Raw genomic sequence first — 56,448 nt, forward strand, 5'->3', positions numbered from 1 at the left:
AATAACACGTCCCAAAGACTGGCCAGCTACAGTGGTACGCAAACAGTTTACCCCCAAAAGGACATACACACACAACAAAACACCGACCTGACTCCAAAATAATAAATTTTTAAACAGGGCACGGCGGCCCATCAGACCCCATATCCCCTTGAAATTGCACTTGTACTCACCTATTTGAATGATTCTGACTCTGTTTCCGACTGTTTAGACCTGCAACCAAAAATATGGAAAATATAATGGTTATCCAATGCAAGGAATAGACAGCATCTACTAGGCTATTAGTTAGCTTACCCATAATAATTCATAGGCTGACTATCCACCTGGTAGAAACATTATTTTACAAGTAGCCTACAACTTAGCCTACATAATAAATATATGCCTTGTCTTAAAATTTACATCAAACACAAAAGCCTGAGGTTATTAAGACCACTGTAATTTTGCTTGCAGCTAAGGTTAACTTACCTACTACATGCTTGTTGAAACACACCCAAAGGCCGCAGCGAGGGGCTTGTACGCAGTCTGGCAGCTGTAAAAAATCCAAAAGAAATGAATTTAGGGAGCTTTGCAACCTTCTTGTCCTCTTCTTTTCTCTACTAACTTTTCTTGCAATCACTTTTTGTGTTTGAATGGCCTGACTGCTGGCTGGGCTTGCCTAAGTGTGCATCGCTTTTAAGTATAGACTGATTTTGCGCTTCACCTCGCCAAAATTCTGATGTCTTGTCAAATGATCACATGGAGTTACGATTGGACTAAAACATACATCACCCAGCAATCATCATTGCATCTGTATATGTCATGTGACAAAAGAAAATGAGAAAATATTCATTTGAGAGAATATTCATTTTCAATAGTTTATTTATATTTGTTATATTATACTATGTAGAATATAGTTTGCTCAATACTGACTTTTTCTTTCTAAACCACGACAAAGCTGGATTTGCTCATTTGAGTATATACATGACAAACAAAATCAATACCTATATTAGGTGGAAAATTTAGCTATAGAACATAATCCAGTATACTTGTCATATTTTCACCAGAGAACCATTTTCCCTCATTTGACTGAGGCCCCTGTGCAGTTGCACTGACTGAACTGTTTATACTTACGCCCTCGGGTTTCATTTATTCATAACACTTCAATAACTGATGAGCTACTACTTTTTCAAAACGTTAGAAAAACAGGCAGGATACTAACTGACCTATAGTTGCTTTCCTGGTGAACTGCTCCTGATTTAAAAATTGGTATCACTCTTGCTGACTCGAAGAAAAGAAAAGAAGAAAAGCAGACGATGATGACTAAACTATAAATGGTAATGCAAGTTCAGCATTTTTTATTTTTAAGTTACAAGTATAACTCAGATGTTAAAATATTCACAATACCAAAATATTGTTACAGGCTGACATTCAAAATACAATTAAACTTCACAATATTTGAATAACTTAGTACTTTTATTCTTAACAACAAAATATTGGTGGCACTGTAATTTTTTCCTGGTATTTTCCTTTTTGCAAAAAACAAAGTCTGTTGACATTATGATGAAAGTACACTCACTTTTAGCACTCTGAATAAAAAGTTTCAAGAGGTAACTTAACATGTTTTTTTTTAAAAGGAAATTTTTTTTTTCATGACAATTCATCCGACAGTTGCTGAGACATTTTAATCAAAACCACAAACAGTCAAAGAGGAAGCCTGACCCTAAAAAGATATGAATTTACATTCATATTGCTTTAACCAATGACATGACCACTGAACCAGTACTCTCTGCAGTCGAATAATAATTGCCGTTCCTCACTTTATTTGTCAAACTTAGATTCATTTAGAAACATTTCAAAGGATCCCCTTCAGACATGTTGGAAAATTGCTTTCAGTCTGTCTTCCTCACTGGAAAATCCAGAATCTAAATATTTTCTTTGTTTTAAAGGTTTAACCGCCTCCAATATTACGCTCTTTAATATCATTCCTTTTTGCCTAAGAGTAAGTGAAATGCTAGTGAAACAGACGTAAAGGAACACTTTACCGCCAGAATATATATTTGTATATCAGTTACTGTAAATGTTTTGTTGAATTCACAAAGAAAACGCTTTTTTCTCTCATGCCTCCTGCGTATAAAGAATACAAAACAAGGAAATAATTCTTGAGGAACTGAACTAAAAGGCTGTTGATTACGGGAGCTGCTGCTCTTCCAGTTACCAGTTTGCCTTAGGTGATTTGAAGGGTTAGTTCAGATTCCGCAAAGTTGCACAATTACATGAACAACTTTTGTTTGAGAGCAGCTCCCGTGTTCAGTGAGGTAAATTTTCTGTTTTTGTCAATGGAGTCTGCCTTTGAAGATAACAGGTAGGTTTGAATTGACTTTGACTGTCACCGCATCTTGTTTCCTTTTTAAAAAGCAGATAACTGCCACCTGTTGGTAGTAAGAGTTATTTCCTTTCATACAGGCCTTGGCTGGAAATTTGACTTTTTAGCCAGGACAAAGGTGACAGTAATGCTAGCAGAGAGGCAATAGCTGGCCACTAGTTCCTTGATGTCAGCTGAGTGTGGGCTTTAAAATGAGTAGGACCCTGCCGGTAAAGAACATGTGTCCTCATTAGACTTCCCTAGATGGATAAAAGTTCAAAAGAGAGAACACTGTCACAACATAACTTTCAAACTTTCCATTTAAGGACAAAGCTCCAATAAGTAATTCTGCCCAAATCCTCTTTTGTCCATAACCACATGCTTCTTTACATTGAGCTTATAAAACTGGAAATGCCTGATTTCACACTCTGCTGTCCTCTTTACCTCCCTCAAAGATGTCTGGGACTGTATCTAATCTGAGTGTGTGGGAGGTCACAGTACTGATGGGCAAGTGGGAGGATGTTCAAAAAGACTTGTATATCTTAATATATATTTTTGCGTCGTTCCTCAGAAAGCCACTGGGGGAGACTTTGGAGATGGGAGCAGATGAGTTAGCTCAACAGTGTTTGCCTTGAAGCTATGATAAAAGAGGAGGAGGAGGACCTAGGGATAAGGACAGGAAGAAGACGAGGACATGAGGGGGATGAGGAGATGAAAGGAATCTAACTGATGAGGAGGAGATAGGAGAGTTGGAGGAGAGAAGTTGAAGCGAGGAGGAGGAGGAGAGGGCCGACGAGAGTCAGGATGAACCCTGCGTGAACACAGTTTGAGGCCCGAAGCGCTGATCGCCAATCTGAAACAGCCTCTCTCTCCCTCCCTCAGTGTTTAACTGTAACTAATAACTTAAGATAAAGGCTTTTAATGAGGGGCTGTTTTCAAGCTAGTTTCATTTTTAATGTGGTGGGACAGGAAGGCGGAGGGACTCTACCCTTTCAAAGTATGGGCACAGAAGCACTTTGAATGACCCTCCACTGTCATAAATGTTCAGCGCAAACATTAGGTTAGTTCATATTTAATGCTATTTCTAGCTAATTTTCTTCGAAAACACATTTGTATATACAGTATATTTCCAGCATGTTGTTCATGCGTGTACCACGTTTGTCAAAAAAAATCTCTGTCTGTTAACAATAATATAACATAAGAAGTACTGTAGCTCTGTGGCATTATTAAAGGGACAGTTCACCTAAAAATCAATAAATGTTTGCCTTTGCTCAAATATAATGGAACTGGATGGCATTCAGCGTGTGGTGCTCAAAGCCAGTCTGTTCTCATCTCCAACACTCGACAACTCGCACCAGAAAGATCCAGACTGATAAACAGCACAACGAGTATGGTGAAAAAATTGTGTTTTTGATTTTGGGGTGAACTTTCCTTTTAAAGTTAGCCAAATAGGTGGCTAAAAATAATAATAATAATAGTAAAAATAATAAGATATTGTGTTGTGATGTTACAAAACATCCACATAGAGCATCATTTGGTCTAAAACCTCGAGGAGATGGTAATCCTGTACGGACGTGGTTTCATAGTCAGACCAAAATCTGTGCTGAGGTCCAACTCCTGCCCTGGAACATTTGCAATCCGCAGCCCGTGGAGCAGCGCGGTGAGAAACACGAACATCTCCAAACGTGCAAAACCATCACCGAGACAGCGTCTCTTCCCCATGCCAAAGATGAGAACCTTCTCTGTCAGCTCCTTGTTGAGAAGTCCTGAGGGACCAAGGAAACGCTCAGGGCGAAAGGTGTCCGGGTCACCCCAAAGATCACTGGGACAGAGTGAAAAACATGAATATCAACGAGGCAATCAAACAAAAAATAACGCATTCTTCATAACTGACAAGAAGATCAGAAAACTTTACTGTTTAATGACACAGTATATAAATTCAAAGTCATAATGTCGTGTTGATCACTTTCAACAACTCACACGTCATGATTGACTTGATACTGGTTAATGAAGACACATGTGTCTTTTGGAATGAAATATCCATTCAGGGTGATGTTTCTCGTGGTGCTGAAGAGGAGAAAACCAGTATTTTACAATATAATACACACAACTGTGCAAATAAATGTACTGTAGACAAAATAACTGTCTTACCAGTGAGGAATGGTAAAAGGGACGTATGAGGCGTGGCGAAACACTTCATATATGAACGCCTCCGTGAAAGGCATCTTGGGCTTATCTGAAAATCTGGGCAGTCGGGCTGCACCAATGTGATCATCTATAATAGACAAAACCCACTAAAACCCATTAGAATTTCAAGGAAACTTTACGATTCAAAAGTCAGGTTTTTGTGCTTTAATATTCTAATCTAGTAATAGTTTAGATTAGTAATCTAATCTAATATTCAATCTAATCTAATTTCTGTGCTACTAATCTTGAATTTTGGTGCTCTTTGATGCCTCCGACACATAATCGGCACCTCAGTTTCTGAGCTAAAGAAGGGGGCCAAGGAGAGGTTCTCTGAGAGATCTGAGGGCCCTCCAACCTCTCTCCCAAATGTAATGATCTATCCTCACACACTAACACGTTCTCAACTCGACAAGTACCGCCTCTTTGTGAACGGACGTACGCATCTAAATATGACACATTAGGAACGCTCCTGCATCTGTTTCAGACGTTCCAGGACAGCTTGTCTATTTACATCTGTTACACGCATTGTGTCTTTTCAAAATATACTTTCATTTTCACTTTTTCAAAATAAACTTAGAGCACTTCATGATTAGGTTTACTTCCTTACATGTAGGCAGCAAAAGCATGTGGTTAGGTTTAGAGAAATCATAACGGTTTGGCTTAAAATTTACATGGGAAGCAAAGAGCAGGCTCCCATATGAAAGAGTAGATTTTTTTCCATGTGTTTACAGACTTCATGGGTTGAGTGGGATCCTGAGGGGGGGGAGCCCCTGAACTAGGATGCAGGTTAGGTCCGTGTTTGGCCAAGAGACTCCTTAATGTGTCGGTGTACAATGACAGCAAATCATTCTTAAGTTATATAACAGGTTTCTGTTAAAATTGCATTGTCACTAGTTTTCTTTGCAGACTTCAAAACAAGTCAAAAGTTCACCGTCTGTAAACTTTAGCAGCACTTTTCAGTTCACCAGAGCTCATGGGGGCTGAGATGTGTTGAATGTTTTGAGTTTTTAACATGCACTTCACAGATAATTACACTGGCTGAACAAGTGCTCATCTTTTAAATTAATTAAAAATCACTCACTCATTCACTAAAAAGTTTTCCAGTAAAGTGGTGAGCTTTACTGTAAACAGCAGAATAAAAGCTTCACAGACAATTAATTGTGTTTATTACAATTAATTGAAGCGATGAGTAAGTGAAGGATTTCAAACTATGTGCGTTCACATAGTGTGCCTTGCGTGTTACCGCCTTTGTGTTGGTCTGGAACAACTCTCTAACCTTTCTTTCTTTCTGTCTGTCTTTCTTTCTCTGGCTGTTTGTACCTCCCTCTCTGATTCATCTTGTCTCCTCTTAGTGTCTCTCTCTCTCTCGCTCTCTCCCTCTCTCTCTCTCTCTCTCTGTGAAAAAGCAACGTGCCTCAGAACAGACAGCACCAGTTCTGTCAACCCACTTCAAAAGTGGCTCTGGCGTCAGCAAATTGGACCAATCTTTTGTGAGTTTCTCTGGTGGCTGTCGGATTGTGTCTGCCTGGGAACGGCACTCGGGTTGGCCATTGTTGAGCTTTTATTATGTTGATTCGTCCTAAAATTCTGATACTTCCGCATAAACGTCATCGTATGCCAGGCTACTCATGTAATGATGATTTATGTTACAAAGAGACACATTTTCACTTAATGCTAAAGTCAAAGGAATACTTCACCAACAAAATGACCATCTGTATATCACTTACTCACCCTATGTAACACTGAATTCCTGAAGAAAACTTTGTTTTACTAGCATACCTCTACAGGGAACAGGGAGTCCAAAAACTGACAAAAATTCTTGATAAATTTACAGCAAAAAATAGAATATAGCAAAAACTTTTTTACAAACTCTGCTCACGCATTCCACTGAGCAGAGTTCAAACACACACACTTGTCAAGCCGTGTTGTCCATGATTGCATGAGAGTGTTTAAGCCTTGAAACCTGGATCGACATCAGTTTTCTTGTGCTGGATTCAGATGGCTTCCACAAGCATTCAGACCTTTGCACCATGAGCAACTTGGTTTGATTCCTTTCAAAAATATGGGAAAAAACGGTACTGAGCACCTTTATAATTAAATGTCCTTCAAATTGCAAGTAATGAATTGATTTAGAATATTACAAAAATTTATATGTATCAACTATATTTGTAGTTCTTATAATTATGTTTAAGATCTTTTCTCTTTTCAACTTTTTTCAGGTCTTTTTTTAAAAATGATTTTCAGGTAATTTTCTTGGCTTTTTTAAACCTTTTTTTTGACAGATTTTGTGCTATTGTTGGGGGGGTAATTTCTTGTTAAATTGCTTATTGTCTTCTTTCAATGTCTTTGAAAGAAATCAAACCAATTTGCTCTGGTTTTGTAGGGTTAAGCAGAGGCAGTTTAAACAGTAAGGTTTTAGTGAGTGTGTAAACTGCGGTTTCTATATGTTGCTGTTGTTTAATACACGCCATTTCATCCCAATTCATCAAGAAATGTCTTTGGTTTTGATTTTTCATTCCCCAATGAGACATGTGAAATTCAATTTCACAGAGAGTGAGTAAATGAGATAAAAATTATCATTTTGTTGGTGAAGTATTCATTTCGTTTCCTTCACAACTTAATGAATACTTGTTTGGGACAAATTTGAACAGATGACAGCTACATTTGTATTAATCTCTGGATCTTTCTTTTATGTCAGATCTTAAGAGCTTCTGTATGTGAAGCAACACCTTCTTCACTAAATTTAGTAGTTTTGGCACATCAATAATAAACCACCAGCCACAGTTGTTGGCTCATTAGTGATGTGTTAATCATTAATGAGCGACCTTCTATTCCTGGACAATGAGCATGAGTCATTCATGACACCAGACACTGGACGGGCCCTCGCTCTTCAGCATAGCATGCATTCTTTCTCTTGGCGGCAATACTCTGAAAGTACTGAATATGCCAGTTAGAGATTCATCTTAGTCAAAAAAAAAAATAGTACCAATCTCTTGGTGTATTCTGTCCTGGACGTCAGGATACTTGATCAGGTACAACAGGCTCCACTGTAAACCAGCAATGATGGTGTCAAATCCTTCAGAAAATCACAAACAATACCACCTCAGTCAAAGGAGGGTAATCAAAGGTTATCAAGATGATCGCTGAATGTCACGGTTTGTCATAAGTGATAACATAGGGGACACTTCCTGTGTGGCTCACCTGCTCCAAAGATGTCTATGACAGTGTGAATAATCTGAGAGTTGGAGAGGGCGGACGAATCCTTATTTTCTTCTCTGTCTTCACAAAGTGCAATCAGAGCGTCTGTAATGTCTCTGATACAGTTCTGCAATGACACATACACACATACAAAATGACAGTAAATCTAACATTTGATTCCGGTTGTTGTTCTTCTTAAATCATTGTTATTAAAACATCCAGCTATCTGTATTGACTTTTGGGAAATTCATTATAATGCAGATGTAGAGGTTCAAAGTTTATTAGGGAAAGGGCAGTAATCAGTTATGGTACGACGCGTGCCTTCCAGTGGGATGCTAATTCCTAATTAGAGTTCGTGCGAACATTTTAGCCACTCTGCACAAGAACAAAGGTCCCTCCCAGGGAACTTGTTTGTTATTTTTTTGGCTACAGTTGCATTCACAGCTACTACTGTATGAGTGCAATGTCAGATTAAATAGTGAACGGCAAATTAGTGGGACAGATATGAAGAAAGCAACACTAACAGACACACCCTCCACATGATAAACAAAATATTGTGTTTGTATCTTGTGGTCACTGTGCAATAGACTGGCTGAAGATAATATATAACAAACCAGTGATTGGTTTGTCATTAAAACAGTACTGTCGGTGGCTTCGTTTATGAAGAAATGTGAAACTTTTGTCCCTTTTTTTCCAAAAGTATCTTTTTTTAATTGCACGTCCTTGGAAACCCTCAACTGTGAATTGTTCTTCTACTTATTTTTAGCAGTTGCCATCTATTGTGCAGAAGTAAAATCAAAACACAACCGCATCCTGCAAAATATCCGCGGCTGATCATGCTGTGATGCCTCAGTGTGTGATTCTGCATTTCATTTTGCAATTTGTGTCAATTTAAACTAAATTTTGGTCGAAAAGTGTTCCTGCCAGCCACCTTACCTTATCAAAGGTGTTGATGTGTTCCTCAATGCTCCGTTCCATGAATCCGTTCATCCTGCGGATGTGCTGGACCATCTTCCTCAGAGATGGACTTGGAAAGTAGCGGAACACCGGGAAAAAATCAGCCAGATTCCCAGCTGCAAAAATCCTCAGGACCTCGTTGTTGATGTGAACAATAGTGAGGAATTCCTTGTCGTTGTAGTCGTACCTTTTCCCAAAACAGAGGGCACAGACAACATTTGCCACTGAGGTTACAAGAGCCTTCACCGGATCTACGCCGGTTGTATCGTGGCCAACTTCCCCTTCCGCAGCAGCCAGTTCCCGAATCACCTCCACCATCTCAGCTGCCTCGGCACAGACGTGCTCCTCCAGGAGGCAGGTGGCACCAGATCCTCTGGGCTCAGCCTGGGAGAAGGACCTGAGGGCATTCTTACACAGCTTCTTATGGAGCATCCAGGCCGGTCCATACTTCTCACTAAAGGTCATACTGGTCCCGTTGGCTACGGCAGAAAAGGTGAAAAGGTCAGGACGCCCGGCAAAAGCTTCTCCCTGCCGAACCAACGCCTGTCTGATGGTGGTGTATCCACTCAGGACGACAACAGTCAGAGAGCCCAGACGCATCTAGAGTGAAGGAATGAACAAATGATTTAATGAATAAACACTTCCACTGACCGGCTAAAACTTTTAAACAGATTTTAATGATTATACCTTGAAAACATCGCCGTACTGGAGCCTCAAGCAGGTTAGAGAAAGATGAATCTGGTCCCCCATCTGGAGCAGATTGCCGACAAGGGGCCACGGCGTGGGGCCAGGAGGAGGGGGATAGTTTGTGTGGTCCAATCGGGAGTAGTTGTGGTGGCTCTTTCGGCCCCTAAGGGCCATCAGGAGGAGGGTGAGAAGACACAGAGCAACAGTGACACTGGACAAAGAGGCACCAGAGTTCTCCTTGACGGGCAGAGTCCCATACGTTAGTCTCATCTTGCCAGGTAAACTCTAAAACCTGAGAGAGACTGTTAAAAAACAAAGGTGGAGGGAAAAACTCATTAAATTAAATTACGCAAGTGAAGAAGTTGCGACTGATGCTCAAAATATAAAGAAACAAACAATAACAGAGAGAAAGAACAAAATTTGGCAAACTATTTTTGATAGAAAAAAAATCACCTTGTAGTATCCTCTGTAGGTGTAGAGAGCTGGACAACAGAGAGGAGAGCAGAGACCAAAATACTCAGCTGGCAGAAGTTCGAGGTCTGATCCTCGGGGAAACTGTTGGTGAGAGTAGTTCACAGTACGGGACGTCCCTTTCAGCAGCGACCGGGCCCCCTGCAGAGGGAGCTGCTGCCCGCTCACAATAGAGAGGCACACACGGCGAGAAACTTGGCTCAGGGTGAACGACGAGCCCATCCCGGCCAGCCAGTGACCGCATCGGCCCATTTGACCGCAGACCGGAACCATTCACAACAAGGGCCCCTCCTCTCCTGTTCCCTCTGTTCCTCACAAAAATGCAGGCTGTTTGTTGCAGCGCGTAGGTTTCTGAAAAGTATTTTCAAGGGCTTATATGTGTTTCAAAATTTACACTGATGGAAAAAATCTCAACAAAACAAACATTTTCTACGAAAACCCTTAAAGTGTTATACATTTTCAAAAAATGCTCACTTTGAATTCACGAATTTTTGTCTTTTGTCTTTTTAATTGTATGGCATAAAATGTTGTGTTATTTGCACTTTTGTTTAAAGAAGTACTTTGGCCACAAAAATGACTATTTGTTTATTAATCAGTCATGCCTATAATTCAAGAAGAAAACTTAACCTTGTTTTTCTTGCATGCCTCCATGGAAACGGGTGAAGATTTAGATTCATTTATTTATTGATTTATTGAGGACCAACAACAGCAAAACTACATCAAAACATCTGTTACCAAACTCGTTCACAACACATACAGTATAATCAAAGTTTCGTTAATCCAGCTGTATGCTCACTACTTCCCAAACACACGCGTTTACACTAAAACAAAACTAAAAAAAAAATATTATAATATAAATAATTATTATTAGATTTTGGCTTTAAAGAGAGCTTAGATTTCACTTTCAGTTCAGTTTAAACTAGGTTTTAGCAGAAATGCATGTGCATTTTACCACACAAATTGAGACAGATGTTTTGATGAGTTTTACGGTTGTTATGCGTAGTCCCTGATCAATCAGTAAATCAATTTTTTTTCTGTGGAGGTATAATAATATTGATAATAACAATTTTATTTAAATAGCTCCTTTCAAAACAGTGTTACAAAATGTTTCACAGATTACACAGGATAATATATCAGCCCCCACCCAACCCAAAAAAACAAACAGAACCCACCAACAACAAACAATTGTAAACAATGTGGAAGAAAAGCAATTTTATAAAATTGAGTACTTAGTAGTGATCTAAAGGAAAGTTTTGGGTCCCTGACAACAAAAGCACCTAAAGTCTCCTTTAGTTGTTAGTCTCGATCAAGAGTCTGTTGGTAGGTTTTTGTCAAACGATCTGAGATTTTGTGCAGCTACATAGTGACATAAAAGTTTGCAGGTGTATGCAGGTGCTAGACCATAGAGTGCTTTAAAAGGCATGTGGAAAACCTTGAAACAATCCTGAAGTTAACAGGAAGACAAAGTTTGTTTCATGAATTCACCGTAACACAACTTGACTAATCAGTAAAATAAATAAAACAAAATGTTGTTTTAGGTAAAGAATCAGAGTACTTCCACCTTTCATGCAGACTTCAGAATTGTTTAATAAATAATGTAATGTCTGTAAAGTGTCACAAGGGGGCGCTATCCATCTACCTACATTGACTTCATTGTCCCTACGGTTTGGACTAAGGTTCATGCCCTCAGCCTTCATGCATATCTATCATCACAACCACAACACTTCAGGAAGGGTGGACAAAATAACAGAAATACCTCACAATATATTGCAACCTACCACAACATTACTTTCTGATTAAAAAAAATAAAAATTAGAAATTAAATAAAAGCTGAATGTATACCTCTCTGACACACCTTATGAAAGACTAGTCAAAACACTGCAGCCTTCACTGTTCATGCAGCTGCTGGTTATACATTGTAGTATGGAAACTGATTGCCAACAACAGTCATTAAGTTCGAAGTTTTGTTGCCATGGCTTTATAAACATCTGTCAATGATAATTTGTGTGTTACAAAATTGTCCATTGTCGACAATATAATATTTTAAATAACTGACAGATATGTTTCCAGTTAAGGAGCTATCAGTTTCTTTTTTTTCCTCAAGTTCTCTCCTTTCCTTCTCACCACTATTTTCCCCACCTTCTCTCCCATGCCTTCATCCCTCTCTCTATGAATGTATTACACCCTCCTCCCCACTTCTCTCACTATCTCTCTCTTTCCATCTTTCATTCCTCTCATTCTCCTTCCTTTCCCACTCTCCATCGAACCGTCAATTTAGCTCAAGCTCAACTGTGAGACACCCCGTGCTGTCAGGCCGAGCGACAGCTCCTTTGACCCGCTGGTCCACGTCCCCTCCATGCCGAGGCAGTTTGGTCTCGTCATTAGCTCTGGCAGACGGAGCCAAGACACACACACTGACTCTGTGGAGCCAGAATAGTGAGTAAAGTGTCCACAAGGAGAAATGTGTTGCTCATTTTCAAACATGAAACTAACACCAGTGTTATAGCCGTAAAACCCACAAACAAAATGCTAAAAACGTGCTCAATGAAACTAAACCAGTCAGACTCCTACTTGCTCTACAATAACAATTCTGCATGTTTTTATCAAAAATAAATATCAGTTGTTAGGCTTCACTACGGCCAAAAACTTTTGCACAAAACTGTTGAGACGGACATGCATGGACAAGCAGAATTTGGATGAATAAATTGTTAATGCTCCAGTTTTCACAACATACTGCACAACCAACTCAAACCCACTGCCTTCACAAGCCTCAAGTCAACTGATAAAATGGAGCTACACACATTAGTATGGGAAGCTGGTTTCCACATTGTTTGCATCACTCCCCAACTACAGTTCTGCTGATCTTTTCATTGTTTAACAAGGGTTAATTACAGAGACTGTGTTGTCCCCAGGGATAATTCTCAAAGGGATGTGTGTATTTCCAGACAGCCAAGATTAAAATAGGCGCACCAGACAAAGTTATGTGACCACATTGTTCCTGGGAGACAGTGAAGCAGCAGGAGGCCCCTTATCAGAGCAAACATCTTCCCAATTATGTTTGCTGCCTTGTAGATGGGCCGATCCGCTGCGTGTGCTGCATGCGGACACGCAACACTTGAGTTTTAGCAATGCAATGAAGCAATAGGAGCAATGCAAAGAGTTAGACTGAGAAGTCTAAATTTCTGGCCTTGATCAAAGCAGCATTTTGAATTGAACTGTAAAACGTTAGTTTGGCTCGTTTTGTGTTTTGGTCTGATTTGGTCATTCGAGTAGTCATGGTTTGTCATCTATTTTAAAAGGGACAACATTTAAAAACAACAAAATTATTAATTCACTTATAAAGAGACTAATTCAATTACTAAATGAACACTGTCAAAAACTGGTGGGGGTCCCTGCGCAATCTCATGTCATTTTTCACCTATTGCTTTAATTTAGTTCAGGTTTGTGCTGATAGTGCCCAGATATCTGTCCTACACCTCAAAGCAATATGTTTAAATAAATAATATATTTATATTTAAATATAATAACAATTCTAAAACTACAGGCTTTTTAATACAAAGTCATAGATCCATATTTAACAGACACCTTTTTGAGTTATTTTTACTGAAGGTAATATGGTATGTTGGCATGGTTTAAGCTATCAGATTGATTAAAAGAACTTTTCTCAAAAACTATAAAGATGGTGCAGTTAAGCAAACTATGTAAAATGCTTTTTTTTCATCTGAACATGTAATCATGCGAAAATAAACTTTTTTCCTCGTGAAGACTTCTGGGGATATATCAAAAATAAATGTTATCTCTGTTAAACCATATGTAACTCAAGATTTCATGATGGATCTCTTCTTAAAATGTTTCAACTCAACTCAAGTTTCACTGCAGTAGATACTGTTACTTCTTTTCAAAATTTTATATTTAGTTTTTTTTTTAAACTTACATCCATACCATTTATTTATTCTCTATGCAAGTTTCTACAACTTACAAAATACAAAAACAATTTCAACTTCCATACCTTTCTTATTTTTATTTACAAAGTTTTTTTTTTTAATTTGTTTTGAATAAAACAATGTTTGCGGACTGTAAAAGTGGGGAAAAGTCCAATTTTGTCCACTAAAAAAGTACAGGGGACATGTCCCCTGTGCCCCCCCTTTCACTTACGCCCCTGAATACTTCCAAAAAGTGGGTAATTTAGCAGGAACAGTAAAGAGGGGCAAAAGGAAAGGCCTATGTATGCAAGATTTTAAGGCTGTCTTTAATTTCTGAATCCATTACCTTACAAAAATATAGTCACAATCCCTAGCACCAAAGGTAATGAGCCAAAAGTACATACTTACTACTTTTAATAATTATACAGAAGACGTACATTAACAATAAATAAAAGTTTCGGCTAAAATTAATAATAGGCTACTTACCATGCACTAATGCATGCGCTTCATGATCAAAGAAACTGAGCGGTGCGCGCGACTGCCTCGCGGGCCACGTGGGGTAAAACTGGGATTGGTTCCGCCTGAACGGTTATTAGCGCGTGCGGCGGGACCCTCCGAGGACCGACCGACGAGGACTCCCGGTGCGATGGTACGTGGGGTCTGTCTCCTCGCGCTGAGTGCTGCAGGTATATAAAGCTGGTCGGCGGGTCTCCGGTCCACTGACGGTGAGACGAGGCAGACTGCTGCAACATGCCGGTGACCGGAGCGGGAGTCCACCAGACCGGAGGCAGCTCAGCAGCATCCCCGACAGGTAACAAAACTTTACAATACTTCTGAATTATGACGCTTTTATGATAATACTGTTTTGCAGTAGAAATAAAATACAGTTTATTTATCTAGGCTCTATATTTGCAGACTGGAGAAGCAATATTTAGTGTGAGTTAGTGTGCACAACAGAGCCAGACCAAACCTCCGGAGGATATTAAGACAACTTTGACCACTTTTACATCCAGGTAAAAAAAAACAACAAAAATATGTTCTGCCTATGGCTGAACCTAAAACTCACCCAGAACTATCTTATATCTTCATTCTAACATCATTTTTATTCAAATATATTGCACATATTTTTATAGACTAGTAAATACCCATTTTTGAAGAAAATACTTTTATTACAGTTTTAATATAGGCCTATTCTGTTTTTTTTGTTTTTTTACAATATTGCTTTAATCGTTAATTTATTTTTCCCTTTATATGTTTATATTATGCACCAATACTCCAAATCAAATTCCTTGCATGTGAAAACCTGAAGACCTACTTTAAATGTGATTCTGATTTTTAACTTATTCATTTCCTTTAATGAGCTTTCTATTACTTTAATTTGCATTCATATTTTTATATTGTTTTTCTTAATGTTTTAATGTATTATGCTGTATGTGTAATTAATTCTGGCCAACTCATAAGCGATGAGGCAAAATTCAGCACATAATTCATACAGTCTGGATGCTTTTTGCACAATTATAGCAATAATTTGCTTAAAGTACCACACCTAATAATAAAAAAGGAGAAGAAAAACTGATATCAGCTAAAAGTTAAGCTTAAACCTATATTTTTAAATGGAGCTGGATTGTTATAAATGTCCAAAGCTATGAATAAAATAACGAAATAAAATGCTGATTTATCTAGATTACAAGAAAGAAAACATTAGGTTGTACTTTCGTGCGTTACGTAGTGTTTAATGTCTGCTCCACCTTAATAATCCCTGTTTCATCACACAGTCCGTCACTGTTGTCCTACAGTTGCGTCCATCTAGAAATGAAGCTCAAAAGTTTTTTGGCAAATATGATGAAGCACACCTCTGGTGGTATTTTGCTCCCGCCTGCATCCTGCTGTTTTCCGATCCACTCTGTCCAAATGAGGTCAGTCAAGTCCACCGCTCAGAGCCAGCCCGACTTTACGGTGCCAGTTGTGACCCTTGACCCCGCGGTGTTACCGTGCCGAGAGTGCCAGTCTCATTTGGCACAGCTTCTCTGCAGCGGGTTGGGATGGCAACTTACACACAGGGTTATGGTGAAAAACGAAGGAGGCTATTCTCAATCAGTGATCCAGACATTAACTTTCACAATCCAGTGTTCACACACATGCAGCACAGTGTAGGGGTAAACACACATGCATGCACACAAACAATTGGACATTGACGTCTATGTGTCTTTTTCAGAGGGAAAGCATGCCAGCACAAACTCCCAGCCCGACAACGGCCACAAGCAGTCTGACAACAGATGCAATCGCCAGAGCCACAAATCACACCACGTAGACGGACCTGAGATGCACTCCCTTCCCATGCCAATCCCAGACCCCCCCATTCAGTACACTAAGGTAAGCTGCACCCAACAGTCAAAGCAATCGCACCTGACGCAGATGTGAGGCACTATCCAAAACTGAGCTCCAGTTTGGTTCAGATTTCTTTGTTCCTAGAGGATGATTAAGCTCAGACATACAGAATTCCACATAATTTACCATTAAGACACTGATGATTTTTTGCATATACAGTCATTATTTATTTTACAATGAATAAAATAAAATAAACCTTAGGTAAATGATGCTGGTACTTTTTTCATCCAATATTGGTTTCTGTAAAATTGGTCATAAATTCATTCAAAGTGGCATTAAAAAAATGTTTTAAAGTCTTAAATCCCACTTGCCTTAAGCTGTGGGGACCCCGATTTAAGGATTTCATTAGAATTTGGATATCAAACACTAGTGGCATGTGTAAGGGTGGCTTTCTCAGTCTGCACTATTCGCAGAAATCACAGAATGATCACTGAAGATGTATTAAATCAGAGTCACGTGACGTTTTTATCACAGTTCTGATTTGAATCTTGAGTAACAGATTAAAAAAAAGTTTAAAAATTGCAGTTTTTGTTTTATCCTCATCCTAACATGTATCATGTATTTTGGGGGGGCAGATTGTGAGTATAATCATCTGGTCTGTATTTAGGCAAACAACCTACCTATAATGGCTTCAGTTGCCCTTTAATATGGCATTGTGAGCCAGTCATGCAGTAATTTAGTATTTATGGTTTATGTCAAAAATAAAAATTAAAAATGTGGTGTGTTGGCTTGTAATTAGAGGAAAATGGGGACACGGTTTTAACAAGATGAAACAAGATGAGTTAATACTCTGCAAGCTTTACAGCGTACAGATGCATCTCATAAAAGATATCGGAGAGCAGGCACCACGACTCCCACTGAACAGGGAGCCTGTTATTAATTCTGTCAGGCTGCGAGGAGCTGATACACCGGCACCATGTGTTAAGGATCATCTTTGATCTGCTTTGAGACAACGTACTTCAAGAATCTGTTTCTCTCTGTATTATTCTTTCTAAATCTCCCCTTAGCTGTTCATCAATAATGAGTGGCAGGAGTCCTGCAGTGGGAGAAAGATTCCTGTGTATGATCCCGCCACAGGGAACCTGCTGTGTGAAGTGGAGGAGGCTGACCCAGTGAGTGCATTATACATCATCAGTAAATCAGATGTGCTTTTTCCTCTGTACTAGCTGTGAGTTTATACATCATGTTAGGTTTGGAGAATGTTTTGCATACAAAGACTGTAGACTTTCGTGTACTGGAAGAGAGATTCCTCCTCTGTTGCTCTTCCTGAGGTTTCTCCTCACACACACACACACACATACATACATACATACAGTGTTTTGGGGGAGTTTTTTCGTTATTGGTTTATATTGTGACCATCTATTTTTTTCTTTTTCTTTTTTTTTTTTAAGATTATTTTTTGGGCAGTTTCGCCTTTAATCCATAGGACAGTTTTAAGCGTGAAAGGGGGAGAGCAAGGGGAAGACAAAAGGGCAGAGGCCGGAATCGAACCTGCTGTCACTGTGGCACGGACACAGACTCTGTACATGGGGTGCCAGCTCTATCCACTGACCCACCAGGCGCCCCTTCCTTTGCTTTTTGATTGGTCAACTGTTACTGTTTTTTTAAACATGCTTTATAAGTAAATTTAGATTGGGTTGGATTTCCTCCACTTGTCCCTCTTGTAGGAAGATGTAGACAAGGCAGTGAGGAGTGCCAGAGCCGCCTTCCAGCTGGGGTCACCATGGCGATCCATGGACGCCTCAGACCGAGGTCAACTACTGAACAGACTTGCTGACTTAGTGGAGAGAGACCGACTACTGCTAGCTGTGAGAAAAACTCTCTCACACACACACACACACACAACTGGTTTATTACTTAAAGTAATAGCACTTGTATACTTATCACTGTGTTTTTTTACTTCTAGACACTAGAGGCTCTGGACTCTGGCAAAGTGTTTCTAATGGCATATTTTGTAGATCTGATGGCCACAATTAAAACCTTGAGATACTATGGTGGCTGGGCAGACAAGATTCATGGCAAAACCATCCCTGTAGGTGAGTTTATCTTTTTTTCACTATCAATCACCAACATGCTGATTCTCCTTAGCATAAAAAGTAAAAGCCACAGTGTGTTCAAAGCCATCATGAATTCACTTTGCTTTTTCTGTTGTTGTTTCAGATGGAGATTATTTTACTTACACTCGACATGAACCCATTGGAGTATGTGGCCAGATCATTCCTGTAAGTCGAAAAAAAAGAGACTGGATTTACAACACTTCAAATTTTTACTTAATTCATTAGTTTCTACAGTAACTATAGAAACTGTAACAAGTGAGGTTGCAATTAATGTAAGCATATCGTTTAAATATTTACGTTTTATATTTTATACCAAAGTCTAAACATTATTTTTATTAGGTTTCATGTGTGTATGTGAGATTGTAACGCAAACAGAATACTTTTTGAATCTTCATGTTGTAGAGCTCGACCGATTTATCGGTTTGACCTATTAATCGGCGCCCATAGGTCATGTTACAAACCATCGTTAGCGCAAGAGTTTGGCTACGCAACCTTCCACCAGTCACTTACATCACAGAGCAGAGCTGAAGAGGAGGGCTTGTGTTTTATGATCAGTGATGCATTTTCAGAGAACACACACCCCTTTTGCTGTGTGAGTGTGTCTGTGTTCTGCACTTTTTGTTATTTACATCAAGTTTTTGCGTTTTTGCCTGGACCGTAAGAGCTGGTAAAGAATCAAGAATAAAAGCCCTCCAGTGTTTCATACAGTCATGGGATGGGTGGGTGGGGGGGGTTGTCAGCTGATTATTAACTAAAATCATCGAAAGTATAAGAATTTTGTGTGTTGTTGCAACTCAAATGTATTTCTGCACTTTGGCATGCAGTGGAACTTCCCAGTGATGATGTTTGCGTGGAAGATTGCTCCGGCTCTGTGCTGTGGGAACACTGTGGTCATCAAACCTGCCGAACAGACCCCATTATCAGCCCTGCACATGGCTGCGCTCATCAAAGAGGTACCGGGATTAGTACTGTTTGCCTCCAACAATCATACAAAAACAAAGAACGTCGACAGAGGCCATAAACTCACTTTCAAAAAACTGTTGAGGACTACGTAGCTGTAAAAGCAGAAAAACTGCTCTAAGATTACGTCTCTGTTAAAGATGTGACTCTCCCTCCGTCACTGTGTTTTCAGGCTGGCTTTCCTCCAGGTGTGGTGAACGTGGTGCCAGGCTACGGTCAGACAGCAGGCTGCGCCATTTCCCATCACATGGACATTGACAAAATAGCCTTTACTGGATCTACTGCTGTTAGTTTTGATAAAATGAAATGCCAATTGAGCAACTGTCTCTACTCCACTCTACTCCTGCTGTGTTTGTATTAACTGTTCCACTTTAATGTTGTTGCCGTGTATCTCACACTGTTGTCATTGGTTGCCAGGTTGGGAAACTCATCCAGAAGGCTGCAGGAGAAAGCAACTTGAAGAGAGTTACACTAGAACTCGGTGGAAAAAACCCAAATATTGTCTTTGCCGATTGTGACTGTGAGTACGAACAGTTACTGAATTATTTAACAGTAACTTTTTAACTTTGTCGTACCTTTACTGTGTTACAGTGTCCATATATTGCATGTGATCTCAGGGATTGCATTATTCTAATATGCTTTAAAATTACTGATTTTTTTTTAAAGAAAATATGAATCATCAACATACACAAAATGCACAGACTGAAGTTCACGTGTACATAAGGCAAATTTTTAAAAAAAAAGGTTTGAAAATGTGTCAAATAAATACATCAGTCTAGACTAAGGTGACTCTGAGAGGAGAGAGAAAACATTTTAATGGGCAATTTTCTAATTCTGATCTAAATTGTTTCCTCTCGTTTGTTTATGACTTAAGAACTGTTAAAAATAATAAATAATAAAAAAAAAATTGCCAGGATAATCCTAAATTACTTCCATCTGTGAAACAAGTATGGAAAGATTTTGCCAGGATTCTTTTTCTGTGAAAACATGGTCAAAAAACAAACAACAACAAAAAAAACAATGCCAGTAATATTTCTTACGTGTTTGTTATTGTAATACTCATAAGGCTGAAGTACATCACTATCTCATGTTCCAAATAGGACTAAAAGTACTCGTGTTTTCTTCCAGGTGAGTTCTAAATTCAGCTGAATGTTATAATGAAAAACATGTGTAAACATACAAACATGAGTAATAGCACATATTTCGTCTGTTGTTTTTATGAGAGTAGTGGTAGACGTAGTAGTTCTTTATAAACATGTTGCAGTCACATCACTGAATTACTCGACAATTACAGATTGCTACAGAACTCGCCAAAAGGGGGTATGGAGGTGTGTTTTCTCTCTTTCTCTTTCTTGTGTTTAAGAGTGCACTGAGAAATTAAAACTGACCTGGAAGAAAAAATAAACGCTTTAAGTCCTAAAACACAAGGTGGTAGTGCAGCCTCTTGTGGTAAAATGAGTATTACAACAACAATACTTTGAAAATTGGCTTAACTTTTCCCCCAACCTGTTTCACAGATGATTTTTCATCTTTCAAGGGATAATTCTGGCAAAACATGTGCAGCACCTTAACACTCCTGACTACGCCCACAGTACTGTTACTAGTATCAGACTGGAATGATAGGTTTTTTGGGTCCGTTTTCTTAAAGTAGCTACCAAACAAATTTACCTGTATTTAAAATAACTAACCCCAGGTCACTCATTGAATTAAAGAAAAGTGTGGTTTACTGTCTTTTTGGGATTTTTAAAACAAATAATATTTATTCCTTCAGTTGAAAGAAAAAGAAAAAAAAAGAAGAAAAATCACAACTAGGCGTCAACTGATACTGTTTTTTAAGGGCAAGTACAGATATCGATTATTAGTGCTTAATGAGACCGATATTTGGAACCTATATGCATTTACAATAGAAATCAAAATATTTGTTTAAAAATTTTGAATTTGGAATATAACAAACTCCAACAAAAGAAAATGTTAAAATGTCTTTAGGAAATGTTTAATCAAAACTCAAACTTTCAAAATCATTCACAGCAAGTTCCCGGCAACTTCGATTTTAAAAAATGAATCAATGAAAATAGCTCTCTGTAGATTTACAACCTAAAAGTTTCACTGATGCTGTCACTTTCTTAACATGTGTTGCAGACTGCCTTCCCTGGTGTTGTTTGAGTGTAATGCACACACTTTTTCATCAACTTACTTAACTGACACTCATTAATCTAAAACTCCAATACAGATAATCGGCAAAATGCCAAATATCAGCCCTGATAATCACCCAGGCCGATAATCTGTGGACTCCCTCTAAAATAATTAATCATATAATGTTCGGAAAAAATTAGTTGAACAAAAAGTTCCTTGGTAAACAGGATATGTAGGCCTAATTCCAATGACTTTTACCCAAATATCACAGCCCTAAATCTCACTTTTTTTCTGACAAAACCAATATTTCTCAGTCTGTTAACCACATTTTCTCTACAGCAGACATCAGAAACAGTTCCTTCTGAATTACCCCACCGCGGTGTGTCTATGGTGGTACCACACAAACTCAAAGTAAAAAGTTTAAAAAAACAACGTTGCAGGCCCGACAAAAAAAAAATCCTCTTCCCCAACAAAGCAAGAAAACAGAGTCAAACTCACAGCTCGGCGTCAGTCCGGGACAAACAGTCCGTGTTCCGGGAAAAGCAGCGAGTCCTCCTCGGTCCACACACACCTCTCCGGTTAGCAATGGCGTCCTCTCGTCCTCGCGGATATAAGCTCCAGCTCAGAAACGGAGAAACGGCACAACTAGCGTACAGCTAATGACTTACTTAACTGAAATTAAGCCACAAATATCTGCGCCTGCTTACATTTCACCTAACTACACCTTCTCCGTTTTTCTTGGACTCAGTATCTTCTCTCTTCCCTGCCTGCACCTCTCCCCTGCTTATTTTGTTGTTGTCGCGCGCTCTCTCACGTTCATTTCCTCATTTCCAACCAATCACCACAGGTGGCTCGACTGATACCCATATTAACCAATCAAATGAAGAAACTCAAAATAAAGGAATAATCCATATTTTTTTTTATCAGGTTTAACCACAGGTGTGCTTGCAATGTCATTAAAGGTGATTGTTTTAACTACTCGTTAAACTATTTACATATTTATATTTACAAGTTCTTCATGAATGAAACAGCCGAAGTTAACCATTTTGTTAAATTTCCTTGATGAAGTATTTTCATTCACTTTATTAACTACATTGTTTTATTCCCTCACTTTTAACACCAGGGCTAAGCGTTTTTTGTTTGTTTGTTTTGTTTTTTTCTTTTCTCTATGTCATAAACACGAAACTAGATTAGACTTAGAAATGGATCATTTTCAAGTAATTTTCTTGTACTTTTTTACTAATTTTGGGGTGTTTTTTTTTCTAAAGAAATTCATTGCACTATTTCCATGTTTTTGGAAGAAATAAAGCCAATTTGCCCAGCTGCCACTTAACACATGAGCACATGTGTGTATTGCAGTAGAGTATGCAGTGGAGCAGGCCCACAGCGGTCTGTTCTTTAACCAGGGCCAGTGCTGTCTGGCTGGATCCAGAGTGTTTGTAGAGGAACCGATCTACGAGGAGTTTGTCCACCGCAGTGTGGAGAAGGCCAAATCCAAAGTCCTGGGAAACCCACTGCTGCCAGGGGTTGACCAAGGACCGCAGGTACATGATACGGTTAGGCTGCAGTATCTACTCTAATATCTCCACTTCCACATAACTATAAGCTTTACGCACAAAGAGAAAATTTGATTTGAGCTGCTGTTTTCTTCAGATTGACCAGAAGCAGTTTGATAAGATAATGGAGCTGATAGAGAGTGGGAAGAGGGATGGAGCCACGCTGGAGTGTGGGGGATCCCCGTGGGGTCAGCAGGGACTTTTCATCCAACCTACCGTCTTCTCAAATGTTACAGACGACATGCGCATCGCCAAAGAAGAGGTACTGTGCTCTAAAACACACCTACACTCTGATGCATACATGGATCATCTATAGCAGTAATTTCAATTCCCCTCTCATGTTGATCGTGCCACATTTTCCTCCTGTTCCTCTCAGATTTTTGGTCCAGTGCAGCAGATCATGTGTTTCCGTAGCATCCATGAAGTCACTGAGAGAGCCAACGCCACACACTATGGCCTGGCAGCAGGAGTGTTTACTAACAACATCGACAAAGCCCTGACAGTCTCTTCTGCTCTGCAGGCTGGCATGGTCTGGTAGGAATCAAATCTTTTACATCAGTCTTCAATCACCTATTTGCTCAACCAGCAAATGTGAAATATCTGCTGTACAAACCCTCAGAGAAACCTTACATGAAGAGATATTACACTTTAATAATGTAGTTATGGCTTGTGTAAAAGTATTTGTGATTGCATGTAATGAGGTGAAACTATTGTTTTGTTGTTTTTGTTTTTTTAAGGGTGAACTGCTACAATGCCATGAGCGCCCAGTGTCCCTTTGGTGGCTTTAAGATGTCTGGGAATGGGAGGGAACTGTGAGTAACACCATCAAATACTGTACTGTCGCACCTTTAGCATTGCTTATACTTGAGGCTGTAGGTTTGGTTTCAGATATGGGGACACAATGAAGTAAGAGTTTCTTCAACAACAACAAAAAAAAGTAAATACAAATAAATAAGATGTTTTTTCTTCAAGTGTGTGAAGCATCCACATTTTCATAGATATAGATGTAAACTGTCAGTGCAACTTGACTAGAGCGCAGAAGCATACAACCGCAAGGTGGTAATTCTAGTTTGTTTGTTTTTTCAGGGGGGAATACGCTCTCCAGGAGTACACCGAGGTCAAGGCAGTCACCATCAAACTCTCACAGAAGAACTCATAATGTCATGTCACAGGACTTACTTTTTCCACATCTTTTTAATTCTCTGCTGCCCCGTGGCTTCAGTCCTCCACACACATTTTGTAATTATCAGGTGACACCCAGATGTTTTGAAAGCATCATCAATTCCATGTCCCTTCATGAACATTTATTTCCGCCATTTCTCCCGAGATATACTTATTTTTTTAACTTTTCGTCAATATTGTGTCTCTTTTTCTTGATATCAATGTTACGATGCTGCTTTCATTTATCTATGTTCCCCTTGTGTGCTCTCTCAGATGTATTTAACAGTTTAGTGATCGGCATGTCATGTCTGTTATCTGGATGTTAGCATAAGAATACCTGTTTCTGTTTAGCAGTAACCACTTGAATAGCACTTTGCCAGAAAAGAATTATTTTAATAGGTGTCATACAAAAAAATAGAAAGACACTTTACAAACTATTTACATGGATTTCCAAATGAAATCAATAAAACTGTTGACCCATAAATGTTACACTGATTGTAATGCAGTAAACGTGATCATATTTTCTTGTAGCACATATATATATATAAAGCAGTCGTGTCAGTGTCCATTGACTTAACATACAGTCCCAACTCATCTTCACCTCCAAACTGAGGACATGATATGGAAGCTGTCGTGTGTATGTATGAATTGTAGGATTTAATTATACTTGATTTAAGTCCCTCTCTAGACAAGTTTTAAAGTATGGTTTACTAATACAAATCATTTGTTTAACATGGGTTTTTCCCACATAAGTCTTAAACTAAAAACTCTGAAAAGTAGGTGGAAGCAGATCTTCTCTTTCTCCCTGTGACAGCCACAGCCATGGCTGTCACAGTGTACATGTTTGTGAAAATATAATATTATCTGCTACGATGGGGATTTTTGTAGATAGTGGAAGGAAGACAGCCCCCCAGGAAAGCCGCTCAGCCTTGCTTTAATTTTTTTCTCATTAGCAACCAGTGTAAAATAGAATCTGTAAAACTGTTGACAGAACACCTCAAACTGCAGGCAAGGTAAATTATGAATTTTTTCTATTATAAATTTTTGAGTCATGGTGGTTTTATGTTTGTGAAACTTTCCTCATACTGAGAAAAACACCTTAAACATCCATTACTCCATCACAACGTAAAGTCTGTGAGCCAAACAGGAACTAAAGGGTGGAGCTGGCGGGGAAAACACTTCTGCTCGTATTCAATAGGCTGCATATCACGGAAGTAAACTTTTTTTTTTGGCGTACTCGCCAGACGAGACACTCCATTGGAATGAATGGGCGCCATCTTGGCTACTAATACCTAGTAATATTGTAAATCTGTGACAAGTCCACTCTGCGCTGGAGGTTTCATGTTTCATTGAGTCTGTCAAGTCTGCTCCACTTTCAATATGTGAGTCCAGTATTAGACAGCGACTGGCTTTCATATTACGGACGTAATTGATGTTATTTGCCAAGGGTTTGTTTTCATCTTAGATTGTAGGGAAATGCAGACATCGATGACTTCAGTAAAGGAATGTGAAAACACCTCTCTAGTAACAACTTTGCACAAATACAAGTCAGTATTGTCAAGCTCTGATATTTTAGGGGACATAAATATGAGAAATACACATTTCTGAGTGGAGTTTGACTGAGTATTTGGCATGTTTGAATTATTAGTTGTAATGCTTATCATTGGGGCAAAAGCACATGCAACAAATTAGTGCATATTTATCATGTTTTAGTCAATTACAACTTAATTGTGATTAGTGGCAGCCTCTATTTGCAGTGTGACTATGACTGCAATGGTCATGTTAACAGACACTGGTTTGCCTGCGATGAACTGTAGATATTGTCTGTGTTTTGGGATTTTAGTCCATGAATCAAGACTCTGGTCGTCTCGGAGGCCCACCCCGACCTCTTCCTCTCCCAGGCCCAGGCTGAGGCCCCCTGACATTTCCAGGAGGCCCTCTTCGTGGCCCCGGGGCACGTGTCACTGGAGCTTTGGGGTTTTGTGCAGCCAGTGACACATCCTTTTGCAGATTAACTCCTTTTCCTGCTGCCCCTGGCTTTATTTTGGGAGACTTGCTGCCCTTCTCGGTTACGACATCTGAGAAGACAGGTGGAGAGCAGAAAGTGCGGTGAGGACAGTCGAGTGCAAATTGGCTGATAGCATGCACATTAAAGCAATTCGTGTGTGTGTGTGTGTACCAGGTGGAGGTAGCTCTTCCTCGGTGGGAGGCGGTATTAGGGACTTATTTGGCAGCAGGTCCTCCAAGTCTTTCATCACTTGATTAGTGCTGTCCTTGTTGTTCCTGCGGTTCTTCTCCTCATCTCGAGCCTAAGTGTCCACCAATAAACAAGATGGTAATTTGTGTGGCTCTTGAACAAAAGAGATTCTGCTAAAAAGAGGGAAATGAGCGCTCATACCGACCATTTGCATCTTTCTTTTAAGATCCAGGTTTGCTTGTTGGTATCCCTTTGACACTGCATTCAGGTAGTAGAGGGCCAACCTGTTATACAGTGTTATAAGTCTTTTAGGTGAAAGCCGTACAATGGCTTAGATCACAGTCAGGTGTTTGATATGGGGCAGTGGACACCAAGGTCGTGCCCTGCAAGTTTTATGACTTACAAATACACACTCTGATTCTGGCATCTTTGGATTCAATATGTAAAAATTTTACTATCAGGGTTCCTATGCTCATGGAAAACCCAGAAAAGTCATGGACTTTAACAATTATGTTTTCAAGACCTATTCATGTTGCCCTTCCTCTCCAAAATATAAAATGGCACAGTTTGCCTTTTTTAGCAGATGTATGTTAATATTTAAATTGTACTTACACCATGAGAAGGACAGCTGGCATGATGAGTCCAGGGTTGGTGGCATATGTAAAAATGTTCCCTATGAAGGCCGGTAGATCCTGTTCTATAGTCTCCATGACCACGTCATACATCTTCTCCTGGCCACTGGGGGAAAACACAGAGCAAATGCAGTGCACTATGTATTGTGTACCGATAGAAAATGCCCACCAAATTGCAAAAGTGAGACTGTTTTAGTATATTTAATCATAAATGTGCTTAAGCAACCTCTTAAACAACTGTGAATGAAAATCTGCATTATTTATTTTTGTTTTTTGAGATAACTAGTACAATAAATTTGTTCAGTTATTTAAATCATTTCTTTCAGATAAAGTAAAAAAAAAAAAATTGTGTTTTTGCACTAGTGTAGTGTCTACTAGGTTTGCTACAAAGTGAAAATGTATGGTACGACAATCAGTACGAGCCAACAGCATCCTAATGCATGAAAAATTAATCTAAATTTCAATTAACAGAACCGAAGCAGGTAATACATTACAAAAAAATGAGGCTGTTGCCACAAGTAGCTTACTGGAGGTGTCTGCACCTGCAAAAAGGTGCTGTTAACAAGTAGATTATAATATGCTGTTAGCGTGATTTTTAGCAGGTATTGTTTTCAATGATACAGAGAAAAAAGGAACAAGGGCACAGAGGGGAAAAATGGCACAGAGAAAACAAAAAAAGTGCAAAAAAATAAAATTAAGTCACAGAGATGCACTGTTCTAATAAATCACATGGCCTCTGAGTTTGGTGAAATATGGTACTTTGAAGTGGAATTTTTGCTTGACGAGTTGCAGATGGATTTGCATGACATTGCATGGCAAGATCACAGACAACCTCTGCAACTAGTCCTGTGCAAATAAGGCTATTGTAATACAAATTCATCTTTCATTAACACGTAGTATACCATTTCAGCCCAACTGTACTTCATCTCTTACTGACCTGAATGGCCCACAGTCAAATGACGGAGACAAGGTCATGATTGTGTAGACAACAGGCAGCAGGCTGAGGAACAGCACGAGCAGCAAAAGGCCCATATAGAAGTTGTTGGACCGTGAGGCCTTGAAAACTCGCTCATGGGGAACGTTGCAGCACATTACTGCCCAGCACTGGTAGTACATTGAGCACAGGAGACGCAAAACATTCAGACCCACCAGACCTGGAGCATAAAACGCTCCCATCCTGAGGAAAACAACAGCAACACTATCATCAGCCAACTTTGAACCTATCAGTTATATAAATTTACTGAGTATTCTCATTGGTGATTTAATTGTTTTTTGTTTTTTTTGTTACAATTTTTGTTCTAAAGTCAACAGTCAAACAAATAACAGGTCTAATTTGAATAAGCAGTCACTCCACACTCACTACTTTGTTAATTACAGGCACATTGGAGACAGTTTTGCAGCAGGGGGAAGCTCATTAGTCCCATTAGGGAATACAGAAAGAGACAGAACATAAAATCAACCATGCAGATGTGGAGTAACTCACCATATCATCCCTTGATTAAAGACAAGCCCAAGCACATTTCCGCTGATGTCAAACTCTCCATACGAAGGCTGGAAACAACACATGATTACAACATGATTACTGTGCTCAAATTAATTAATAAGAGCCAGCTTGATACACTTTGCATTTGCTCCTGTCTATGTTTCTCTCTCTGTGTAATTAAGTTCTCATTGCAGTGTCCTGTTTCACTGGATGTTAGGGATCAGCTGTCTTGCCAGATGTCACTGTATGGTATCAGGTTGACTTGGATCCAAAACGAACCGTGCTGTACTCCCACATTGTTCAATAATAGCTGAACGACATGGTATCTATACAATAATGACATGACCTGACACACCAACTTTAAATTCACATTCAGACGCATGACTGTGGGTGTGCTGTAGCGTGACGTTTACACCACAGGACACAGAAGTTGTGTATTGTGGGTGATTAAAAAAAAGAAAAAAGAAAAAACTCTAACCAAACAGATCATGTGTAAAGATCCACTGGTGCACTATAACAAACTTACAAATCCAGCCTCCAGGTCCCAGCACCAGCAGTAGTTAAGGAAGCGGACAAGGACAGCTCGCACAAAGTCACCAATCAGGATGGTCAAATAGTTCACCTGCATGTCCGACACAATCAGCTTCACAAATTCCTGCAGCATAAATAACCAACAAGAAATAAGGGCAAATACAAACTGACAAATGAAATGATGTCTCTTCTGTTTGACTGAGTGAAAGTTAAAGGAGAGGATTGATGCTGCAAACATTCTAACTGTGACTACTGCAGCTACTAATGTATGCTTCTTCATCTGCACCCACATTTTCTCATTCACTACTATACAATCTAATGTCACTGCTTACTATTCCCACTCCAGTCTCCCAGCAGGGTCCTCTGATGACGTCAGCTGGGGGCACATCTGGAGGAGGCACATCTGTCGTATTGTAGAAGGAGCTGTAGTTGGCGTAGTACTGATTTAAGGCCCATATTGTGGCGTTCTTGATGGCCTTCTCGCTCTCCAACTAAAGAATAGAAAATGCAAAGCACACTCAACTAAAACTCTACATGTGTGGCACAATTCACACACAGGGACATTTACAGTTTGTAGCCTGGATTTCATGGAAAAGTTGCACATTTTGGGGAATACTATTCACTTTCTGGTTGAGAGTTGGATGCAAAGATTAATACCACTCTCACATCCGTCTTTTAGATAAGAAGCCAAAAGTTGGTTAGCACAGGGACGGCCACTCTGAGCTGCAGATGTTGGATTCTGCAGTGAAGTGCAGCCAAACTAAAAGTTGGGGATTTATCTTGTCGCGGTGAATTGCAGCTAGAGAATACCTACAGCGAATCAGTAAACGCAAACTTTTGCTTTAAAGGTATATGCTGTCACAGCATACTGAGTTTAGCTGATGGTTTAAACAGCATTCTAAAAGTGACCCAGAGATGTGCCATTATGGTCTCAAGTCCTTAGTTATCAATTTAGGATTTAGGGTAATTTAGACAACATAGCAGCAGTCAAGACTTTTCCTATAGAAACACAGGAGACAGATAAAAAAAAATCCCAATATGTATAAATACAACTGTGGCACACCTGTTCAGAAACAGGAAAAGACACATAGAGACATATGTCATACCTTAGCAGTAACCTCATCAAACAGGGCAAAGAGGAAGGTGTAAAGGTTTCCCAGGAAGAGGGCAAAGATTCGTCCTAGCTGCCACTTAAGGGCAATACGAGGGTGATAATCTTCCAGTTCTGCGATGGTTTCAAACAGAGGAGGACACACCAGCCCCAGCAGAGACATCACAAACTCCACCTGACACATCGGATGAGACATTTTGCTATTTTTGTTATTTATTTTAAGACATTGGTTAATAATAATGCTAAAAAAATACTAAATGTTCATTGTTAACCTGCCTCGTTCTTCTCAAACCAAGAGAGATCTTCTTGCTTCATATTAGCAAACTCCTGAGAACGTTTCACCACAAAGTAGATGAGGTATCCGCTGCCTCCGAGGCTGCACAAGATCAGAAAGTTTGCCAGAACCCTGAGGAATCGTCGGAGATGGATGTTCTCATCTTTCTGGTTCTCCTTTTCATCCACAATGGATTCCTACAGTGGGACAAGTAGCATTTACTTTAAATTATTTTTCTATTTGCACATAATTGTTGTTTTCACATATTTAAATTCATATCCTTTCATTATATGATGATTTGTTTTTATGTACAATTGTTAGATTTTGGTGCATTGCAGGAAGTCCTTGCTCATGTTGCAATGCTCATCCCTCCAACACAAATACACACACACATACACACACACACACCTGCTAACCTTGAAACTGGTGGTAATGGAGGCGTACTTATTGTCTGCGGTCTCAGGGTTTCCTATCAGGTAGTCCCAGCTGGTAAACATCTTCCAGCTGAAGGTGAACTCTCCCTCCTCTGCTCCGTCCCCTCCTTCGTTTGAGTTACGAGCCATCCTGACAAGAAGAAGGGACCACATGAAAAACACGGAAACATCTCGGTCTGCAATAACTGTAAATCTGATTGTCTTGCCTTACGTTCTTATGACCACCATCAGACTGTAGCCAAAGATGCCAACACCCACCAGCAGGTACGACAGAGGAAGTCTGAATTGCAGGAGTCCGATCCTTCGCTCATTGTTGTAGTACCCATAGAACAAAAATGAGTACTTACAGTATCCCTGTTGAGGTAGTCAAAGATTCATACTTACAGACTCATATTACAACTGCACAAACAGGTGCCCGGCGGAACTTTCCTACATCAAGACTAAGAAAAGTTTAAAACATAATTAAAACGATAATATGTTCTTAAAATCTTGATTAAGAGCCAGATATCCACGAGTTTACAGCCATGCTATGAATAAATTTTTATATAAACACTCCTTACTTCAAAGTCATTGAGCACAGAAAAGTCCATTGCTGTGGCCTGCTCCTCTCGAGGCACAGTTTTCCTGGGAATGGAGCCGTAAGGAAGACCCATAAGAACCTAAACACAGAGGAGAGGGAGCCGAAAATATGTACAATATCTGCTATATCAAGAGCCACCTGCTGACATGAATTATGAGAGAGATTGTACCTGAGGTACTTAGGATAGCAAGGAATGACCTGCCCTACTCTTTCTATAAGTGGCTAGTACTCGTTACCTTCACTGGCTAGATCGGTTAGGTTTAGGCAAGAGTAGTGGGACTGGTTAGGGTTAGGTTATGAGCGTCAGGGTAAGCCAGTTTGAGGGAGAGTAAAACAGGACAATCCTTTGCCATCCAATGATTTGCAAATTTGCATACCTCAGGCAGCACCACCAGGCCGAACATGAGCCCAAACAGGACCAGGTTCAGACCATACATCCACCTCAGAAAAATAAAGTAGGATGCCACGGACGATCCAAAGTGACCTATGATGAGAAAAAAAAGGTTGATTTATAGATATATGGTGATCTTAGAAACCTTAAGGTCATAACTAACATCTAATAATGCCAAAGGGTTACCAACTTTCTACTTCCTTTATCTTCCTCTCCCAGGGTATACAGGCTGTTTTAAAGTTCTCAAAGTCTCGTTTAAACTTGATAAGTTTCTGAAATTCGAAGAAAGAGATTTGATTATCTACAAAATAGCACGTAAAGTTCGTATTGCCGTAGCTTTTAGTATTGAAAGATGAATAGTTCACCTTGGTCATCATGACTTTGTATGCATAGAGCTTCTTGCCTTTTCCTTTCCCAAGAGCTCCTTCAAATTTCTCAACAAACTCCTGGGACTCCCTGTTAGACCAAAGAGAGAAAGCATCCAACTGAAAAACATGATCAACCGAACCACTGAATTAACTAGTTGACAGCAGCAGGAACAACAGGAAAACGACAGGTTTGCGATGATTTACTGATTGATGGTGCGCTGCATATGGATAGAGCACAAGGAGGAAGACTTGGCAAGCAGAAGGTCAGTTAGCCACAACAACATGCATTAAACAGTGTCAAGCTCATGAAAAAGTTAAGGCAGTTCACCTATCAGGTTGCCTCAGCAGAAACTTGCTTACACTGATCTATACATAGAGAGACATACGCACTAAATACACACTTACCTACACTGACCCTGGCAAGGTGGCGGGTCATGTTTACAATCTTCTCACACTGTGAAGAAGATGTCTAACAGGCTGAGCTAAAGCCAACCTTGAGAGTGCTGCTGCGTGTTAACCTGAGATTTATAAGCAACTGTCCTCATGTGTCTCCTGTGCATCTCACAGAGTGGGGAATTTACTACACAACTCAATAATATTTGTAAATGTGAATGAACTGATATCTATCTTGAGAGCTTTAATCTTGGTGCAGACTTAAGTTTATTTGAGAGAATGTGATTACTCAAGCAGAACCTGGCATGCTTCACCTAAAAACGGTCTTATTTGTGTGAGCAAATTGAATCTCAGTTCTGCAAGTGTCCATTTTCCTGGAAGCATGATAGCTTTGATTTGCAATATGACAAAAACGAAGAATACAATATTGTTACCCTAGTTCTTTTAGAAAAGACAGAATAGGGCCCTCTACTGGACTCTATGGGTAATACTCCCCATCAATGTCACATTTGCCCACATACTTTCACAAAAATGTAAACTAATAATTCACAAATATAAACAACACGAAAACATGCGGAGCCCTCAGTATAGGACACATATGATAGTCTCTGCATTTTACACCCTCTTTGGCGGGCGGAATCGGAGTCACAGGGCCCCTAGGTAGAGGGCTCCACCTGTGTGAATAGAACTATGGGTTACAACATTGTAACCTTCATTCTGTCTCAGACATCGAATTCTACTGGACTTTACAGGTTAAACTGGGTGGAGCCTGATGAATGAATGCCCTGTTGTGACATAACATTGAGCCTTTTTTTTAACCTAGGCCACTGCAGCGGCAAAGTAGGGTGCTCGAGCCAATCCAGATTATATGCAACGGACCTGGATGGAGCCACAGCCTAACCCTGAGGGCTAGGCAGGGTCGAGAAACAGTGGGCAATCACTGTTGCTGAAGAGGGTGTAGGATTGCAGATGCTGTAACACAGCTCCTATATACAGTGGGCTCCTGACTGGCTGGCTATGTTGGACGGAAAATTGGATGGATGGAAGTTGGATGGAAATTCTAGCGGGCGAATGCATGCTTGAGACTAGAGGAGAGTGTTAGGCACAATAGTCATAGCACAGACCTGCTCTGACCTCTCTGTAGAACATCTGTAGTAGTATCCTTGACTTTAAATACCATAGATCACAGCACTGATGAAGAGAAGTACCAAACAGCTAAGGTAGCGATGTACAAGTTTTAATAAAGCAAGATCAACATCACATGTACATGACATGAGTGATGGTAAGCATTTAGAAAAGTGCTCATTGAAGAAAATGTCAATAAGCAAAAACACAAATGACAAACAGGTAAAAAAAAAAAAAGATAGAACAAAATGCAGCTGCAGCAACAACCAGAAATTACAATCAAAAGCAAACAGGCAGAAGATGTGAGTTTTTGTTTTTTGGTTTTACTTGAGCAGCACGAGTCTCCTCTTCATACGCCAGGGTTTGTTCCTTAATGTAGCGATCAGTTTCTTCTTCTCCTCTACCTGTTCCTTCAGGGCTTCAATTTCTCCTTCTGACAGCGACTCTTCATCAGAATCAGAGGAGGAGGAAGAGCTGACGAAGGGAAAGAGCTGTCACATGCCATGACTTTAAGCCACATCTAAACCTCAGACACTTAAAAACAGTTGGTTTTAGTGTGTTGTTTTTTGATAATTAGAGATCCTGTGTGTAGGTTTTAGGGGCATCTATTGGCAGAAATGGTATTTAAATTCAATACCATGAAGCTATTATTCTATAACCACCTGAAAATAAGAACTGTTGTGCTTTCATTACCTTAGAATGAGCTGCTTATTTCCAGTCCTCTAGACTGGCTTTATATAGGGTCATTCACATTTTTGCATTGGCGTGCAACAGTTCTCCTACACGCTTGGCACATGGGAGAAGTTTCAGTTCTTCAACTTCACCTCTGGATGCCATTAAATCCTACACAATAGACCTTTAAAATCAATGTTGAAATCTGACTACAGAGTTTAGCTTTAGTTTCAATATCTAGTTTAGCTAACAAAACAAAACAACACCATACATCATTTGTACAAGCAGCTTATCATTAAACATCCATTAATTCATCCATTGTCCGTAGCCACTAGTCCGCATGAGGCTTGCTGGTTATCATGAAAAGTATTTATGTTTAATGTTAGGAGGCATCCTCAAGTGGCCATAGTAATTACGACAGGAACAAAAGAGGAAGTCAGGTGACACAGTATAAAGAGTACCAAGGTCCATGTAGGAGGTTGTGACAAGATGCTAAGCCATTCAAAATGTTCTGCTCTGACTGTTTCATAGTGTAATACTGTGGTTAATTTGATAAGGAATAGGCACAAAAAGCATTTGGTTAGGGTTAGGAAAAGAATTTCGTTAAAGTCCATCTGTGAACGGATGGCTCTTTGACCCAGGAAAAAACTGTTCCTGTCATTTGTGAACCCAAAAGTCAACACCGAGTTATTTGAATTTGCGTACATATGTAACATCAAGTTTTGTACTGAATGCCACATTGTCACGTCACGTCGTCACATTAGGTAATAAGTACCTAATGTGAAGATGTGACATTATGTGCGTACTGAAGTTAAGTAACTAACAAATGTAGCCTCTTGTTCTGACCCCAAACCATCATTCTTTTCCTAAACCCAACCACACTAATTTATCAAAACGTTCCTGTGGGACGGTCAGAAATGGTCAGATTTGTCTTCAAACAGCATGATTTGATGTCTGCAACAGTTTTCCATTCTACTAAATTACCAAATTGAGGTAATTTTTAAATCGAACACACATTGGCTTCAAAATCAGTGCTAAAACCATTGAGTGTATATGAATATGGATGACTTGAAAGCTTCCCCAAAGTGAAGTTTAAACATCTGGATCGCTGCCTGTTGGCTGACTAAATGGCACACCGGTCAAACTAAAACTCGAAGTTCATGCCAAATAAATTTTTCACACAGATGGTTTCTGCCATTTAAGGTATTTCTTATCACCCTGATACATGTTAAAGTGATTGTTTTTCTGATGCATTTGTTTTAATGAGCTATTTAATTCTACGAAAAACACTTTTTACGCCACGATTGTCAACTGTATATGCTAATCCGTGCGCTCATGTTCAATAGCTAGTGATTGGTTGGACGGGTGTTTCAGCGGGAACTCCTCTGAATGACATCACCAGTGCAAGATGGCAGTGGCCTTATCCCGGATATTTTGGCTTTAAGTTAGCATAGGGTAAGTGGGGATGCATCATCCATCATATACAGTCTAGCTAAAACTTATAAACAGCCAGTGAAATTCAAAAGCCTTACAGCATTATCCCGACAAGGTAAAGCTAAATTTTCTTTTACTTTCTATGAAGCACTTTGTCAAAACGTTTCTGAAAACTTCTCCACAAATTCAAATAATACATTCAATTATTTTCATGAGCAGGTTAAAAGATTCATGATATTGATATAAATTCTCCCTCCACAAGAAGTTAAAACCTTCTTTCCTGACACTGGATAGTCAGAGCCGGTAGTTAAGCTACATTTTAAAATGCATCCAACTCCCAATGAAACAGTGGGAAGATCTGGTGTCTCAGGATGTTTTGTCCCGTTGCCTTTATTTTGAAAAGGCAGCACGCTGTAAATAATGGATGAACAAAGGAGATTACGCCATCCATCACAGCAGCCAAAAATCTCTTATCACGCTAACTTGTTCATCATTAACTGAAATGAGTTATTAGCTTAATCCAGCATATGTGGTTGCTGACAAATATACAAGCCATAGCCATTATTAAACTTTTCTCAGTATGCAAACAGCATCTGACTGCTGATGCAACATTCAAAATTAACCATAAACTCTACATGCCTTATATTCAAGGAAACAAGGGCATACTCTGTGTTGTAATAATGTTGAAAGAAAAAGGTTTAGATTACACTGCTGACACATCTCCCTCAATATATACCACATAGCTTCATACAGCCCATACAGGTGTTTGGAGCGTGCAGGTAGGTGAGAGACAGCTCTCAGAGAATACTGCACCTGCTAAACTTCCCGTTCTTCTTTTTCTTGTCCTTCTCACCACCTTTCTCCTTCCCTTGTTTGCCTTTAACATTTCCTTTCTTCTCCTTATTCTGCTCCTCTTTTTCCTTTTTAGACGCAGCCGGCCCTCGCTTTTTCTTTTTGTCACGGTCGTCTTCGCTCTCCTCATCGCTTTCATCCTTAACTTTCTTCCTGGATGCTTTTGAGCTTTTTCTTTTCACACTACGGTTGTCTTCCTCCTCATCTTCATCACTGTCCCGGGGCTTGGCCTTTTTCTTTCGTCCTTTATTCCTCGGTGCCTCATCCTCTTCATCCTCCTCATCGTCACTGACCTGTTTGGCTACACGTCGGGGTTTGGCTCTTCTGTTTTTAGCTTTCCTCCTGGCCTCATCTGAGACAAACACATATGCATTTTAGATAAAGCATCAAATACATGAAGCTTGTTTGACAGCGGTATTACTCTTATCAAATTTTCTACATCATAAAAAGTACAAAGTATGACAATAAAGTGTACACAAATACTCTTAAATAATTCCAGTCAGCCTCTATGAAAGTGGAAATTTGGCCAAAAGTTATGAATAATCTTGAAGAAAAGAGATATAAGATGGAAATAGAAGTTGTAGCTAATACAAATTTGTCCATCAACTCCATCCCACTGCTGCAAATCTTTAAGACAGTCATATCTCACTCAATTTAACTGATGAAAAGCAAACAAACTCACCTTCACTCCCACTGTCTGACACAGCATCAACCTCCATCCCAACTGTAGACATATAAAAAAAGAAACACACACAAATTGAGGGGATAATTCTTTTTCTCTACAAATAGATATTTACTAATTAATTCTGACTTTTACTCAAAACATCATGAAAAAGGTGACTATTTAAAGCTGAAAATAAATTGTTAGAAACAATTAAAGACAGTTCTTTTCAGCATAGTAGTTTTAAAAAAAAATCTCACCATCTTCGACCTTAATTGCAACTTCATTTTTCCTCTTCGGGGGCATTTTCCTGTTTCTCTTTTAGTTATTTCCTTTAGTTACTCCTCTTCTGCTCGTTTCAGACTTTGCCTCCGCTTCATCCATGAGTCATCTCGTGTAAGGGGCTGTTGCACTTGTGTAGGTACTGTGTCAAAAAGCCAAGATACACACACAGACACACACACACACACACACACACACACACACACTCATGAAGGACAGGTGTTCGTCTGTTTTGGCTGTTCAAAGAGCGGGCTCCTTGACGACCGTCAAAGACAACAAAGTCCATTAGATGATAATCAGGAGCTCAGGGAGAAAACAGAATAAGACAATAGACTTGTCAGTCAAAATGCTAATTGATATCTGACTGGAGCAACAAGAGATCAGATACAGTCCATCTGCTTTAATCCTCAAATTTACTCAAATTGGATGTCTAACAACTTGCATCTTTGTCATATGTGTGTGATTATACAAGGAAACAGCGTCGACACCAAGAAAGTTGTGACCCAGAAAGGAGACACCAGAGTAAATGTAACCATAAAGGTCAGACCACATTAAAGTTAAATGAAAGCTTAAGTAAACCCGAGTGAAAAGTGAAACAAGTCAGTAAATACTGTACAGAGTGTAGGTGTTGGAGTACAGTGCAAACTGAATACACAAAAATTTCTCCAGCGAATCTGTAACTTCACTAACAGTGCTGTCCATCAAAGGAAAGGTTCACATTTTTCAAGCCTGTGCTAAAATAAAACTATCGAGCCCATATGTACACTTTGCACTGTAGCTCAACTAAGAAAAGTACACTGTGAATTTGGAAAATGCCCATTTAATTTGGTTTTCATGAAGCTTGGGTGTATACTGGGCCAAGAAGGAACCCATTATGTTTTTTAGGCCGGATACACAAATGAGTTTTCACTTTTGTTGAACTTATAATACACATCTAGGTTGGGATTTCCTGCACACAGCTCTTACCTCGGACATCACAAGCAAACATAGAGATAGCTTAGTCAAATGACAGCTATCAGTGTGGTGCTAGCAATGACAACAATTGTGACAGAGCTAACAGTGTTCATGTAGGTCAGCTCACACTCACCGGGGCGCCTGGCGGGTGGTTGTAGGCTTCTGCAATGACATCGTCCTGCCATCATGGGTCAGGTCTGAGTTATCAGCAGTATGAGCACTAGAGTGGCAGAGTGGCAGCATTGGGTAGCCAATTGGGACATGAACACAAATGGAGGGGTGGGGACTCATGTGCACTAACCTGCAAAACAAAAAACAGAGAAGCTCTGATTATAACACACACAGAGGTATCATGACCTCTTTCTTAGCTCAAGACACTATTGCTTCACTATATCTTCAGATAGCAAATAGATGTTTTTTGCTATGTTAATGTACTGAATGCCCTATGTTGCACTTTCAATATTGTGAGAAGAGACACTTGGCTTTGGCAGAGGTCTGTGCTTTACGTTTAATTCCAATTATTTTAGGACAGACCTAAAAAAAAGTAAAATTGCACTTTTATTGTTAAGAGTTTGTGATGGCACAGAGGCAATACAAAAATGAAATAGAGGTGAGGACTGAGGGATAAACAATGTTGCCAACCACTATATGTTTCAACCACTAAGATGCAGCTACTACTTGTGTCATTATGGTCAAATGTCAGATCTGACCTTTTGAATAATACAGGAGGAAACAGGAGATGCCAGGAAGCAGCTAACACAGAGAGCAACACAGTTCAGGGGCTTATATGAAAGCTGGCCTGGAGGCTTTAAAGGCAAGCTAAGCCCTCGTGGTTGGACCTTTTCATGTCTTCCTCATTCAGCTCCTCCTTTCGCTCCTCCCCCTGACTGGCCCCTCCACTTCCTGCAAGCATTCAGTACTCCTCTCCATCCCTCATTCTCACTATAGGTTCTTATAGGTTTACAGAGTTTTTTTCCTAGCATCCATTAACTAAAAAATGTCTAACTTTCCAAGTTCACATGCAGTGACAACCTTTACTTTCCAAAGCAAAACTGGACACCAGCTGAGCGGTCAAATCAGTGTGTCTCGCTCTTTCCTTAGTGAATAAGAGATGCCAATCATGGTAAAGCAGATATCCGTTAATGTGCAACCCATCATGGCTCAGTTTTCTGCCACACTGTACCAGCATAGAGGAAGACTGGGACGGAGCCAAAACACAGAGAGGGTGAGACGGCAGGCATCAAGGGGTTGGTATTACCTGGATGAATTAGAGTGAAGCAGATTATGAGTTTCCAGTATACAGAAGATGGAGGCTTCACTCAGTCTTCATTAAATAATGTGATTGACAATTCCTGGCCGGCAATGAAAGAATAAAGCATAGGGACTTACTCCATGCTCTCGTTCTCAAATAACTGCAGAATGAATACTTAATGCTTACTGACCATGAATTGATCATGAGCATCATTGGAAGTGGATTTGATTGGCACTGTAATTCAATGTCAGTGGCACTATGAGCTTGCTGACTTGTTGTCTTAAATGATTTAGAGACAGCACTTATTCCTTAATGATGACCTTAACATAGCTCAGGTCTTAAATTTCAAATGAACAACACTGAACGCCTGTTAATATATAGAATTTCAAGTTCAACTAATGAGACAACACCTTTACTTTTACATTTGATGGACAGATTTGAATGTTTAGCCAGATCAGATTTTTGTTTTCCATTGTTGTCCAAAAAACATACCCTGACACTCTTTAAGCATTCACTCAGTGCATCATATTTATTTTTCAAAGCTGAAAAACACATTTAAGTTGTGTGGACATCCAGCCAGAGATGAGTAAGGGATCTATTTAAGCCCAGCTAGCTAGGTTAAATGGCATCCATGTCTAATGAATAGTTTAATGCTTTGGCCCAGTCACAGGTCCTGGGACAACGGCGCTCAGTGTGAAAGGCCAAGAGAAAATATATGTCTGTGGGTTTTATTAAAAAGATTTTAATTTCGAATATTACTAATATGTTAGGAAACTGAAAAGTTAACAACACATTAAAGCATGATTATTGCATGTAATGTCATCTCATGTCTTAAAAGGCCAAAAATTAATTCATTAATGCAATTTAAAAAAAAACAAAAAGCAACATCTCCATATTTACCTCTCTCATTTCTAAAATTTGTCATGTCTAGAACTACTGCCTCGCAGTTATTTCTCTCCGCCAACCAGTCAAGCTGCAGTTACACTTCACATCCACACATGTCCTGAGTCATATGTAGCCATAACAGTGCCCTGACCTACTTGGGTCCCCAAGCAAAATTCTCAAAAGGGGCCCTCCAACCTGACCTGTTCAATGATGGAATATAACTAACTGCATTTATGCCAAGCACTGTAGTCAAGTACAATTTGCGAAACCTGTACTTTACTTTAGTAATTCTATTTTATGTATGCTTCTACTCCACTGCAACCAAGAGACAAATATTGTACCTTGTACTTCACAACATTATTTGACAGCTTTAGTTACTAGTTACCTTACAGATTACATTTTTTATCTTTTATGGAATGGCAAAAAAAATCTATTTTTTAGCTACACAAAATATCTTTAAAAATGCTCTTGAACTGGCTGAAAAATACATTGTCACAAAGTTATAATGTGAAAAGTTTTGTTTTTAGAGATACTGTACATCTTTCTCACAGGACAGCTACATAACAAATATATGATGAACTTGTTTCATATTATGCATTAGTGTAGATTGAACTACCTAGCAGTATACAAAGTAAGCTTGCTGAGCTCAACCTTAAACATCTGCAGCAGTAAACATAAATAATATAAACCTGAAAACATCCGATATAATAAGGGCCACTTTCATGGACAGTGCCTCCTTTTACCTTAGGTACTTCAAGTTGTTGAAGCTGTTGACGGGTAATAAAACAATATTAATTTTAATGTAATCTGTATCAAACGTAATAAATGGTTATATGTCACTGTCAGGCCCTGATGCAAAGTAGATGCTCTGTCCATCCCAGCTAACGTTAGCAAGACAAAGGACAGAGAGGTTCACTAACTCCACAAACTGGCATAGCCTACTTAACTTACTGAACATTTATTATCACATATCACACAAGTTTACCTCTGTTAACCATTACTGCCAGCACAGGGAGGATTTGTTTACCTTCAGGGTCGAAGTAACTGTGGGTAATAACCAGCAGCTGCAGAGAAATGGACAGAAGCTCCACTTGGTCTTGAGAAGCATTTATTAACTGAAATTGACCATTTTTACTGGCGAACATCCGCTTCTCCGCTCTGCTCCGTGCACTCCGATGCATTCACTGACACTCGTATAACCCGCTTGCTTGTTGTTGTGTTTTTCTCTTCTTGTGATCAGAAAGAAAGTGACGCTTCATGCCATTATCTGTTAGCAGTAAACACCTGACCTCGGCCTATGCAGCTTGTATAGTGTGCACATTGGGGGGTTTCTACAATGCTTCAAAAGTGGATATTTCTGCAAAGGAGCAACAAATTCTAAAACACGGATCCTTCACATACACCTTCAACCCAGCAGCACAGAAGAGCTCTACACTCACCAGTTCAGTAAATCATATATTTCCCCTTATGTTCCTGACTTAGGATGTTGAGTAATGGCCAGGAAAGTGTTTTTTTTAGAACAATATAATGTCAAAGTGAAGCTGACCTTTGACCTTTTGGATTTAAAATATCAGCACATCATCATTTTATCCGTTTAGACATATGTGTGAAATGTTGTCGTAATTAGCAATTGAATTTGAGTGATGGCCAGGAGCATGTTTTGTGAGTTCACAGTGACCATGACCTTCATATTAATCAGTGCAGTCTTAGTCTAAGTGGACATTTGTGCTGAATTTGAGGAAACTCCCTCAAGGCATTTTTGTGATATCAGGTTCACCCGAATGAGATAGATGCCAGTTCAAAGTGACCTTTGACCTTTGACCACCAAGTTTTAATGAGTTCATCCTTGAGTCCAAGTGAATGTTTGTGCCAAATCTGAAGCAATTTCCTCATAGTGTTTTTGAGATGTTGCATTTACAAGAATGTGACATACAGACGGACAACCTGAACACATAATGCACTCCAGCCACAGAAGCACTGGCACAGAGGCATAAAAATAATTGCCTTAGAGTGATGCGTTGCGGTGATATGAAAGACTGGGCAAAATATGGAGACTTCTGTATTGTAAAGATGAAAGGAAATCTACACACCTGTCTGTAGCCAGAGTAGCATAAAAACACCAATAGTATCCTTGGTTTGTATAATAATTCTAAACTTATTCAACTTTAAATTGACTTAACACTTTAATGCAGATTTTATTTATTAATTTGCTGATCAGTGGTTTCAGAAAATACTGAACTGTACTGCTGCATTGAAAGAACATTGAATTTTGCTCTTGTTAATTTTATTTAGTAAACAAAAAAAAACTACTTAATTGAAATAGTCACAGCTTCTTTTTATCATAGATACACAGTAAAGCAATAAAGTGCTTTTGTGAGTGAACTTTGCTAACATGCTGTTTTACTTCAGTGTCTCTGCAGACTCGGCACCCTGTACATCCTGGGTTCACCTTGCCGAGGGAAACCGGGCAGATACCCAGGAGACCCGTGGTTACCGTGGTGATAGGTCCTGGGGACAGGGGCTCTGGTGGCTGAAAGTTTGCGTTCTTGGTCTCTAACTGGAGGAGAAGGGTGGCGTCCATTCTTGCCATGATACTGCCTCTGACTACTACTGCTGCATTCTTCTTCCTCATCTGAAGGAGACAATAGGACAAGTGAAATGTATCATTTATTAACTGTATCCTGTACTGTATACTGCTGTAGCATCACTATGGTAACTCATGTAAAAGTCGCTAAAGCATTTTCTCAGACAAGTTAACACTAATAAAGTTAGTTAACATTAGTAGCAGATAGGCCAATGGCAGAATGTGATATACCTGGATAAACAATAAAATATATGTCAAAAAACATAATAATTAAATGACCTGGTGAATGTGAAATATAAGAATAAAGTAAGTTAAGTTTGAATTTATTTTTATCCACTGATTTGTTGTGAATCGTAAAAAGTTCTTGCCTTTCTTTACCAATTGAATGGAGGTTCAGGGAAAAGTATAATATATTCTTATATTCTTCTTTTTATTCACTATTGTAATTTTTCAACTATTTATTTGGTTATATTATTAACTTGTCTAATAAACCTTTACTACATTTTGTCACTCTTAGGCTTCCATAGTTTAAGACCCTAAGTACATTTTGTGATGAAAATTTAACAGATTTCTGTTTGTTTGTTGTTGTTTACTCTTTCTTTTTATCCGATGATTAAAAAAAAACTCTGTTTCAAAAGTCTGACCTTCTTGGTCTTGTGGAGAAGTGGTGTTGTTCTTTTGTTGCTCTGCAGCCTGGGATGCAGCGTTTCTGGCCTCCTCTAGATCCATTTGTGCCTTCAAGGCTGCTCGTTTGTTCTTCTTCTTGTTCTCCTCATTTTGCTTAAGAAAGACAGCAAGCAATTAATATCAGACTGACTGTAAAGAAAACTCATTTCACTCCAAGCACAGTGCCCAAACACAGAATTTTAGAAATTACTGTTAAGTTTAGAAATGCAGAATAAGACATACAGAAATGCACTAAATTCTCATATGACTGTAATTCAGCTGGGTTTTTTTGACAAGCAATACAATGACAGTGCTTAAATGATGTAGGCAGTAACTCTGCTGCTCTCTGCTGGAGTGATGATACTAACACACTACTGTGCTCACAGACTGACACCACAGTGGCCTCAGGTGGTCTGTCTCTCGGTGCATCTAAAGACTTCTGGGAAGTTTCTCAGCTGCTAAAAGGCGTTGAAAAGCAGATGTAAAAATTCATTTTTCCCCCCATGTTTAGAAAATAGATTTACATTGTGACATACTGTAATGTCACATCATTCCTGGACAAAATTTCCTCAACTTTCTACCCTCATCACTCGACTATTTACAAGTGCAAACTTTATTCATCCCAGTGTATCTAAAAGCACACAAAAGGTAGTCCTACCCCTAGATAAGAAAATCTAATGTTAGGTTACCGTTTGAAGTTTTTTCTTCAGTTCCACATTTGCTTCTTTGTAGCTTTTGGATGTGGATTGCAAGTAATAAATGGCCAGTCTGAAAGATAATGTAACATATTTTTACAATCAAAAAAACTTTGACTTTACAAATAGAAGGAAATGATGTCAACACTAAAATATGTACAAAAGAGTATGTATTCATGCAGACTGTTGACTCACACCATAAGCAATATGAAGGGCAGCACCAGTCCAGGGTTAGAGGCATAACTGAACACTTTACTAAACCAGGCAGGAAAGTCTGACTCCAAAGTCTCCTGGATCACATCAAACATACGTTTTTTCCCACTAAAGAGAAGAGATTGTGACAAGAAGTCAAGTCATCAAATTGCAAATGCCAGATTCCTTGAAGAAGCATAATTACCTGAAGGGCCCGCAGTCAAAGGAAGGGGGGATAGTGACAATGGTGTAGATGGCAGGCAGAGTGGACAGGAAGAGGATAACCAGCAACATAGCCATGTAGAAGTTGTTGGAGCCAGAGGCCTTGAAGACCCTTTCCTGCGGAACATTGCAGCACATCACGGCCCAACACTGCAGGTACATGGACACATGGAGCCGGAGGACGTTCAGGGCTGGCAGGCAGGGGGCATAGAAAGCACCCATCCTGCAGGAAAAAAAATGTGTCAAAACACTGAGTGGAAGACACACTAAAAGTCTTCATCGCCTTCTGAAATTTCTGAATTTCTGAAAAAAAAACAGGGTTGTTTTCTCACCATATCATCCCTTGATTGAAGATCAGGCCCAGTACGTTCCCACTGACATCAAACTCAGAGTAGGATGGCTTTCACAAATAAAAAGAAAAAGACAAAAATAACTCTGCTGCTATGACTCATATTTTTTATAACCAACATTTATATTCACCTCCAGACAAAGGTGAATATGCAATCAGAAATAAATTATACACTCTGCTGAATTTCAGAGGCACAGTCACTGTAATCAGGCAGAGCAGATGACTCACAAATCCGGCCTCAAGGTCCCAACACCAGCAGTAGTTGAGAAAACGAACAAGCACGGCTCTCAGGAAGTCGCCGATCAGCAGCGTGATGTAGGTTGTCATGGTGTCAGATATGATCAGACGGACAAACTCCTGCAAAGGAAGCAGTCGAATAATGTTTTCCTGTCTTGATGATAGTGATGTCACCTAACATTAACTAATGTTTTTCTAAATTTCTGCTTTATCACTGAAGATATGTGTCAATACTTAACATGTATGTGAATGTTAGTTTACCGTGCTTATATTATATGATATTCTCTGTATAAAATGTAACTATACTGTATGTCCAACTCATATAGAATACAATGAATTTTATTTTGAATGCAAACCTTAATCGCATAAACTTTGTATTTCTTTCACTTTTTGTTGGTGCGATCAGAACACATTTCTATTTCCATTAGAAATCATCCCTGAATTCAGTTTTGTTGATAGCGTGTTAAGCTAATGTAATCCATATATGGTGACCCAAAGTTGTCAGTATTAAAAAAATAAATTGACATAATCCAAAAATAAGTAAAAGATGGCTCTATTAAAAAAACAGCTGTCCACTCATCAATACCAAATCAACAGCCAATTATATAACTGCCACATTTGTGAAATAAACACATGTAAACATAACTGTTTACTTTTTTACTTTCAAAAAGGTTGGTTTTTTTTTAATTTTCAGAACTTCAAGGACAATGTCCTTTATTTGTAATTAATATTGGTCACTTGGGATACCCAAAACTTCATGCTGTAAATATGATTACATCATACAGTTACATAATATTTTAAACACACACACTCACACTGACCTGGCCCACCATGGTCTCCCAGCAGGGCCCTCTGGGCACGTCAGCAGGCTGAATAGTGATGGGTGGAGCCGTGCTGTTTTCTGACACTGTACCATTATAAAGACTGGCTTCCCACGTGGTTATATTAAATTTGACTATCTTTTCCTCTTCCCTCTGCAGCACATGTACACACCACAGGTTAATCATATTGTAAAATTATAAAATATCTCACATGTCTGCAGCGCTCTAGTTCTCACTTTGAGGTTGATCTCGTCCATGAGTGCAATGATGAAGGTGTAGAGATTTCCCAAAAACAGGGCAAAGATGCGGCCCAGCTGCCACTGCAGGGCGACACGAGGGTGGTAGTTCTCTAGGGCGCTGATGACATCAAACAGCATGGGGCAGAACATCCCCAGTAGTGACATGACCATGTTCACCTGAGAAACACAAAGGCCTAGACTAATGAAAGTTCATATAACATGTAGGAACACTAAGGATTCACTGCACAGATGTTTTTAGTGAGCGCAGTCTATTTGTCATTTATGCAAACCTAATATGTAATGAGAGTACTGGTAGTAAAACTTAATGTCTCTCTGGATAGTCCTGTACTGTGTATACTATCATTTCAGCAACCAGCAACCTAGAGGTGACCAGCATTAAGCTCTCATCTGAGAGTGAAAAAACTTGTCAATTTCATAGATTTCGGTGGAGGGAGAGTTGTAAAAACTAGCTGCATCTGCTCTAAAATCAAACTCTAAACATATTTTGGTGAATTCAAACCCAAAAGTGACAAAAGCATATACCGTATACAGTATGTGTACCAAAAATAAGAGGCCAAATTCATAAAATGAAAGTGTGGTATTAATGCTTTAAAAGCATACACCACACTGCTTTGTATACTTGTATCGCTGTGTCTCTTTGTCTCACATCTGCTTTTGCTACCTCATTTCTTTCCCACCAGGTGTGATTCTCCAGTCCATCAAGGGCAAACTTCTGTGAGCGGCGCACTACAAAGTAGATGAGGTATCCACTTCCTGCCAAGCAGCACAAGACCAGGAAGTTGGCCAGCACACGCAGAAAACGAGTCAGGTGGATGTTGTCATCTTTTCGGCTTTCCTGCTCCTCTAAAATTGCCTCCTGTAGAGGAAGAAGAAGGTATATACAGGATGTATACGAATGTGATATAAAGGGTATGAGTCAGCATACTGGATCAGCTGCATTGACCTTGAAACTGGTGGTGATGGAGGCAAACTTATTGTCTGCAGTTTCAGGGTTTCCTATCAGGTAGTCCCAGCTGGTGAACATTTTCCAGCTGAAATTAAAGCTGTTATCATCTCCAACCCCTGTCTCATTTGCATTACGGGCCATCCTTAAATCAGAAACAATCACAGATAGTACGCAGTATAGCATTAAACACAAAAGACACACAGTATAGCATTATGCCTAAATTAATGAAATGCATGCACTCATAATAAACTTACGTTCTTATGACCACCATGTAGCTATATGCCACTGTTCCCACACCAACCAGAAAGTATGACAGAGGCATACGGAACTTGAGCCAGCCAATGGCACGCTGGTTGTTGTAGTAACCATAGAAGAGGACTGAATACTGAGCATAACCCTGCAGATTTTAGATGAGGTGATGTGAAGAAAAACAATGCATCATTCATTTTTACATGTAATCTGAGTCACAGACTTATGTAACAAAACAACAAAAGGCTATTTCAAGAGCTTGAGGTGAGTGTGATATTGCATATTATTAACTGACTCCAAAGTCCCATAAGACAGCAAAGTCCATGGCACTGCTCTCCTCCGCCCTGGGGACGGTCTTTCTTGGGATGCTGCCATAGGGTCGCCCCATTAATGCCTGTTAGAAATAAGCAGGGAAGCAAGGAGGATTACTGGGGTAAAAAAAAACATGAAAAACAACATAACATTGCACATAAGAGCAAAACTACAGATACAACATCAAGAAATTATTACTTGTTATGATAAAAAAAAAAAGGTCACATAGAGTACCTCTGGCACCATGACCAGGCCAAATGTAAGACAAAACAAGATCATGTTGATGCCATACATCCACCTCAGGAAGATGAAGTAAGAGGCAACTGAGGAGCCAAAATGACCTGAGAGGCAGGGGGAATAAATACAAGGATTGAGTGTAATGACTTTCTAAAAGCAGAGGATGTGAAGAACTAAATGTTAGGCCTGTAAGACATACAGTATGAGCTGTGTGAGTCATCTTGTGCTGTCTCTTTAAATGAGCAGTATTGAGGATTTAGTGGCATCTAGCAGTGAGGGTTGCAGATTGCAACCAGCTGAAGCTTCCCCCTCGTGCCAAGCCTAAATTCATGGTTAGAAAGCCTTCAGCACTCATTGCTCAGGAGGTTTTTACTGGGTCGAATTATCCACATAGGTCTCTTCCTCTCCTAAACAACTGGAACCAGTGATTTAAACCGCTGTAATTTACAAAATAAAGCCATTTTACATTAAAAATATGTTTTATTCTGACATTGTTTGGCTCATTGGAGGGGCTGCTAACTTCAGTGCTGCGGAAGTATAATGCAAATGGACCTAGCTAGTGTTTACTTTGTCTATTCCAGGCTATAAACATGGCATTGCAACAAGGCGGACCTCATGGACAAGCACCCACTCTCTACATAGATATTAACAGCTCATACTAAAGTAACGAAAACACAATCATTCTTATTTTCCGGTGATTAAGAATTAAAGAAAACATACCTGGAATATTTAATTCCATTTCTGCCAACATATTCGCCTCAATCCTACACACTGGACCTTCAAAATCTTTGAAGTGTCAAATATAACATGAAGTTTAAGACTATGATGAAAAAATATATATGGAAAATAAATTAAACTTACTTTCAATCTCTTTGATTTTCATCTCCCATGGAATACAAGCTGTTTTGAAGTTTTCAAAGTCCCGTTGAAACTTCATGCATTTCTACAAAAGCAATGTATTTACATAACAATGTATGAAATGTTCAGTATAATTACATTGATAATTACATTAATAGATACTAATATTCAGTCAGGTTGTCCTTTTTTTTACCTTGGTCATCATAACTTTGTAGGCATAGAGTTTCCTGCCTTTCCCTTTCCCCAAAGCTCCCTCATATTTCTCCACAAACTCCTGAGACTCCCTACAAGGAAGAAGACAATTTGATTCAAGGTGAATCACAGGCCACATGTTTCATTAAAGCTGATTCTGAGAACTCACTCTGATGGTTTCAGGATCCTAATTTTGATAAGGGACTGTGTTTTATTTATTTATTTTTTATTTATATTTAGGGGGATTATCTTAAGCCTCCCCAAAGCTGCAAATGTTTTTCCTTGGGCCTCCCTGTGACTGAAGGAAATCTGAATGATCCTTCCTCCACTATAAATAACCACATTTATGTATATTTGCACCAAATGTAGGTATGGAACCGATGCAACACCCAAACAGCACAGAGGGAGTTATTACCAAAACAAAAGCTGTGTGTGAACTTAACTTAACTTAACTTAACTTTAACTTTGTGAACAGCATAATATGGATGCACGACAGAAGCACACATCACAGATTGCAGACAGCTGTCACAAGCAAAATGTGATTATAATGACTGTTTTTCTGAATAAACCATAACATGCACAACATTGGCAGAACAGAATAAGTTACAACTTATTAAACTAATAACATTGTGAGTTAATTTACCGTAAAGTCACAAGTTTCTTTTTCATTGGCCAGGGTTTTCCCCTGAGACCTTGGATCAGTTTCTTTCTCTCATCCACAGCCTCCTTCAGCTTCTCCAGCTCCTCTGGTGACAGAGACTCTGGCCTCACCTCCGTCTCCTTGTTGTCTTCTTCTTCACTGTCATCTTCTTCACTCGTCTCCTGCTCTGAACTGAGGCATAGAAGAGTTCAATGACCTTGCACCTTTCATTCTTCCGAATGGGAAGCTCACAACAGTTTTCCTCAGTAGTAAGGTGCAGATAAGTTGAATTTGTAATACTTACCTTGTTTCAACTACTTTTTTGTGCTTTTTCTTCTTCACCTCTGTTGCTCTGTCCTTCACTGCATGTTTACCACCATCATCATCTCTCTCTTCTTTTTTGGCACTTCCGTGTTTCTTTTTTCCCTTGGCATTCCTTTCTTCACCTTCACCCTCCTCGTCCTTCTCCTCCTCCAGTTTTCTTGTTTTTTCATTTTTGACATTCTTCCTGGTTTTTGCCGTCTTATCGCTTTTTATTTTTGGCTCCTCCTCCTCGTTTCTCTCTCTTCCTCTTGCTTCTTGATCACGCCTTGCTCTCTTTCTCCTGCCCTTTTCTCTTTTCTCAGGCCTGGCCTCTGATTCCTCTTCCCCTTCTTCAGCTCTGGATGATCTTTTCCTCCTCCCATTTCCTCTTTTCTTTTTCTCTCTTTCACAATCCCTTCTTTTTCCTCTGTGTTTTTCCCTCTCATGTTCCTCTTGACAAGTGGAAACTTCATCCTCTTCACCTGTAGTAAAATCGAAGATGCTGTGTTCATTCAGTGTTGCAATAAACCGTAACATGCTGCAGAAATGATTTCCACTCATTTAAATCACTGACACCTTGATGGTGTCACGCTCTTTCTCTCTGTGGTGCTATAAATCCATAATCACCTAATTATTTTACACCATTGTGAAACTTGCCATTGTTCTCTGCTCAGTTTTTCTTGGAGACACAGGTTATGATAAAGTGGTGGTGAACATATACAGTAATATGGGACTAGGTATTATGGGGAAAATAAACTGCAGCAGATGAGCAGGCGGAGCAGCAAAACCAGACATGTATATGGTGACAGCTGAGAGTTTGAGATATCAAACAACTGATCAAAAACAGCTCCTACAGAACTCCAGTAAAATAATAAACATGACAGTGATTCATGAAAAAGTACACTCACCTTCAAATTCCAGTCCAATATCAACTGTGGGAAAGAGATAATGACACATTAAAAAAAGTTTTGAAAACTCATCATTTTTGAGGTTGATTTCTGTTAAAGGAATGACTTCAGTATTTTTACTTTAACCTTGTTCTCCCATGTTTTTGTGTCTAACTGATTAATGGGAACAACACATTTTGAAATTGGTCCAGCTGCAGCTGACAACAGCAAAACAGGCTGCAATGTAATCACCAAAATGCACCTAATGTCTGATAGAAGCGCTTGTTTTTGCCACTGACAGACTGACAGATTGTTATTCTAAATGTCTGACAGTGACATAATTATGGGAAGGATATGGGAAGAGATACACCTCTTGAGACAAAAATCAGTAGAGCCAAACTCACCAGACTGTTTTTAAATAAAAAGTAATTTTATAGTGTATATTTCCAACATATTTTCACATTTAACTGCACAAATTAAGGGTTTATTTCAACCAAACCAGATCTGGAGATTTTTGAAACAGTGGAAAGATAAACCAAGGCTGTTTGGGGGATTTTTCTGGTTCAACAAAAAGGATCTTCCTCTTTAACAAAAAGGTTTATCTCTGTGGGAAGCATTTCTATTATATTGTCACTTATAATAAACTGAGTACGTCAGTTGCAAAAACAATGTGAACAGTGTGGTTACATTGCAGTCACAGCCCTCTTGCTCAATACTGGACCAATTAAAAAAATTATTGTTCCCATAGTCACTTAAATCAGACACAACGAAATTGTTAACATTATTTAATTCTTACGCTTGAACTTCAAATTTAATCAAGCATAGTTTTACCAAGTGGTGCCTTGTGATTGACATGGGGAGTTTTCATACTATTAATCACAGTTTTCATCGTCTGAACATTCTTCAAATTAAAAAGAAATACAGGAGCCTTTTGGAGAATTTTATCCAAATGTAATGCATGGTGGAAAGAATTTGCTGATAAGATAACTGTGTTTTTGAAACAACTGAATTTGATGACGCACACAAATGATGAGTAGGACATTTGGTTGTGTTTGCAAAATTAAGAGCTGCGAAAGTTATCACTACATAGTTCATGTGACCTAGAACTGAAAAACTTGTCTAATTAGGTTTAGATATAACCGGTAATGAGATTTCACAGTGCAGAGGAGTCTGTAATGAAGTAAACATGAAACATTTTCAAAGGCCAAAAGTTTATATTGCAAAGTCTGATCAACTTGTAACACTTGTAATGCCAAAAAATACAAGATGTATTTTCACAGTGTTGTAGCAAAGTGTCCATCCTTTTCTTTTCGTATCTATCTGGTACCTCATATGACCTCAGCTTTAGAAATCCAGCCAGTTCTTTTTTATGTCTTCAATGTGACACTGACCCCTTTCACTGATGGAGTTAAGCCTACCTTATTGTGTGCCTGATGGCACTATTGTCCTGCAGTGAAGAGGGGGTGAAGAGGAAAACAAAGAAGACCACTGACAAATTGAACTGATATTTATGTAGTCAGCCCTTTGATGTGTGTCCTTAGTGTAACCGGAGTGGCCAGCACACGGGTCATTACGGCCGTGTGCAGCAGAGGGGCACAAAAGAGACAAACAATGGCCTAATGAAGGGAGACGGGGTGGCTAAGCCCACAAGGACGGGGAGACAGCCGAGGGCTAGAGGCCAGCTCCCAAATATGCAGCTGAGTGAGAAGGATGCAAGAAAGTAGTGGATAAAGGTAGTCAATACTCAGCCTTTTATTTATGATTAAAACCAGAAATCCAGTGTAAACAGCTGTACTGTTCTAACGGATCTGTTCTATGCATAATGATGAACTTACAGCCCTGTTAAACTCAATAAATGTGGATGTTTTTGTCCAAAAGTAGGTTCAAATCAATTATTGTGACTATATCATAAACACACAACAAACACTCAGACCAAAGGGGCTTGCTTTGCTTAAATAATCAATAAATAAAAAGTTGACATAAATAATGATTGACAATAACTTACAGCAGATTATGGCAAATAAATATATACGATTTTTGTATCGTAATTTGGTTGTACTGTTCGCTATTAATAAAACACTCAAAAGTGCAATTATGTAAAAGCTAGAATGGCAGTTTGGTAGTGTAAATATTAAGATGGTCTTACTGTCATTCTCAGAGGTGATCAGACTGTTTCGAGGCATCGTCCTCTCGTCGTCCTCCTGTAACCCCTAAAACACTCGGCCCATCATCCAGCGCACTCTCAACCTAAGGGTGGTGGAAATGAAGCTGCAGTTTTCAGTGGTCTCTCTCCTTCTGCATCTTTACAGGGAAGGATGCTGCTTATCCAAGCCCACACACTGCCATGGGAATGATGTGTTTGTGTGTGTGTGTGTGTGCGTGTGTGTGTGTGTGTGTGTGTGTGTGTGTGTGTGTGATGAGGGGCTAGTACATGATGGGTAACTCGCATGAGAAGTTTACTTTTTCCTCGCCACCCATCGACCCGAAACAGGGACAATGACGGCATGGAAACCCTAGAGCCACGCAATTTCACTAGTGATCAATTATTCAAAACAGTTATGACTGCCTTTATGCTGCCGTGTGTGTGTTTGTGTGTGTGTGAATGTTTATGAGTGGTGAGTCTGAAAAGAGTAAAACATGATGATTTAATGCGAGCAGCAGGAATAAGTGAGGGTCATGACAGTTTGTTTTCACTGTATCATCATGTGTATCTTAGGGTTAACATGACTCAGCTATTCGGGTTCACTGAAGATTAATGTTCAAAAATCACATTCACCTTGTGCAGCTAACCATCCTCCTTTGTATTCCTGCACACTGATCCCAATGAGAGGCAACATTCATTTGTGTGATGCACCCGTAAAGAAGTAAATAAAATGGGACCCTGATTTGGATCCCTGGCCAATTATTTATAGAAATGCACTTTTCATTTTTCTTTTTTTGCCCTTAAATATGTGTCTTTCATGTTTGTGTAGAAATAAATATTGCACTAATCAGTCTTTTAACTTGGCTCTTATTCACAAAGTAGTAATTATGTATCAGTTGTGCAGATTTTTCTGGTTACAAAGCCATTCCTTTGCCTTCATGTTATGAAACTAAAATATAGGCCAAAGCTGACATTTCACAGCATGTGAAGTTTTGATCCTGACTTGCAAAGAACATGAAATGGGTCACAGATATTGCCTCTGTCTTGTGTGTATGGGTAGGATAAGTTCATCCATCTGATGTGTGTGCGCTTGCATAATAATTTTGTGGTGCGGTGCAGCATGATTATGTTCTGCAGTCTCATTTAACAACTTTTTTAACTTTAACTCTATTTGTATAGTACTTATTAAAACACACAGTTAGTTAGTTAGGTGCTTCACATAAATCAAGTGCACAAGTCAAAACCCATGTTAGCAACCATCTGTTTTTAACACACATAACAACATAAACGTTCAAAGTGAGGTACTTGTTGCTGTATTTTATGTCATAAAACAAAGCATGAAAGTCTCTTAAGCTTGTGTTGAACACAGACCGTAGTTCAGGCTTCTAAAAACCCATTCAAAAAATTTACTTTGAGACGAGGGAACCGGATATGCTAAAATGCTGACAGATTTCCAGGTTTTAGAACTCATTACTGGGGTTCTCTATTACTTGAACACTTCTAATGGAGATGAATAGAAACAACCAATCAAGCAGAACAAAGCTGTCAGTCATGTCAGTCACTGCTAGTTAATTGGGGTCTCACTGTCAAACTAGACAGCACTGATCAAGTATTAGTCAAGGGTCATCTTATGTTGCCTTTGTCTCACCTCAGATGTTTTCAGAAACATATTTTGGTGTACAGTTTAGCTGTAAAATGAGAGCCCCCCCATGGGCAGGGCTTGTTTCTTCAGTCAGCTGTATCCAGCATCATAAACTTTCTCATTTTACAGCTAAACAGTACGCTTTACACTATCTCATGTACTTCTTTGGAATATGGTGACATGTTTAGCAAACATGAAAGTTACCAAGCTTTAATGCATGGCTGCTGGACACAGTTACTAGAAGAGTTGGCAGTAAAAATGCAGTGTGCTTTTTAGCTAGGACTGACTCACAGTAATCACTTGAAGACTCACCTTAACTGGTCTTCTGAAGTTTTAGGGAGAAGTAAGAATTTGGAAAAAGTATAAATGTAATGTTTACATTTGAGAATGCAGATGTGCAGATTTTTGATTTACACCCAAAAAAATAAGCACACTGAACATAAAAAATGCAACATGTAAGGGAAAAGTAGGGGATGAGTAACAAGGCTATAAACCTGTAGAGGGCGCTGCTGCTCTGTACTGGAATATGTAGGCAGACACATCTCTGCCTTGGTAAAGATTATTTTTTATCTTTAACTGACTTGTTTTTTCTGTGTCTGTGTATATGTGCATGCACGTGAGGAGTACGCCTGAAGCGTCACAGATATGTAAGCATGTCTGTGTACATGTTCAACTCTCGTGATATAGAGAGCAAGTGGAGTGGGAGGGGATATCTGTTTCCTTTTGCTAAACTTAGCTGCAGCTACAGAGAACCATTGAGCAGAGAGGTGAGGGAGGTCATCAAGGCCACTTGAGCAATGGAGGGTGGCATCAAAATAAACTGCAAGATGCATCTGGCTGTAAATGGTTGTGTTGCTGTATCTAGCCCTGCAGATTCAGGTGTTTTTTGTTTGTTTGTTTGATTTTCTTAAGTTTTACCCCCTTAATTTCTGCTTACACCCGCCAAAAATATAGGGAGGAATTTTACTTGGAAATATATGTGTGTGTTTTTCCAGAATCCATGTCCTGGTTACTTAGTAAAATGTATAGACAATGTTGTGAGCTGTTTTCTTTGGAACTACTTTCTAACAGAGAAATAGCCCCAGGACAAATTAATCCAAAATGATCAGATTTAGATCAGAAATTTTAAAATTGGGATGAGCACATCCTTTAAGGAGTAATATTTGTACGGTTGGCCTTATGGATACATGCAATATTTTAATACACACCTTTCTGCCACACTATGTGAAGCTGAGTGCACTTATGTAATATATGGTACAACATGTGTAATACTTTTAATGTAATGCCTTCTTAGGGCTTATATATAGTAAAGAACAGGGAATCAGAAAAGGACATATATATGGGAATTATGGAGATTAAAGGACAATAATGTATGAAGAACTTAGAATTTATTCATATGGTTTAAAATAACTATTTATATGGAGAGAGTACAAAGGATATTATAAAATCTTATCAAAAGCGTATGCATGTCTGCGTGTGTTTGCAT

At 39.3% G+C, this 56,448-nt stretch overlaps 4 protein-coding genes across 4 annotated transcripts; 1 reads left to right on the forward strand and 3 right to left on the reverse strand.

Annotated features, from left to right (window-relative positions):
* Positions 1–3,765: 3,765 nt before the first annotated feature.
* On the reverse strand, positions 3,766–9,884 carry LOC121944234 (cytochrome P450 1A1). The gene is made up of 8 exons (XM_042487963.1): positions 9,821–9,884; positions 9,368–9,669; positions 8,660–9,280; positions 7,727–7,850; positions 7,512–7,601; positions 4,490–4,613; positions 4,319–4,405; positions 3,766–4,160 (listed from the first exon to the last, which is right to left on the reverse strand). The coding sequence occupies exons 2-8, from the start codon at positions 9,635–9,637 to the stop codon at positions 3,878–3,880; spliced, it is 1,599 nt and encodes a 532-aa protein (XP_042343897.1). The 5' UTR covers positions 9,638–9,669; positions 9,821–9,884; the 3' UTR covers positions 3,766–3,877.
* Positions 9,885–14,412: 4,528 nt separating this feature from the next.
* On the forward strand, positions 14,413–24,172 carry LOC121944054 (retinal dehydrogenase 1-like). The gene is made up of 14 exons (XM_042487724.1): positions 14,413–14,572; positions 15,977–16,134; positions 17,157–17,261; positions 17,817–17,957; positions 18,056–18,185; positions 18,310–18,371; positions 19,031–19,159; positions 19,339–19,452; positions 19,584–19,686; positions 22,659–22,843; positions 22,953–23,117; positions 23,232–23,389; positions 23,593–23,667; positions 23,942–24,172. The coding sequence occupies exons 1-14, from the start codon at positions 14,512–14,514 to the stop codon at positions 24,012–24,014; spliced, it is 1,659 nt and encodes a 552-aa protein (XP_042343658.1). The 5' UTR covers positions 14,413–14,511; the 3' UTR covers positions 24,015–24,172.
* A 1,695-nt stretch (positions 24,173–25,867) lies between these two features.
* On the reverse strand, positions 25,868–37,460 carry tmc2b (transmembrane channel-like 2b). Its single transcript, XM_042487788.1, has 20 exons — positions 37,415–37,460; positions 37,176–37,217; positions 36,455–36,845; positions 33,863–34,009; positions 32,015–32,105; positions 31,840–31,921; positions 31,636–31,742; positions 31,239–31,337; positions 30,890–31,032; positions 30,661–30,808; positions 30,247–30,441; positions 29,966–30,145; positions 29,192–29,350; positions 28,855–28,983; positions 28,329–28,396; positions 27,783–28,022; positions 26,826–26,951; positions 26,419–26,497; positions 26,196–26,325; positions 25,868–26,094 (listed from the first exon to the last, which is right to left on the reverse strand). Exons 1-20 carry the CDS (start codon positions 37,458–37,460, stop codon positions 25,868–25,870), a joined length of 2,829 nt encoding a protein of 942 aa, XP_042343722.1.
* Positions 37,461–42,915: 5,455 nt separating this feature from the next.
* Positions 42,916–50,673, reverse strand: tmc1 (transmembrane channel-like 1). The gene is made up of 19 exons (XM_042487789.1): positions 50,564–50,673; positions 50,292–50,468; positions 49,991–50,179; positions 49,349–49,439; positions 49,159–49,240; positions 48,295–48,401; positions 48,044–48,142; positions 47,754–47,896; positions 47,497–47,641; positions 47,215–47,409; positions 46,530–46,709; positions 46,294–46,446; positions 45,464–45,592; positions 45,219–45,286; positions 44,870–45,109; positions 44,668–44,793; positions 44,467–44,545; positions 43,756–43,891; positions 42,916–43,159 (listed from the first exon to the last, which is right to left on the reverse strand). The coding sequence occupies exons 1-19, from the start codon at positions 50,671–50,673 to the stop codon at positions 42,933–42,935; spliced, it is 2,676 nt and encodes an 891-aa protein (XP_042343723.1). The 3' UTR covers positions 42,916–42,932.
* Positions 50,674–56,448: the final 5,775 nt, after the last annotated feature.

Source organism: Plectropomus leopardus, chromosome 6 (genome assembly GCF_008729295.1).
Source record: "Plectropomus leopardus isolate mb chromosome 6, YSFRI_Pleo_2.0, whole genome shotgun sequence".
NCBI classification, from domain to species: Eukaryota; Metazoa; Chordata; class Actinopteri; order Perciformes; family Serranidae; genus Plectropomus; species Plectropomus leopardus.

Coding starts and splice junctions, on each gene's coding strand:
- tmc1 (XM_042487789.1), bottom strand. CDS start 50,673: ATGGGAGGAGGAAAAGATCATCCAGAGCTGAAGAAGGGGAAGAGGAAT. Junction 45,287..45,463: donor GGGACCTTGAGGCCGGATTT/GTGAGTCATCTG, acceptor TATTTGTGAAAG/CCATCCTACTCTGAGTTTGA. Junction 44,546..44,667: donor CCCTTCATATTGCTTATGGT/GTGAGTCAACAG, acceptor ATTATCTTTCAG/ACTGGCCATTTATTACTTGC.
- LOC121944054 (XM_042487724.1), top strand. CDS start 14,512: ATGCCGGTGACCGGAGCGGGAGTCCACCAGACCGGAGGCAGCTCAGCA. Junction 19,160..19,338: donor TGGCTGCGCTCATCAAAGAG/GTACCGGGATTA, acceptor CTGTGTTTTCAG/GCTGGCTTTCCTCCAGGTGT. Junction 23,668..23,941: donor TCTGGGAATGGGAGGGAACT/GTGAGTAACACC, acceptor TTGTTTTTTCAG/GGGGGAATACGCTCTCCAGG.
- tmc2b (XM_042487788.1), bottom strand. CDS start 37,460: ATGCCCCCGAAGAGGAAAAATGAAGTTGCAATTAAGGTCGAAGATG. Junction 36,846..37,175: donor GTCAGACAGTGGGAGTGAAG/GTGAGTTTGTTT, acceptor TGTTTGTCTCAG/ATGAGGCCAGGAGGAAAGCT. Junction 34,010..36,454: donor AAGAACGGGAAGTTTAGCAG/GTGCAGTATTCT, acceptor TCCCTTCGTCAG/CTCTTCCTCCTCCTCTGATT.
- LOC121944234 (XM_042487963.1), bottom strand. CDS start 9,637: ATGAGACTAACGTATGGGACTCTGCCCGTCAAGGAGAACTCTGGTGCC. Junction 4,614..7,511: donor CAGAATACACCAAGAGATTG/GTACTATTTTTT, acceptor TGTCTATTATAG/ATGATCACATTGGTGCAGCC. Junction 4,161..4,318: donor TATCAAGTCAATCATGACGT/GTGAGTTGTTGA, acceptor ACTCTGTCCCAG/TGATCTTTGGGGTGACCCGG.